Genomic DNA, 72,089 nt, shown 5'->3' on the forward strand with positions numbered 1-72,089 from the left:
AAAGACACTCTAAATTATGTGTGGTTAAATAACCACATATTGAAGTGCCAATATGTGAGCACTACAGACCCTGAGACATTTTGAACACTGGGAAGTGAGAGGCTGAATGTGTGGTGAGACACTTAGATACTTTAGCAGTGGGAGCAGAACATGCAAAAGCAGCTTTTTTGGCTTATTGAGCCAAATCAGCAACATGACAGAGACTTATGTTTTTTGGGCTGATTTTCTGGAGTGGGCAGAATTTAATCAGGGTGGATGACGTTCAATAGGATTTAAATAAAAGCCAACTAACAGAAATGCAAGTGTTTGATTCTGCAGACAGGAGAGGAAGAATATGTACTGTTCTAATCTGATACTCACTTTGACCAGTCCTCCTAGACTAGGCTCCAGGATCAAAGATGGAAAATGTGTTCAGATTTGATTTCTCTTTGTATATTCAGTTCTCTTTGAATCCACAGGGTGACACCAGTGTGAAAGGAGGCAGAAATGAAAAGTCATTCCCTTTATTTTAAAAGGAATTGCACTTAGAAAAGTGCACTTCTGGCTGTGTGTCCCCATCATTTGGGCTGTGCCAATTCTGGTATGAAAAAAAAAGAGAAGTATTTATTTCATTAATTAATATAGAGCCAGAAGAACTAGATTGCTTTTGTGAGTTGAGTTAATGGTGTGTCTGGGACACCAAAGCTGGTGCAGGAGATGGAAGGGAGGAGTATGAAACAGTAGGAAGGAAGGAAAGGGAGAAGCATGTCTTGTGAAGTGTGGTTGTGGAAAGCGGGTCATAGAATCATGGAATCATAGAATCAATAAGGTTGGAAAAGACCTCAGAAATCATCAAGTCCAACCTGTCACCCAAAACCTCATGACTACTCAACCATGGCTTCAAGTGTCACATCCAATCCTGTTTTGAACACCTCCAAGGACAGTGACTCCACCACCTCCCTGGGCAGCACATTCCAATGGCAAATTACTCCTTCTGGTAAGAACTTCCTCCTCACCTCCAGCCTAAACCTCCCCTGGCACAGCTTGAGACTGTGTCCTCTTGTTCTGGTGCTGGTTGCCTGGGAGAAGAGACCAACCCCCACCTGGCTACAACCTTCTTTCAGGTAACTGTAGAGAGCAATGTGGTCTCCCCTGAGCCTCCTCTTCTCCAGGCTAAGCAACCCCAGCTCCCTCAGCCGCTCCTCACAGGGCTGTGCTCCAGACCTCTCCCCAGCCTCATTGCCCTTCTCTGGACATATTCAAGTGTCTCAATATCCTTCTTAAATTGAGGGGCCCAGAACTGGACACAGGACTCAAGGATCCCTCCCCTTTGAACGGAAGGAGTTAATTACATTAGCTTGACTGCCATGGACCACACAGTGGCTAAGAGCAAAGAAGTTGCACACTGCCGGCTGAAGGCGAGTTGAGCACCTTAACCAGTGCCAGAGCCAAGGGGACTGTGTGATATGTGCTGTCACTTTGATTTTACAAAATGAACCAAGTGCTTCACGTTTTTCCTGGATATCTCAGTTTGAGTATAAACTTAGACTGACCTTCAGGGACCTAATGAGATCTCAGCACTTGATGTTATAGCTACAGCCCTGCATAGCCATAAATTACAGGAAATAAGAATGCTTTATCAGTAACAGGATCTATTCTGAGGAAGTCATTCTTCAAAGACAGCTTTTTTTTCCCCTTTTTTCTTTCTACAGGTCAGTGGATATATCAACCACTCTGCAGTGCAACATTTAATTTAGCATAAAAGAGGTTTGACAGAGATGTAATTGGTGAGCAGGTCACTCCTGACATTATTCTCAAACAATCACAATGCTGAAAATAAGGCTCTGAAGGCCCACCAAGTGACCAAAGAACACAGAGAAGGCATGCCATGTAAGTATGTGCTGAACAGTAAATTGCCACTCTGTTTTGCATATTACAGAATCATCTGATCAGTAAGATGAATAGAATAGAATAGAATAGAATAGAATAGAATAGAATAGAATAGAATAGAATAGAATAGAATAGAATAGAATAGAATTAACCAGGTTGGAAGAGACCTTTGAGATCATCGAGTCCAACCTATCACCCAACACCATCTAATCAACTAAACCATGGCACCAAGCACCCCATCCAGTCTCTTCCTAAACACCTCCAGGGATGGTGACTCTGCCACCTCCCTGGGCAGCACATTCCAATGGGCAATCTCTCTTTCTGGGAAGAACTTTCTTCTCATCTAAAGCCTAAACCTCCCCTGGTGCATCTTGAGACTGTGTCCTCTTCTTCTGGTGCTGGTTGCCTGGGAGAAGAGACCAACCCCCACCTGTCTACAACCTCCTTTCAGGTAGTTGTAGAGAGCACTAAGGTCTCCCCTGAGCCTCCTCTTCTCCAGGCTAAGCAACCCCAGCTCCCTCAGCCTCTCCTCACAGGGCTGTGCTCATGTTCAAGTGTCTTAATATCCTTCTCAAATTGAGGGGCCCAGGACTGGACACAGGACTCAAGGTGTGGCCTAACCAGTGCTGAGTTCAGGGGCAGAATGACTTCCCTGCTCCTGCTGGCCACACTATTATTTGATATATGAGTTAGTTATGCTCCTGCCAATGTGTATGTTGCTGTTAGTCAGTGGAAGAAGCGTGGGGATGAGATGTCATTTAAAACTGCTGATACACAGTAATTGTTGCTGACTAGAAGGGGAGAACTGCTACCATTCTTCGCATCATTGTTATTCTTTCCATCTTCTAAATACTTTCTAAATGTTAATTAGCTACTGCAAATCACCAAAAGTTTTCTTCAAAAGCATTTTCTGACACCCAGGTGGGTTATGTTCTGCCTAGTGTCAGAGAGTTTTGACAAAATTGGATGAATCTGACACAGGAGGGAAAAAAATCAAAGAAGAAAAGGTGTGTGGATGAAAGTGGAAAGGCTTTGTTAAAAAATGTTAGCTGGTGTCTTATGGTAATCAGAACCAGTGCTCTCATGTGCCTAGTCTTACTCGGTGAGGAAGAGGAGACTAGTTCAGCCATGACTACATGGTCTGGAACATGCATGGATTTAGGAAGGGCAGGTCCTGCCTGACCAACCTGATCTCTTTCTACGAGCAGGTGACCCGCCTGGTGGATGTGGGGAGGCCTGTGGATGTAGTCTACCTGGACCTCAGCAAGGCCTTTGACACCGTCCCCCATAGCAAACTCCTGGCCAAGCTGTCAGCCCATGGCTTGGACAGGAGCACTCTGAGCTGGGTTAGGAACTGGCTGGAGGGCCGAGCCCAGAGAGTGGTGGTGAATGGTGCCACAGCCAGCTGGCAGCCAGTCACTAGTGGTGTGCCCCAAGGATCAGTGCTGGGCCCTGTGCTCTTTAACATCTTTATTGATGATCTGGATGAGGGCAGTGAGTCCATCATCAGTAAATTTGCTGACGACACCAAGCTGGGGGCAGGAGTTGATCTGCTGGAGGGTAGAGAGGCTCTGCAGAGAGACCTCGACAGGCTGGACAGATGGGCAGAGGCCAAGGGCAGGAGATTGAACACATCCAAGTGCCGGGTTCTGCACATTGGCCACAGCAACCCCATGCAGTGCTACAGGCTGGGGTCAGAGTGGCTGGAGAGCAGCCAGGCAGAGAGGGACCTGGGGGTGCTGGTTGATGGTAGGCTGAACATGAGCCTGCAGTGTGCCCAGGCAGCCAAGAGGGCCAATGGCATCCTGGTCTGCATCAGGAACAGTGTGGCCAGCAGGAGCAGGGAGGTCATTCTGCCCCTGTACACTGCACTGCTTAGGCCACACCTCAAGTCCTGTGTCCAGTTCTGGGCCCCTCAGTTTAGGAAGGAGGTTGACTTGCTGGAACGAGTCCAGAGAAGGGCAACAAAGTTGGTGAGGGGCTTGGAACACAGCCCTGTGAGGAGAGGCTGAGGGAGCTGGGGTTGCTTAGCCTGGAGAAGAGGAGACTCAGGGGTGACCTTATCACTCTCTACAACTACCTGAAGGGAGGTTGTAGACAGGCTGATGATGGTCTCTTCTCCCAGGCAGCCAGTACCAGAACAAGAGGACACAGTCTCAGGCTGCGCCAGGGGAGGTTTAGGTTGGATGTTAGGAAGAAGTTCTCTACAGAGAGAGTGATTGCCCTTTGGAATGGGCTGCCTGGGGAGGTGGTGGAGTCGCCGTCATTGAAGGTGTTCAGAAGGAGACTTGACAGGGTGCTTGGTGCCATGGGTTAGCTGTTTGGGTGAGTTGGATTGGTTGATGGGTTGGACACAATGATCTTGAAGGTCTCTTCCAACCTGGTTTGGTTTATTCTAATAAAGGTTTATTCTAATGCTTCAAAGTAATCACTTAATCTGTTGTGGAAACATACTGCAGAGCATGTTCAGAGAGCCATGGTCTGGCTGTGCAGCCCGAGCCTAGGTAAGCAACCTGCAGAAACAATCCCACATCTGTTGAGGAAGTCAAGGAGGCTGGAGGAAGAAAAATGGAACAACTCCCTGCTTGTGAGATGTGTGTAGCATAAAGAAAAGCTCTTTGGAGATGTGCAGAAAGCAATGTACAACAGAATGTGAAAAAGACCAGAAGTAGCTTGGAGCAATCTTACAGTGTGAAATGGACTTATTGACTGCCTTAGCTTCCTCCTGCAATTCCTGAAGAGAGAGGCTACTGCACTAGTTTCAGGGTGACATATGCACAGTGAATGTGATGGTCATGGAAAGTGCTACCCATAATGTGCCATGGCAGCACAAATGCTCTGAGCACCCACAGGCATGCGCACTGCCTTCAGGGGGTGCTGGGCTCAGGGCATCACTGTCATTCCCCCCCTTCCTGAGCCTGTGCTGGGCATTCTGGCCTAGCTTGTCCCACATCTTGGACAGATACACAAAAATGCTTCCAAATCCCCACAGATGACATACTCAAGTTGTGATAATATCCAGAAAAAAACCAAATGCCTGTGTCCGGTTCTGGGCCCCTCAATTTAGGAAAGATGATGAGATGCTGAAATGTGTCCAGAGAAGGGCAACAAAGCTGGGGAGGGGTTTGGAGCACAGCCCTGTGAGAAGAGGCTGAGGGAGCTGGGGTTGATCAGCCTGGAGAAGAGGAGGCTTGGGGAGACCTACTTGCTCTCTACAACTACCTGAAGTGAGGTAGTAGTCAGGTGGGGGTTGGTCTCTTCTCCCAGACAACCAGCACCAGAACAAGAGGACACAGTCTCAAGGTGTGCCAGGGGAGGTTTAGGCTGGATGTTAGGAAGAAATTCTTCACAGAAAGAGAGACTGGCCATTGGAATGTGCTGCCCAGGGAGGTGGTGGAGTCACCATCACTGGAGGTGTTTAGGAAGAGACTGGATGAGCCAGTTAGTGCCATGGTTTAGTTGATTAGATGGTGTTGGGGTGATAGGTTGGACTTGAAGATCTTGAAGGTCTATTCCAACCTGGTTAATTCTATTCTATTCTATTCTATTCTATTCTATTCTATTCTATTCTATTCTATTCTATTCTATTCTATTCTATTCTATTCTATTCTATTCTATTCTTGCATGTTTAGAATCACAGAATCATAAAACCATAGAATGATAGAGTCATAGAATAGTTTGGGTTGGAAGGGGCCTTTAAAGGTCACCTAGTCTAAGCCCTTTGCAATGAGCAGAGATGTCTTGAACCAGATGAGGTTACTCAGCACCCCATCCAACCTGATCTGAAATGTTTTCAGCAATGATGTATCTACCACCTACCTGGGCAACCTGTTCCAGTATTTCATCACCCTCATTATAAAAAATTGCTTTCTTGCATCTAGTCTGAATCTACTCTCTTTTAGTTTAAAAACATTACCCTTTGTCCTGTTGCAACAGACCCTGCTAAAACATCTACTCTATAAGCCCTCTCTAAGTACTGAAATGCCACAATAAGGTCTCTTGGAGTCTTCTCTTCTGCAGGCTGAACATCAACTCTCTTGATCTTTACTCATAGGACAGGTGTTCTCTCTCTTCTCTGCAAACTAGCTTCTGAGGATCCTCCTTTCTTTCCTTTTTTTAAATGGGTTCAACGTTTTCCTGTTTCCAGTCACCAGGGATGTCACCTGGCTGCCATAACTTTTCAAATGTCATGGAGGGTGGCTTGGCAACTACATCAGCCAATTCTCTCTGGACTCTGGGATGCATCTCATTATAGGGATGCATCTCACCATAGACTTACACATGTTCAAATTCATTGAGTGGTCATAAACCTGATCTTGCAGTGGAAGGGACTTCACTTCTTTAGTCCCTGTCTGGTGGTCCATCAACCTGGGAGGTGTGGCAGGAGATGTTGCTAGTGAATACTGAGGCAAAAATGTTGTTGAGAACCTCAGTCTTTTCCTTGTCTCTGGTTACCAGCTTGCCAGCCTTCCACATCATGAGGTGGAAGCTTTTGTTGACCACCTTCTTCTGACAGACATACTTGTAGAAGTCCTTATTCTTTGCATGCCTTGAAAATTTCAGCTGCAGTGTACCTGGGCCATCCCTACTCAACTGGACATCATCCCTATAATCTTTCCAGGTTACCTGTCCCTTCTTCCACTGCCTGAGCATTTTCTTTTTTGCCCTTTAGTTTGACAGAGGTCATGACTCAGCCATGATAATCTCTTGTCTTCAGTGCCTGGGGTTCAAGAGCTCTTGAATTCTATGAAAAGCATCCTTAAGGATCTGCCAGCTCTGTTCTGCTTCCTTGCTCCTGAGAGCCATTTCCCAGGTGGGATCATTAAGTAAGTCCTGAAAGTGCTGAAGCTTAGTTTCCTAAAATTCAGGATCCTAAATTCACTCTTTGTCTGAACAGCTGCCCTCAGCACTGTGAACTCCAGCAGCGTGTGAGCACTGCAGCCCATCTCCAATCTTGCCATCACCAATTAGCTCATTTATGTTGGTGACCAGCAGGTCCAGTTTCACATCCCCTCTGGCAGGGCTGTAACCTGCCTCAGGAAATTATCCTCCATGTGTTTCAGGAGACTCCTGGATTGCCCTACCGCTTTTTGTGCTACTTGTTGCAGCATATGTCAGGATAGTTGAAGTCCCCCAGTAGGACAAGAGACTGTGAGCATGATGCCTTCTGTAGCTGAAGAAGATTTCATCACTAGGCTCCTCTTTATCAGTTGACTTGCAGCAGACACCAATCATAAGGATCCCTTTGCTGTCTAGGTCTCTAATTAGTATTCATAATCTTTCAACCTGCTGGTGGCTATTTTTCACAGAGAGCTCTTCATACTTTATCAATTTCTTGACATGGAGAGCAACCACTCTGCCCCTTCTTCCTTGTCTATTCCCTCTGAAAGTCTGTAACCATAGATAGCCACATCCCAGCCACAGGATTTGTCCCACCAAGTTTCAGTCACGGTAACCAGGTTGTAGTTTTCTAGCAGCATAGCGGCTTCCAACCCCTCACACTTATTGCCCATCCTGCATGCATTGATATTTCAACTGGGCTGTTCCCCATGTCATCTTAGAGGAACACCACTGTGTTAATCATTCAGGCATTTCAGGTATTGCACCAGTGTGTCCCTGTGGGCTGCTATTACCTCAGGAACCCCTTGCCAAGAGGGGTGAGTGCTGAGAGGACAGAGCCAGGCTCTTCTTGGCGATGCCCAGTGTCAGGACAAGGGGCAATGGGTGGAAGTTGAGGCACAGAAAGTTCCACATAAACATGAGGGAAAAAAATTTCACTGTAAGAGTGATGGTACACTGGAACAGACTGCCCAGGGGGGTTGTGGAGTCTCCCTCTCTGTAGATATTCGAGGCCCTCCTAGATGTGCTCCTGTGTGACCTGGTATAGGTGATCCTGCTCTGGCAGGGGTTTTGGACTAGATGATCTTCCAAGGTCCCTTCCGACCCCTGACACTCTGTGATTCTGTGATCTCTGAGCAAGTGTACTGTAGTGTCCCCAACATGCCTCAAAGCAAGAAGAACACACAGAAGAGCAGGAAGGATTTGTGAATCTCTGCTGATTCAGTGCAAGCTCCAGCAGTTTAACTACAGATCAAAGTGTGCTTAGTCTCAGCCTTGGCACTTCATGCTGAAATACACTTGTGTGCTCCTGCTTCAGTGACTCTGCTATGAAGGATAGGCTGGCAAGTGACAGCAAGCACTCATTACATTGTTAAACTGCCCAAATTAGGCTTGGTGGTGACGGTCTTGGACTTTGCTTCTCAAAATGCTGACACATTCTGCAGTTATCTGCAACCTGTATATCAAAATTCGACAACAGATCACTTACAAAAGTATGTTTCCCTAGTGTCAGCCAAGGACCCTTTGTGCTGGGCTATTATTTGCCTGGGAGATGAAAAAAGGGCTGACAGATAAATCAGTCACTGGGTAATAAATAGAAAAAGGGGTGAACTAACTTCTGCATAATAATACATCAGAACTGGAGCAGATCTACAGCAGTCCATGTTGCCTGAGAAGTACTTACATTTCTGTGCTCTGCCCAGGTGCAGTGTATCCTGTTTTAAGTAATATTCAGTGCTATGTGAAAGAGCAGGCAATACAGCATTTCAGAGAGCTTATTACATTCCTAGGATTTTGCAGAAAGCCTAATAAGGGAGGGCGACACACACGTACTGATGGATTTAGGATTGCTGTTCCCTAGCCGGACACTGTAAAGAAAGTGGAGATCGTGTTTGTGTCATGGTGTTTACTGCTATTGGATTGAAATACAGCTGCATGCTTGCTGCTGGGAAAAAAAATAAACTGGAAATGACAGTTTGAGCTAAATCTCACGGCAAAATTTTCTATCCTAATCCTTGGGTGGGCATGCTGGAGCGAGATACATCTATCTTAGGCACTGCTTATGTGCTGGTGTAAGAACTGAGAGATATCTGCACATTTCAAACAGAATAAATGCTAATGTGGTCAAAAGTCTTGACAGCATTCTCAAAACCAGCTTGCCTTTCTGTGCAGGGAACTGCAGGCATTACAAAAAGGCACAGCGTTACCAGAGCTTTCTGGAGGCTCCTGAAGGAAGATCAAGTGGGGATTGGATGTGGCCATGGTTTAGTTCGTCCTGAGCTGTTGGGTGATAGGTTGGACTTGATGATCTCTGAGGTCTTTTCCACCCTTATTAATTCTATGATCCTATGATTCTAGGATTCTGGGCTGTCCCAGGTCTGTTGGAGCACTCCTGAATCTCTAACAGGCACTGCTACAGTGTTTGGCCTACGTTGTTATCTGTTCCCTATGATAATGGCTTTTAAACTGGTGAGTTCTTCCACATGATTGAGAAGCCTAAAGGACTGGTTAAGTCCTCTGACTTTGCCTCCCTTTAGCAAAACCAAATTGCCCCTTGGTGCCCTTTTGCTAACAATCACTCTGACATGGGTTCAGTCTGATGCAGTTCATTTGTGATTCTGTGATTCTAAAATGTTAAAGGATTACTAAATGCCTTTAGTTATACCATTACTGATGACCTGAGGGGTGGCATTGTGTTTTAAAACCCATCAGGTTTTAGCTATTAATAACCATTAGCAAGCAAAGATAAATGAGGGATGGTTTATAGTGTGTTTATATATACAGGTAGTACATCTTCTAGTGCACATACGAAACCACGCAGACCAAGTGGATGATGGAGCGTGAGACAGTTGTTCAGTCTCCAAGACAGAGTTTCTAGCTAGAAGAAAGTACTCATTGTCAGTAACTGATGACAGGAAGAATTTATGAACTACTGGACAGTAAATGACACCAAATCTCAGCAGCAAAACAGATCAGTCAGAATTTACAAGTTCTATCTCTTTTCACAGCTTTGTCTGCTAAAGATCCTTTGGGAAACCAAAATGACCTTGGAAGTTAATAGCCTACTGTCCTGCTACAACAAATAAAATTACAGTCTTATTTTGATGAATCATTCTCAGCATTGTTAATTAGAGGACCTGGCCCTAATAGAGGTACAGGATACAAGAGACTGATTTCTGCTTCCTGCTGACTTTTGGGGACTGATTCAAATCCTTTTGGAAGCAATGGGTACACTCAATAGGGCTTTGAATTAGGTCATTGAAATTAGTATCTATAAGCAAGTCACTTTATCTCTCTGAGCCTCTGTTTATGTGTTCACATGGGGACAGCTAATAATTACTTCTATCAGGATAATAGAATCATAGAATCAATAAGGTTGGAAAAGACCTCAGAGATCATCAAGTCAAACCTATCACCCAACACCTTATGACTGCTAAACCATGGCTTCAAGTGCCATGTGCAATCCCTTTTGGAACACCTCCAGGGACAGTGACTCCACCACCTTCCTGGGCAGTACATTTCAATGGCCAATTACTCTTTCTGGGAAGAACTTTCTCCTCACCTTTGAGCCTAAACTTCCCATGCCCCAGCTTGAGACTGTGTCCTCTTGTTCTGGTGCTGCTTTCCTGGGAGAAGAGACCAACTCCCACCTGGCTACAACCTTCCTTCAGGTAGTTGTAGATGGCAATAAGGTCTTCCCTGAGCCTCCTCTTCTCCAGGCTAAGCAACTCCAGCTCCCTCAGCCTCCCCTCACAGGGCTGTGCTCCAGACCTCTCCCCAGCCTCTTTGCCCTTCTCCGGACACATTCAATTGCCTCAATGTCCTTCTTAAATTGAGGGGCCCAGAACTGGACAGAGGATATTCAAAGCACTTTGCCATGTTTCCATGGACAGTATTATAGAAGGGCAAATTAGTCATTTGCATGTGCAGAATTTATTGTTTATTCTAACCATATATACTCAATATCATAGTTTATGGTGGAGTGAATATTTGTTTCTGTAGTAATGGGCAGTTAGCTGCAAAGGGATCACAAGAAGATGCAAATACAACAGATTAACATATATAAAATAAACCATTTGTGGGAATCTCTAAAAAAATCAAATAAAACCTTAATGAAACACAAAACATAATCATGACACCAGCAGAAATGGCACTAAACTATGATAAACCTGTGGGGTTAGTGATTCTCAGACTTGTAGCTAAGTGGTGATAACTGAATACAAAATACACAGAAAATCTTATTGTACAGTGTAATGAACAGCAAGTCTTAAGAAAGAGGATCAGAGATAATGGTAATTAATGCAGAGTGGATTCTATCTTGGATTAATTCAATTGGCTTCATTTAGGCAGTTCCAGGAATGGATCTAAGCTTATGCTGTTATTATTTATACGTGGCAGACTTTGCCCTAATATTTGAGTTTATTATTTCCCCTGCAATGAATCCATTTAATTGTTTCATTCCAATGAAAGTGTGATAACAGTATTCATAGAAAGGCCTCTAATTCAATTAAAAATATTAACAATATTAGAATATAATAGAAATATTAATCATAGAATAGAATAGAATAGAATAGAATAGAATAGAATAGAATAGAATAGACCAGGTTGGAAGAGACCTTCAAGATCATTGCATCCAACCTATCAACCAATCCAACCCACCTAAACAACTAACCCGTGGCACCAAGCACCCCATCAAGACTTCTTCTGAACACCTCCAATGATGGTGACTCCACCACCTCCCCAGGCAGCCCATTCCAATGGGCAATCACTCTCTCTGTATAGAACTTCTTCCAAACCTCCAGCCTAAACCTCCCCTGGTGCAGCCTGAGACTGTGTCCTCTTGCTCTGGTACTGGCTGCCTGGGAGAAGAGAAACATGGCCTTGATCTCTGTGGATCCCACCTGGGCTGAGACTGAGGCCAATGTCACTTCTCTTCCTCACCTAAGGTTTTGCAAGGGAATGAAACAGCAATCTGGTGGCACACAACAGCAGTTTTCTAGTCTAATGATGGAGAAACAGAATACAGAATTAATCAGCTTGGAAAAGACCTTTGAGATCATCAAATCCAACCTATGACCCATCAACTAAACCATGGCTCCAAGTGCCTCATCCAGTCTCTTCTTAAGCACTTCCAGTCATGCATATGGGGATGAAGACCCAGCAACCTATGTTAGAAAACATCAGCCTTGCCATATGCAAATAAGGAATAGAGTAGAATAGAATAGAATAGAATAGAATAGAATAGAATAGAATAGAATAGAATAAACCAGGTTGGAAGAGACCTTTGAGATCATCGCGTCCAACCTATAATCCAACACCACCTAATCAACTAAACCATATAACCAAGCACCCTGTCAAGTCTCCTCCTGAACACCTCCAGTGACAGCGACTCCACCACCTCCCTGGGCAGCACATTCCAATGGCCAATCTCTCTTTCTGTGAAGAATTTCTTCCTAACCTCCAGCCTAAACCTCCCCTGGCACAGCTTGAGACTGTGTCCTCTTGTTCTGTGCTGGTTGCCTGGGAGAAGAGACCAACCTCTGCCTGTATACAGCAGTTCTCCTGCAGCCTATAGTAAAATTTCTGTTGGCTTGAGCAGGAGTGATATCTTTCACAGACCTGCAGTGTGTTTGTTGCAGATGCCAAGAAAGCTCCAAATCTTCTCTCTCCATAGAAGACATCTCCCTGGACCCACAGGGCAGCTACAGCAAAGGGTGAAGGGGGACCTGCAGAGGAGGACACAGTCTCAAGCTGTGCCAGGGAAAGTTCAGGCTTGAGGTGAGGAGAAAGTTCTTCCCAGAAAGAGTAATTGGCCATTGGAACGTGCTGCCCAGGGAGATGGTGGATTCGCCATCCCTGGAGGTGTTCAAGAGGGGATTGGACGCAACACTTGAACCCATGGTTTAGTTAGTGATGAGGTGTTGGGTGATAGATTGTCCTTGATGATCTCTGAGGTCTTTTCCAATCTTATTGATTCTATGATTCTATGACTTGTAGATCTAAGGTAACTTGGTTACCTTAGGAGGTTAAAACATGGTCCATGCCATTTTAGAGCAAAGCATTGCAGAATGACACTGAGGACTAAAGAACACATCTTCTCTCACCAGGAAGCATCCTAAGCTCAAACCTGTGGTAGGGCAACCAAATTTCATTTTTATTTCTCATGAGAAAATTAATTATAATAGAATTAATATACTACTACTACTACTGATGTAATATAATATACTATTATCTAATTTTTGTTGATGAGACACCAATGTTAGTGAATGGCATAATTTAGAATAAGGAGGTAGGGTGAGTCTGTATTTTCACTTCCTCCTTTGGTACAAACCCTTTATCACACTATCACAGTATCACTGTATCGCCAAGGTTGGAAGAGACTTCAAAGCTCATCGAGTCCAACCTGCCACCACAGACCTCATGACTAGACCATGGCACCAAGTGCCACGTCCAATCCCCTCTTGAACACCTCCAGGGATGGCGACTCCACCATCTCCCTGGGCAGCACATTCCAATGACAAATTTCTCTCTCAGTGAAGAACTTTCTCCTCACCTCCAGCCTAAACTTCCCCTGGCACAGCTTGAGACTGTGTCCTCTTGTTCTGGTGCTGGTTGCCTGGGAGAAGAGACCAACCCCTTCCTGGCTACAACCTCCCTTCAGGTAGTTGTAGAGAGCAATGAGATCACCCCTGAGTCTCCTCTTCTCCAGGCTAAACAATCCCAGCTCCCTCAGCCTCTCCTCATAGGGCTTGTGCTGAAGTCCTCTCCCCAGCCTTGTTGCCTTCTCTGGACACCTTCAAGTGTCTCGATGTCCTTCTTAAACTGAGGGGCCCAGAACTGGACACAGTTATTTTCATATACACAGAACAGTGATCCTTAGATTGCCACTTAGGAACTTAAAAAAAATATGAGGAGATAAACATAGAAAGCACTTGAAAATGGGAGGCAAAGCCAGCTAATCCATCTCTCAATGTCATCAACCCTTGCAACCACCCTTCTAGATGGAAAAATCCCACACAGATCCCAGATTATGTGTAGTTTATACTTCAATGTGAATAGGTTTGTGTGGGCCAAGCTGTGCTGGCTTGAAAATTACTTCAGAAATTGAGAGTTTTCACTGTTATTAATAAGGTCAAAATGTCCTTTATTTTAGGAGAGAGAAAAAAAAAAAGAACAAGAAAACTCTCAACACCTAAACAATGTTATAAAAGTGAATTGCAGCAAATGCAGAAATGAATATAAAACCCACATGTCATTCTGTCTGTGGGAAGTATTTTGAAACCCGAAGGCAACTCAATAAAAAAAGGCATCAGAAGCAGCTACATTTCAATTAGGTGAGAAGAGAGTAGGCCCTGACAGTTCATTACGGAACTGGTCCTTCCAAATACTCCCTTTCATTTTTCCCTTTGTCCCAGTTAGTTCATTAACGCTAGTCGCCACTTGGGAACCATATTTCTAACAAGATCTCTAGTTAGTAACCTTTGCTGTCTTTTTCTGCCCATTTCATGAGTACAGTTGTAGAATTGTCATGTAACTTTTGAATTCTGAGGGCTGAATCACCATTAGTGTCAGTACATAAATCACTGAGCCCCAGAGAACAAAGATGTTAAGTGGTGAAATAGCAAGAACAGGAAGAAAGAGATGGAAAGAGAGAAAATCGTGATAGAACTGACCAGTGCTTGGTCTTGGCAAATTCACCTGCCTCTCTTGCAGCACTCTTGCCTTAAGGCATCACATAAACTCTTGGAAGAAGTGATATAAATCTCAGACTTTGATGAGATCTTTGCTTACTGTATCTGGCTCTGCAGCAGTAACTTCAAGCATGTTTGCTGCACAGGATGGAGAGATGTCACTGCCACCTCCAAACCAGGCACCTTGGAGACAGGAAGGGTTAACAAGTATGTTAGTCATCAAAGTACTATTGAGGATATCTAGCTCCCTGTACGTGCATCAAGTTCTTTCAGATGATCTTTCAGTGGATCTTCTTTAGTTTCCTACTTCTTGGCTCTTTAAATGAGAGAACACAGCTAGAATATAAGTCAGGTAAGTAAGATAAGGCAGATTTCCACTCCCCAAGTACATGCTGAGTGGTGAAATGCTTCCTGCTTTAAAGTTGCTGCTTTCTGATTTCTTTTTAAGTTTAAATTATGAAGCTCAAGAGGTAAAAAAGAGTGATAAGAAGATACAAAGAGACCACATTGAGTGAAAAAACGAATGTAGCACAGAATTCCATGTAAATGAATCCCTCTCTTCATAAACTTCATTCAAAAGTCTGGCAGCATACTTGCAAAATTAGATAAACCCAACAAGCTTGTAAATAACACATCTAAGAGCTTCCAGTTCCTGATGGATATATGTATTTTGTCAAAGCAAGAAGAAAGTATTCAGCATAACACAAGAAACCTATCTACTCCCTAGTGTGACAGTTTATTCTGCTTTAACAGGCACATCTATATCAAGATACATAAAAAATAGGAACTAAAAACTGAGCTGTTCTAAACTTGGGAACTTAGTATTTCATAGGTATATTATGCTAAATGGCTTACTCCTTATTGATTCACCCAGTTATTAATCAGAAAAGCCTGAGTATATAATCCCACCTGATCTCTGGGTCCTTGGAAATGACAGTTAAAGCTGGCAGATGGCTTAGTGGAAGAACGGTGGGATGAGAAAAGCAAATGAGTATCATGTTGCATTATTCATATAATTCCGCTAACAGAGACACAGGACTTCCATTAACTGTTGTTGCTCAAGAGCAGGGCTCAGGATAAAAGTACTAGTCAAAGGCTGGGAAAGTCTACTACCTTTGTTGAGTTTGTTTGTGTTTGTTCTTTGTTTGCCTTGTGGGGTTTTGTTGCTGTTCTTTTGTTTGGCTTTCCGTTTAAAATGTTTGTGATGTATCATTGCGTATTGAGGTTTTAAACACCTAGTTTCTGTCTGCTTGAGATGTGCAGCCTTGTGCAGTCTTATTTGGGTATTGTATTTGACCATAAATAACTGCACCATAATGAGGAGACAGAAATTGATGTGGCAAATGCACATGTTACAAATTTAAGAAGGGCATTGAGGCACTTGAAAGTGTCCAGAGAAGGGCAACGAGGCAGGGGAGAGGTCTGGAGCACAAGCCCTGCAATGGAATGAAGCTGGAGGTGGGGAGATTCAAGCTGGAGGTGGGGAGATTCAGGCTGGATGTGAGGAGGAGGTTCTTCACCATGAGAGTGGTAAAACCCTGGAATGGGTTGTCCAGGGAGGTGGTTGGGGGCCCATCCCTGGAGGTGTTTAAGCCCAGGCTGGACAAGGCTCTGGCCAGCCTGATCTAGTGTGGGGTGTCCCTGCTCATGGCAGGGGTGTTGGAACTCAATGATCCTTGTGGTCCCTTCCAACCCTGACTGATACTATGATACTATGATACTATGAACCAATGGAATTATTTAGATGGGTTAGACTGTGGTAGTTTAAGGCTGTAACTTGAACATTTTCTGCAGATCTTGAACAGAAAGTGATAAAATGTTAATAAATTGCCATTGGGTGTAACAGGGAAAAAATGATGAATTCTAAATTATCCCATTGGACAGACTACTGACAAAGTTGGTTTGTATAAACTGACTTTCTCTTTTTTCTGCTTCCTTCCCTCTAGCAGATACTACTCTGGCTTCTGCTGGCTTTGCTGACCTTGGTTGCATTGCTTTGTTGCAGCCGAGTATTACCTAACAACTCTCTGCTCTTTCTCTTGTCCTGTGTGTACAGGGGGGAAGGAAAGGAGCAGGGAGTGGGGAAGATATTAGTAGCCCCCTGGGAAGGAGGGGAAAAACCTATGAATATATGAAATCACTTGCCTACCATTCCTGAGCAAACCAGCAGAGAAACTGGACTAGACCTGTCTTGGTCTGGAGAGGGAAAGAGACTCAGTTCTTTTGAATATTCCTGTGTTATGAAATTAGAAGCACAAACGAGGCCAAAAAATCAACAGCTAGACTATTTATTACACAAATAAAGTGGATGGATCAGAAGGAGAGAGAGAGAATAGAGAGTGCAGCTTTGGATGTAGAAGAGGTGTTGGGTCTGTAGAGGAAGGGTGCTGCAGTTTTGGCTGTAGAGGAGATGTCCTTTAAGCAGCCTCTTCAGCTCTATGAGTTGCAGCAAGCAAAACTTAGGACACGGGGAGAGGGTTCTTCCAGGCTACATGGTGATTTCTCTGTCCTGGTATTCTCTCTGTTCTTCTTCAGAGCAGCATTGCCCCGGGCTTTTCCTTCTCTCCTGTTTTCCTTCTCAGCGGCATTGTCCAGGTCTTTTCCTTCCATGTTTTCCTTCGCCTGTGTTTTCCTTCTTCTGAGCCAGTAGTTGTTCAGATCTTTTATACAGTTTTTAGGTATGTATATCCCAGAGAGTATCTATAGCAGTAGTCTCTGCCCATTTCCAGGACAGCTGCAGTCTGGTGAGCAATCCTTATCTATGCACCTTCCAGAGTCATTATCCAGTGACAACTGCACAGTACACATCAGCTCTTGTCTGGGCAAGCAGCAAAGGTGATTTTATCTTTGTTGAGCCACATCCAGAGAGACAAGATTTAGTCTCTCACAAGACATTACCTAACCTATCATTTCACAGTCTTATGCTTTCAGGAGACATTCAACTAATTTAGGTTATGTCTGTATAAATTTAGTATTTAATGTGAACTAGACATCTAAATCCATCCATACTCTAGGCAGAAGTATGTTAAAAGAGCTTCTCATCCCTTCCTGGGACAGCATATGCAATATGGGAGAGAGGAACTATTCCCTGACAATACCTCTCTTTTCCTCTTGAATACAAAAGGAAACTAAAGGATTAATTTTGGCTAGATGCCTTATCTTTTAATGAAGTTAGTTCAGATGAATCCTAATTTATTTCATTGGCTTACAGTACAAATTTCAATATCCTAGATGTATAGCATTGGCATCTTTACATACAGATTAGTCAAAAATCCAAGATACATTCATATGCACATAAGCATATCTTAATTTAAACTTATTTACCTATATGTAAATGCCTAAGTAATAGATCTTTAATCTGTTGTTTGAAAGCCTTGCCCTCATATTTTTTTCCCTCAGGTTTTCTTTTACAAGGACTTCTTCATTTTTTTCACTCTGTAGGTACAAATTTACATTAATGAAAGACTTGTAGTATACTGCTGCTATGTCTTTCATTTCACCTTGAGTACTGTGTCCAGTTCTGGGCTTCTCATTTTAAGAAAGACATTGAGACACTTGATAGTGTCCAGAAAAGCTCAATGAGGCTGGGGAGAGATCTGGAGCACAGTCCTGTGAGGAGAGGCTGAGGGAGCTGGGGTTGCTTAGCCTGGAGAAGAGGAGGCTCAGGGAAGACATTATTGCTCTCTGCAGCTACCTGAAAGGAGGTTGTAGCCAGGTGGGGGTTGGTCTCTTCTCCCAGGCAACCAGCACCAGAACAAGAGGACACAGTCTCAAGCTGTACCAGGGCCCAGGGCAAGTTTAGGCTGGAAGTGAGGAGAAAGTTCTTCCCAGAAAGAGTAATTGCCCATTGGAATGTTCTGCCCAGGGAGGTAGCGGAGTCACCATTCCTGGAGGTGTTCAAAAAAGTATTGGATGAGGCACTTGAAGCCCTGGTTTAATTTTCAGGTGGTATTAGGTTGGATTTGATGATCTCTGATGGCTTTTCCAACCTGGATGATTCTGTGATTTCTGGAATTACAGAACATGAACAGAAATTTAGGCAAATTGTGCTGTGGTGGATGAACCTGAAATCTTTACTGGAAACAAGTCCCTTCTCACTCTAATAGCAGACATGTGAGATGGGAGCCTTAACAGGCAGGGAATGCGGTTTAACGTGGGGCTCTACCCAAGTGGCAGACTACTGCGTGGTTTTTAGGCTGCCTTATATTACTGTGCCGAAGAAAATAGCTTTCTCTAGTACTAGTAATGTGTATTTTATGTTCTATGAATAATGAACTCTTCACTTCAGCTTTTGATGGTGTAGTGTGCTCCAATCTCCTGTTTTGTGCCATGATGAGGGCCAGCGATGATTACAGAGTTCCCGAAGTTGCTCATTCGGTCGAGAAAATAACTTAGATTCATACAAACACCTTTGGAGACTCCTGGAGTGTGATTTTGGAAAATTAACACAGAGCCTAAGCTACAGAAAATTGTGTGAAAGAAGCTCTGATGTCGTCAGGCTCTCTGTTCTCAAAACCTTTCTTTTGTTCACAGAAAGCCCAGGTTTGAGTCGGAGTTTCACTGATGCATTTCTCTACTGATTGCATATTTAAGTCAATTTGTGTCCATGAATTAATATTTAGTGAACAGTCAGTGGGATCTCAGAGATATACATGCTATTAAAAGCACATGCCATCACCACACTATTGGGAAATCAGGTTTTTTGTGGTCCAGAGGGCTGATAGTTTACAGCTGTGTGGAAAGGTGTGTTCTGCTAACACTCTTGGTGCATTCCTGTAATTACCACTGCATCTGGTAATTTCTGCAAGCAGATCAGCAGGACTGGATATGGGAATGGATGCATTGTTTGTCAGCCTGTCTTCAGGAAGCCAGCCTGGGGCTCTTGGAAGATGTTTTTAGAGGTGTTTACCTTTTGTTTGGGTTTTTCAGAAACATAATTTTGAATACAGGGAATTGACAAGGAAATAATTCTCTGCTGCCTGAATCTTTCCCTTTGTACCACACTTGGAATACTGTGTCCAGTTTTGGGCTCCCCAGTTCAAGAGTGACAGAGACCTGCCACAAGGATGATTAGGGAAACTGAACATCTATGAAGAGAGACTGAGATCCCCGGGGCTAGTTAGTCTTGAGAAGACTGAGAGGGGAATCTGATCAATGTGTATAAATATCTGAAGGCTGGGTGTCAAGTGGAGGGGGCCAATCTCTTTTTGGTGGTGTGCACTAATAAGAGAAGAAATAGCAGGTTCAAGCTTGAACATAGAAGATTTCACCTCAACATGAGGGGAAACTTCTTTACAGTGAGGGTGATGGAGCACTGGAACAGGCTGCCCAGGGAGGTTGTGGAGTCTCCTTCTCTGGAGACTTTCAAAACCCACCTGGTGCATTCCTGTGTGGACTACACTAAGTGATCCTGCTTTGGCAGCGGGGTTGGACTTGATGATCTCTGGAGGTCCTTCCAACCTCTAATGTACTATGATAGTTGTCTAGCACAATGGCTTCCCATCATGGCTGATGCTGCTGTAGGGAACTACATCAACAGGAGTTGGACGTGGGTTAATGCTTCCCAGCATCTCCTTACCTCACACAGAGCCTGCCCAGAAATGTCAATTTACAGAAATGATTTAAACTTTCTCTGCCTTCCTCTTTACTGTGCACTATCCTTTCTAGTCAAAAAAACTTAATTTCCCACCGCCCCTACTTGATATGCTCTTTCCTGCTTATATAGAGTTTCCCAAGGCTAGAAAACAACATCAAACACAGAGAGCAACCAGTGTAGAGCACTTAGAAAATGCCTTCCATGTAGAACACAATTTCTCTTTACTTCAGATCTTTGGTATGTGATATGTGAAAATACTTTACAGAAATTGGTAGGACAGAGATGAGAAATGAAGGGGCAACCAAGGTACTTGTGTTGCTAGACAAGGAAAATAATGTACAAAGACAAAGATGGATATGAAGGAGGAAAAAAGTAGGAATTTAAAAGCAGCAAAGGTGCCAGAAAGGTATTCTTGCAGAGTGGCTGAAATGATGGGGAAATACAGAGAACAGAAATGGTGCTTAGCATTAATCAGAATCTAAAGTGAACAGAAAAGCTTTAAGGTGACAGTTTAAAGAAGACTTGGTGGCATGGAGGGGATCAGAGAGTAGAAAGGGTTCCCAAAGTATGCAGCAGCATAGCTGGGAAATAAAAAGCAAAACATAACTTGTGGAGCTTCCCAGAGCAGATGTGGGAGAAGAAAGGAAATAGCACAAGCTAGACGGATGGGGTACAAGGCCGGAAGGGGTAGATGGTGTAAAATATCACTGGCTTATGCCACATGGGTAAGGGTAAAGATAAGTTAGGCAAATAAAGTGTACTGTTGAAGCCACTCACGTGCACTTCTAAATTACCATTTATCCTAAACTTACTGTAGTGCTAACAGCAGTTTTGGTTTGTCCTGTCTGAGACTCTTTAGCTAAGCTTGAGGAACAGAAACCAGATTCCTATTTCAGAAGACAGGCTCAGGGACAAGCTTGGGCAGTCTCAAGGTGGAGGAATGCCAAACTAATAACCTGTGATAAACGAACCAGGTGGTTCCTTAGTTTTAATTGTGTTGTTCTCACAACATGGACATCTGTTAGCTGTTTTAATTGCTTAGCCTGTGAACGATCACGTTTAAACTCTCTACATCGAATGCAATAAAGAACATTTTTAGCCGTAGCGAGGAACTGTACATTTAGGCTGAGTTACACCTGAGGTTAATGTGTCTTGACTGGGCCCTTTGATCTTTGAAAAAGATACAACTGAAATGAAAAATAAAGAGTGGAGGTTTCTGGATAAGCTACTCTGAACAGAGAAGACTGCTTTGGTAAAACATGCAAGCAAATATCACAGATGGGGGAAAGGAATACAAGAAAGGGATTACAAGAAACAGTTTTTCTGTTGGGATAAAGAATAGAAATCTGATTTTTTTGAGAGGAAACTAAGGTGGTTGTTTCTGCATAAAAAAGTCATCTCTAGTTCTGGTCTCAATATTTCTTTCAGTCTCAGCCTAACAAAGCCCTTATGCCAGGAAAGCATGTGAAAAAAGTCCTGCCAGAAGCTGTGATTAGGAACTCATCCGGATGAAACAACTGCGCAGAGGCTTTGCTGAATCTTTGCAGCAAATTGATGTAGCTGCTAAGATGATGTTCATATCAGTGAATAAAATGGGTAAGGGACTATTTGCTTGGCTTGCTGAGGAATGGCATGCACAGCTTCCAGCTCTTATGTCTGTTTGTTTATCCTCCAAAAGTAGTGGCTGTCCACCAAGAGGGGGCAGACCTGGGGCTGCTCTCCTCTGGCTTGCAGCCCACTGGGTGAGGGCAGTGTGCATTGGCCAGAGCTGTGCCAGAGCTATGATGAGGACTTCTGTCAGCCTGGGCTCCAAGCTGTATCCATGTGCTGTTTAGTTTAATGTTGTCATTATCCCCTTTTTGATTCTTCACTGACCACTTATTTCAGAACTCTGTGTGATACGGAGCTTTTACATATTTTTAGTCTTTGCTAGCTTAGAAATCCCTCATTGTGGATGAGGATGAGATCCCTGAGACATGACAGCCTTACAAATCCATCATGTTGCTGATACTATGCTGATAGGTGTGGCAGGCCCATCAAAGATGCATAAGTAACACAATTGGAGTCACAAGAAGTAATGCATCTCTACACAACACGGGGGCAATTTCATCTAGATTTGATCTCTCCCGCTGCAAGCAAAGGAGATAAGAATTGGAACCTCAAATAAACAAATCCTTCAAGTCGTGGGGAAGACATCTCAATAATAAACCTACTGGCAGGTAAAACACTGTCATATAAAGAAGAGTCAAATGGGAGAGGAGCAGTGTCTGGATCAATGGGAAATATATGCAGCCTGAACTCTGCCTTACAATAAAGAGAAAACGTTGTCTGTGAGCAGGAGCGCTGCGTAATAGCACAGCCCCACAACATTTCAAAGCTGTGTTTACTGAACCCTGGCCATTTATCTAATTCCTCCTCTTTGGAAGGCTATTTTATGATTGTTTGAGAGAGAGAGAGAAAAAGAAACCACAAACCAAAAAAAAAGCAAGCATCCAACTGTGTCCAGTATGATAAGGGTTTATGTTTTTGTTCATTCGGGCTTTTTTTCTGCTGTGGTTGGTCGGTTGTTTTGGTGGGTTTTGTTCCGTTTTTTCCTGGGTGTGAGCAAACTGCAGTGCATTTTGGAGGAAATAACAGACAGATGTCTCTAGTGGGTTAAATTAAATGCTATAAGAGAACATTAAAGGAGGTAGTTTTATATTGGAAAAGACAGGTAGTGCTTTCCAGATAGTGCCGATGAATCTGATTCCGTGATATGATGATTAAGTGTCACTTAAAACTAAAATCAAACTGGACCTCACAAGAAGTGATAGGTATATGGTAAGTATGTTAAAATTAAAACTCTCCTGAAGCCTGATGGAGGAAGCCTGTCTTATATTTTATATAGAAGATGTCATTCATTGTTTGTCTGCGTTTACTTTCATCAAAGAAATGAAATATGCAAGATGAAAAGGATATTAAAACACAACAGAAGTACATGTTAAGTTATTCACTCCATTTAGGAGATGGACTGAACAAATCTCTCTGTCCTGGTAAAGTTACTCAGCTTTAGGTTCATCCCTGTAGCTTTGGGATCATAGTATCAGTCAGTCAGGGTTGGAAGGGACCACAAGGATCATCTAGTTCCAACCCCCCTGCCATGGGCAGAGACACCCCACACTAGATCAGCCTGGCCAGAGCCTCAGCCAGCCTGGGCTTAAACACCTCCAGGGACAGGGCCTCAACCACCTCCCTGGACAACCCATTCCAGGGCTTCACCACTCTCATGGGGAAGAACTTCCTCCTCACGTCCAGCCTGAATCTCCCCACTTCCAGCTTCACTCCATTCCCCCTAGTCCTATCAACAGTATAGTATAGATGGATTTTAACTGTTTAAACCCAGGTTGCTAGACTTGTTTTGGATGTCCAAGGATCATCACAATATCCACGTGGAGGCAAGCTGCAAGCCTCTCTGGAATGGCAGCAGGAGGCCAGGTGGGATACCCTGTCACACACCAAATGTTGCTAGATGCCTCCTTTTAGGTAACTATATTCTTTGAAAGCTGTCTGCAGTGTAGGGGTGTTTTCAACTCCATATTCAGATATCTACATATAAAAGTGTATAGCTGTGTCAGTGGCTAACACAGCAGTACTGCACACAGGATTATCTGGTGCTGCTGTACCTGCTGCCAGAATTGTCTTCTTGTTTGTACTCACACACAAGGTTTCTTATTAGAATCATACAATCAGGCACGTTGGAAGAGACCTCCAAGATCATCAAGTCCAACCTATCACCCAGCCCTATCCAATCAACTAGACCATGGCACTCAGTACCCCATCCGTCTTTTCTTGAAGACCTCCAAGGATGACAACTCCACCACCTCCCTGGGCAGCACATTCCAATGGCAAATCACTTTCCCTGTGAAGAACTTCTTCCTAATATCCAACCTAAACCTCCCCTTTCTGTGTCCCCTGTGTCCTCTTGTTCTGTTGCTGGTTGCCTAAGAGACCAACCCCCACCTAGCTACAACCTTCTTTCAGGTAGTTGTGGAGAGCAACGAGGTCTCCCTTGAGCCTCCTCTTCTCCAGGCTAAGCAACCCCAGCTCCCTCAGCCTCTCATCATAGAGCTTGTGTTCCAGGCCCCTCACCAGTTTTGTTGCCCTTCTCTGGACATATTCCAGTACCTCAGCATCTCTCTTGAACTGAGGGGCCCAGAACTGGACACAGTATTCAAGACGTGGCCTGAACAGTGCTGAGTACAGGGGAAGAATAACCTCTCTTGTCCTGACATAATACTTGGAACTGCAGTTCAGAGATGATCAAGAATACATTCATTTTGTCACTGACCAGTGGTGGAAGTTATACCTTGTGATTGTCACAGTTTCATCTAGTATTTTTAGGATCTTCCTCATCCAGTAAGAATCAAGAAACTGGGGTGGCTTGATGCAGAAAAATGACACCTTGGAGTTGTTGGGTGATAGGTTGGACTTGATGATCCCGAAGGTCTCTTCCAACCTGGTTACTGCAATTCAATTTAATTCAATTTAATTCTATTCTATTCTAAAATTGATGAGGGATTGTTTTGTTTTGTTGGTGATCCATTCAGGCTTTTTTGCTTCATAGGATTTTCTTTTGGGGTGCAGAAAAATGGTACCTTGGAGTTGTTGGGTGATAGGTTGAACTTGATGATCTCGAAGGTCTTTTCCAACGTGGTTAATTCTATTCTATTCTATTCTATTCTATTCTATTCTATTCTATTCTATTCTATTCTATTCTATTCTATTCTATTCTATTCTATTCCTATTCCTATTCCTATTCCTATTTCCATTCCATTCCATTCCATTCCATTCCATTCCATTCCATTCCATTCCATTCTTTTGATGGTAAAATCCATCAGTGCAGCTCCAGATGAGCTAGGTGGAGAGAAGACACTCATGTTTACAGATGTCTAGGTGAGTTTCTGTTGCCTGAACATGGGTGTGTAGTAGTATTTTAGGTGCTATGGTCCCATCCAGCAGTTCAGATACCCATTAAAGGCCACTATGAAGCTTGGACTGAAGTTCATGGTGCCAGTCTTTGGTACACCTGTAAATGTTACCATCACACATTTGGACAGGGGAGTAAAAGTACCTGTCAGTTCACCTACAGTAAGGGAAAAACTGCAATTAGAGGTATTCAGCTGTGTGTGATTGTCAATAATTCTGCATCATTATGAAGGGGGGAAAAAAAAAAAAAGGCAGCTTGTGCTCTGGATAAATTTCCAGGTGGTCATTTACAATTCAGCTATCTGCAAGATGTGTGTATGAGTACAATAGGAAAATGCACTCAGAAGTCTGAGAATATTCCAGTGAAAACTTCCTTACTGAAACCAATTATTTTTTAATCCCCAGGATATGTTGTAAGACTCAAACATTTTATTTTGATGTCTGCCCCCCCAAAAGGCTGACATTTTAAAGGGTGAATTTGTGCCAAATTCCCACTGTTTTCAGTGAGAATTAGCCACCTAATACCTTCAAAGCCTGGCTCACAGTCTCAGGGTTTCAAGTGCAGCCCCTTCATTTTCCCCTTTCCATTCTCACATCTTCAGTTCTGTGATAATGTGATCACAAAGCAGCAGCCAAACCCACTCCATCCAGCTCTGAAGGACATCAATGCAGAAAGAGAGGCAGATTTATTATTCTTTTATAATTTTTAACCTAAGAAGCAGGTAAAAATCCTGGTGGTGCATATAGGTAGATATGCCCTACACATTCACATCAAATGGGCACCGTGGTCATTGGGGTGGTTGTGTCTCCAGGCAGCAGACCTGGGGACCCAGACAGCCAGGTAGGAGAGGTTGTCTCTATTGACTCTGTGGAAACCAGTATGGAATAGAAAAGAGCAGAGCAGAGCAGAGCAGAGCAGAGCAGAGCAGAGCAGAGCAGAATAGAATAGAATAGAATAGAATAGAATAGAATAGAATAGAATAGAATAGAATAGAATAGAATAGAATAGAATAGAATAGAACAGAACAGGTTGGAAATGACCTTTGAGATCATTAAGTCCAACCTAACACCCAACACCATCTAATTAACTAAACCATGGCACCAAGCACCCCATCCAGTCTCCTCTTAAACACCTCCAGTGATGGTGACTCCACCACCTCCCCAGGCAGCACATTCCAATGGCCAATCTCTCTTTCTGGGAAGAATTTCTTCCTAACATGCAGCCTAAACCTCCCCTGGTGCAGCTTGAGACTGTGTCCTCTTGTTCTGTTGGTGGTGCCTTGTCTCTCTACCAGATGCAGCTACCCCAACACCAGCAGAGAGAGCTTTTCCTTGGGAGAACATGCATGGCTTCACACAGCAGCATCCCCTGGCCAGAATCACAGAGGAATTTTAATGACTGCATGTGTCTGGAGCCCTGGATTTTACAAAAGCATCGTTGATTTAGGCAAATTCCTTACTATGAATCTGTTCCTTTGCACTTTTATGTGCCTAAGTTGTACACCTGATTGCAAAACAGAAATTTACACTATGAGATATTAAGACTTCAGATCATGCTTGCTTTTTTTTGCTTCAAAGTAAAAGAAAAATTTAAAAGATGGATTCTTGTGTGAAATAAATGTACCAGCATATTTAAGTGTAATTAGTTGCAAGTGCTTGATTTCTTTTACAGCATTCTAACATAAGGTAAACATATTATGTAATATTAACAAAATTTATAGCCAGGTGGGGCTTGGTCTCTTCTCCAAGGCAACCTGCACAAGAACAAGAGGACACAGTCTCAAGCTGTGCCAGGGGAGGTTTAGGCTCAAGGTGAGGAGAAAGTTCTTCCCAGAAAGAGAGATTGGCCATTGGAATGTGCTGCCCAGGGAGGTGATGGAGTCACTGTCCCTAGAGGTGTTCAAGAGGGGATTGGACGTGGCACTTGAAGCCATGGTTTAGCTAGTCATGAGGTGCTGGGTGATAGGTTGGACTTGATGATCTCTGAGGTCTTTTCCAACCTTACTGATTCTATGATTCTATAAGAATGACAATAACTTAACTTCAGCAGAGTACAAAAGATGAAGTAAGATCCAAAGTATTTTCATTATAGCAAAACAAACTTCTAAGGACATTAGAAAGGTTTTCTTGCCTTTCCCCAGTAAAGAATAATCAAATTCTGTGCTTTCCCAGAATATATCAATGCAGAGGTAATCACATTTGCTAATGGAAAATTTGTTCTGGAACAACTTGATCCGTCCCAGTGAAGACATTCAGTCTGGTCCTGTAAACACTTCCTTTCTCTCTCCTAATAGCCCTCTTGTACCTGCACTGATGGCGCAGTACATTCTTTGTCATTTTTAAATCATTTTAAGTCTGTTTTCTCTCTCTCTCTCTCTAAAGCTTGGTAGATAATTTAAAGGACTTAGTATCATAGTATCAGTCAGGGTTGGAAGGGAGCACAGGGATCATCCAGTTCCAACCCCCCTGCCATGAGCAGGGACACCCCACACTAGATCAGCCTGGCCAGAGCCTCAGCCAGCCTGGGCTTAAACACCTCCAGGGATGGGGCCCCAACCACCTCCCTGGACAACCCATTCCAAGGATTCACCAGTCTCATGGTGAAGAGCTTCCTCCTCACCTCCAGCCTGAATCTCCCCACCTCCAGCTTCATTCCATTCCCCCTAGTCCTATCACTACCTTTGATCCTGAGAAGTCCCTCCCCAGCCTTCCTATAGGCCCCCTGCAGATACACAATGAGGTCACCTTGGAGCCTTCTCTTCTCCAGACTGAACATCCCCAACTCCTTCAGTCTGTCCTCACAGGAGAGGTGCTCCAGCCCTCTGATCATCCTCTTGGCCCTTCTCTGGACACGTTCCAGCACCTCCAGATCCCTCTTGTAATAGGGGCTCCAGAACTGGAGGCAGTACTCCAGGTGGGGTCTCACCAGAGCTGAGCAGAGGGGGAGGATCACCTCCCTTGCCCTGCTGGCCACACTTCTCCTGATGCAGCCCAGGATCTGATTGGCTTTGCAGGCTGCAAGTGCACACTGAGAGCTCCTGTTGAGCTTCTTGTCCACCAGCACCCCCAAGTCTCTCTCCTCAGGGCTGCTTTCCAGCCAGTCACTGCCCAGCCTGGATTTGTGCCTTGTGCTTCTCTGCTTGTGGTTTACAAAAAGCTAAATTAAAATTAGCTGCGCTAGAAGAAAAGGGAAGAAATTTCCCTCCATTTGACAATTTTTTTTTTTTGGCTCTTTTTGTCTTAGAAGCAGTAAGAAAAGGGATCTGCTATTTATTTTTTAATCATGCAGCTGTGCAGAAGAGGTGATTGCTCACCACTGTTGCTAGCTAATGTCACAGTGCACCGCTCCTACTGTTTAGCAATGGGAAGAGCTTTCTAATGAACCTGACATTGCCAGAAACCATGCTGGGTTTAGATAGTCCAGAAGCATTGTTTAATATAACCATGGGATTAGCTGCCTTCCAAATATATTGTTCTATTTTCTGGACTTTCATTCTTCAAAGGCTGTGGTGTGATAAATGTCATCATTAAAACTATGTGACATATGCATGGTGAGCTTTCAAACAAGGAATCTCTTCTTTGTTAATTGTGCAGCAGTTATGATTTTTTTTCCCACAGGGATGTATTCCTTCAGCAGATAGAAAAGAGCTGTTTGTGCCCCTCTGCTGTCTTTTTCTTGAGAGCTTCTTGTTCTTGTTGTGTCTATTGCTTATTCTTATTTTAAAGGGGAGAGTAAGAACATAGCAATGTGCTTACTAGGTGCTTAGCACATAGCCAGAAGAGAAGAGGTTTGAGGGGACTATAATGGATATAAAAGTCCTAGCATACTGTACAGAGGTTTAGAGCGAATAATCTCTACATGCAAAAGGCCAGTAAAGAAGGCCAGGAGCTCGCTTTGAGGTGAGTCAGCTCCCAAGCTTTACAGTTGGCCTTATCTGTTATCTAGGGCAAACCCTCCTGTATGCCAGCCTCAGTTTTCCCTTTCTGCTACAGCCTCCGTGCCTTGTTGGAAGTGAAAGGAGCAGGCTACACAAGGCCTGTGATTAGAAATGCTAAAATCCTTTTAAATACCTTACTCTCTTAGGTTTCCTTTTGTGCTGTGTAGCTGGAGATTATATCTGGAGATATGAAACCCCTGGTGTGCTCCAAAGTGTGGCTTTGTTAATGCAGCTGCTCAACTGCTGGGCCACATCTGGCTCATAGCATGGCAGAGCTCAAGCACAGTCAATTCAGTGACTGTCAGTAGATTCCCTTGTAGGTCCACCCCCAAGATATTTTGACATTAACATCTGTCTCAGTACTCCTTCCAGGCATGGATGGAGCATGACAACACTTTTGTGGTCAGTAATAATTTATTCCCCAAAGTAAGCATGAAGATTGGGTTAGGAACTGGCTGGAGTCACCCTCTCTGGAGATGTTTAGGAAGAGACTGGATGAGGCACTTGGTGCCACGGTTTAGTTGATTAGATGGTGTGATAGGTTAGACTTAGTGATCTCCAAGGTCTTTTCCAACCTGGTTCATTCTGTATTCCTGAGAATAATCCTAAAATGTGCTAATTTAGGCTAAATTAAGCAAATTATTTGAAAATGAAGAAAATAAAGTACATTTTAAAATATTTTCCAATGAAATTAGCTTCTTTCCTCTTTTGAAATTTTCTTTAAATGTAAAAACCCCAACAAACTAACCAACTTTAGGAACAAATACTTGAATCTTTGCTTAGAGCTGACTGAGATATTTGTTTGATCCAAAATACATTGTATATATCTTTTTTTGAAGAGCAGAAGGAAGGAGCCTGTTATTGATTTTTCTATTTACCATTATTTTCTTTGTTTCTTTGGCTACTATATCAGAAGTTCATTTATACCCACAAGCTCTAAAGCCTTGCTAAATCTGAAGCTAAATTACTGGAGCTGCTTACTGCCTCAGACCCTGGAAGGATATGTGGATATCTGGAAAGAAAATCCATAATTTGCAGGTAGTAAAAAAAAATGACCACACAATACAGATTAGAGAAATAATACAATGTCCAAGGTGGTGCTCATGCATGCACATCAAATTTTGTAATAGTGGCCCCATTTACTGGAATTCTCAGCTCCTTGCCTTCCATGGAATTAAATGGGGACTGTTTTGTAGCAGCAACAAAAATTGTTTTGTTCCAAGCAATAGGTTGAAGATTGAATAGAATAGAAAAGAATTAACCAGGTTGGAAAAGACCTTCGAGACCATCAAATCCATCCAACACCATCTGATCAACTAAACCATGGCACCAAGTGCCCCATCCAGTCTCTTCTTAAACACCTCCAGGGGTGGTGACTCCCCCACCTCCCTGGGCAGCACATCCCAACGGCCAATCTCTCTTTCTGTGAAGAATTTCTTCCTAACATCCAGCCTAAACTTCCCCTGGCACAGCTTGAGACTGTGTCCTCTTGTTCTGGTGCTGGTTGCCTAGGTGAAGAGACCAACCCCCTCTTGTATACAACCTCCCTTCAGGTAGTTGTAGATGGCAGTAAAGTCCCCCCTGAGCCTCCTCTTCTCCAGGCTAAGCACCTCCACCTCTCTCATCCTCTCCTCATAGGGCTTGTTGGGGCCCAGATCTTCAATGCACTTTAAGATCAGGGATTAAAGAAGGTCTGGAAATTTTTCAACTTGAAACAGACAGAAGGAAGTACAAAAGAGTTAGAAGTCAAGGTTCAAAAATAGATTGGTAGCAGGAGTCCCTGGACTCTAACAAGGAAATGACAAACTTGTGGGGAATGCTAAGGAGGATGAAAAAGAAATAGCAGATGAATAAACTAGTAGTTGGCAAGTAGGAATACATTGATATTGTGCATCTACTGCAACGCTGGACATACACAACAGTGATGCTAATCACAGCCCTGGCCTCATGAGTGGGCTACCGTTATCAGCAGATGGAATACCGACCTCTTCTTCATTTGGTAAGTATGGCAGGGCTGGTGAGATTTGTTGCTTTTTGAGTGTACTGGTACCAGGAATCCTCATCACTTACTACCTTCTGCAGTTCTTGTAATTACATACTTTTCTTCTAAAGGGTTGTAAACATGACCCTTTCAGCCATGAGGCAGAATAGGGGTTCCATGGCATCCAGAGTGTGGGGCAGCTGTTGAGGGGAAGAGCTTCATCCTGAGCATGGAGTGGGTTGGACCGTGATCAGTTTTGCACATTGCTCAGCTTGATCTCTTTTGTTCAGCTTTGGCTTTAGCTTTTTCTTTGTCTGTGTCTGTATTTTATTGGCTCCAACAGCTGGTCTGGGTATGCTTGATGGCAACAGTTGCAGCAACAGTCATTTTAATCTGGAAAACACCAGGGTGGGTGGTTCATGTAATTTATGTGCTTTTTCCAATTTTGGGAACTGAGAAGTCAGGCTTCCCTGGTGATAGAAGCTGTGGAAATGAGTAACAAAGAGCAATGCAGGGCATGACCTGGTCTTTTGTGAAACGAAAGGAATCCAAAGGAAACATCAAAATACACGATCTCGTCACACACCTGTTCTGTCTGCCTCTTCTGGCAGCATATCCCTGGGCACCCATCGACCATGGAACTCCTACAGAGTTCACTGTACTCCAGTGGCTTTAAAAGCCACTTGCTCTGCAGAGATACTAAATGTTTTCATTTAGAGAAAATCAATTTGTTCTGGTAACATCTGTCTTGAAATCCTCCCTGGCATGAGGAGAAGGTGAGGCTCCCAAGCGATAGCAGCACAAAACCACAAGAAGCTCTGATTTTTACAAAGACTTAATAATTACACAGCAGTATGTTAACTGCCTTGGGTTAAGAGCTATGTGGACAGCTAATCTGGCTAAATGTTGCAAGAGAGGTTGAAGGAAGAAAAATGAGAAACTCTTTAACTGAGACAGGATTAATAGAGTGCTTTGAGCTGTGCATGTGCAGTTGAGCTGGATATTTGACTCAGCTCTCGGTTACTGCACCCTCAGCCCCAGGTCTCCAAATTCAGACTTGGCCCATCTCACCAGCTGCTGTACAAATAGACAACAGACTGCTCACAGCATCAAGAAAGAAAATAATCCATCAGCATCCCTGTTTTGAAGACGGGGAGCTGAAGTAGCAAGAGATGAAGTGGAATGTCTGACGTCATGACAGGAATCTTTGGCAGTGCTGTCAGCAGGATTCATATCTCTTCTGTCTTAGCCTAGTGTAGCTAACGATGGGGTCCATCCATCATCTTCTGAAACAGCTCCAACTTTATCAGTCAGATGCAGCATGTGGAATTTCTTCTCTTGTATTATTTACAGAACCTGAGAATTACAACATTGTTTGAAGCGACTTTTATGCCGCATACTTTTTAGTTTCTAATTTTATGGATACCTGACTTCTATCTGGGAATGTATTTAGGTTTTTTTTCCCCTTCCAAACACAGAGGTGTCTAGAGCAAGAGTATGCCATTTAGGCAGCTTGCTCTGTAAAGAAGCCTCTTTTATTTATTTCAGATGGGCAACTGAGAGAATGGTACAGATCAGGAGGTGCTGTCACGGTTTCAGTGTGCACCACCGCAAAGAAACTATAATGCATTCATAATCAGATGGATCCAGACTTTTCATCTTTTGCCCTCTTGATTTGATTGGGGTTAAATTAATGAGGCAGGAATTACAAAAATGTAGTTACCTTTGTTTTTCCTGGAAGCCCTGCCCCAAAATTAGGTATAAAACTTATTAGATTGTTGACAGGTTCTGTTCAGTCACAAATTCTACCAAGGTGCTTCTGGGCAACTTTAGTACAATTTAGAGACTTCAGAAAATGGAAAAGCCTAAGCCACAAAATGGCTCTACCCCACTTATGAAATCAGAGGCAAGCCAGGACCTTAGGGAAAGACGATGAGAACGCCAGGTTGTACTCATGAGGATGAAGCAGGCATTTGGTGACGGTCACTACGCCTCTCCAGATGATCTTTCGGGAACTAGATGATCTTTAAGGTCCCTTCCAACTGAAACCACTCTATGATTCTGGACTGATTTCTGATCACCAAGTTTCCTGTGCCAGGGTCCTCCAGATTATCTTCAGCATTGTTCAGTGAGGTTCTCAAAACATCAGGGGCAATCTATGGCATGGCCAAAAGTATAAAGAGCTCTTAGTGGACATTTCCAAGGCCTTTTAAACAGAATGTGGTCATTAATTCTCTTAATTGAACAACCATTCATTAGACTTTTACTAAATACATTAGCTAACAACATTTTCTGTTACTGAAGGCTAAGACTGTGAGTGTTGTTGCTTCTGCTTTTATAGGTCCAGATTCTGTGGTTGGAATGGCAGTAGGAAGTAATCATGCTAATCAGTATACAGCAGAAGAGAAGTCAACAGAAATCTGAGAGGAGATGAGATGCTTTGCTGTGCACTGGATAAATGTCTGCTGCCAAGAGGGCAGCTACAGTCATGTTTTAGTCCTTCCCATTATAAAACAGTGTCACTTTCCCTGTGTATACTCTACTTAGTATTTCTTAACAGCAGTTATTCTGGTGAAATGGTTGCTGCTTGGGAAGATAAAGAAAGGAAAAAAAGAGACATCAACAACAAATCAATTCCACCCACTGTGGCATAGGCCAACAAGATGAGGAAAGTAACATTCCCTCCTCCAAAGCTTTGGATCTTGTCCTTGACTTTGCTATGAGACTTGTATCGGGGCAACTTGGTTACAGGATCACCCTGAGGTGGGTACTGTGAAACCAGGACTACATCTGTTCCAGCACTTGGCATTGCCAAGCAACATATTCAATGTACTTGGGCTCTGTTGTCTGCTCTGCTTGAATGTAGCATTTTCAGAATGGCTTATGGCACGTTTTTGGCTCATGTCAAACTACTGTTCTCCTAAGTAACTCCTAGCTATTATTCAGATGCAAACATGGGCAAAGCATTGTTTCCAGGAGACAGCATACATGCAGCCAGTATATGCTGAAGGTCATACTGGAGAAATGCACATCACTCTGCACATGGGCCTCCATGCTAAGAAACAGTCTGAGATTCAGTTAATATTGTGTTGGCTTCAGCATTTCCACCTAGATCAGGAAAATGCTTTGTAATAGAACCCCTTGTTTATGGTTTGGTTCACATCACAGAGAAGGCTTCCATAACCTGAGCTGAATTCTTATAGGATGACACTAACCCAAAGAGTGTACAGCTCTAGAAGACCAGGCTGAAGAGAGACCCTTAGGTGTGTACATTGGGAATGCTTGTGTCTTTGGCACACCTTCCTGCTCCTCATTGTTTACCCAGACCCTGTCTGTGGATTCATACCTGAGCTACACATACACACTTCAGGTGGTGGTGTGACCACACTGTCATTTGTATTAAAGATCTACAGCTCTTGTCCAGCTGGAGCTGCAGAAGGATACCCATGGATAGCAAGGTGAAGGCATTTTTAAGCCCTCTAGTACTGAAGATGTTGATTAATCCTAAATGAACAATGAGAGAATAGCACTGAAAATCTTCCAGAGGGTATGGGTGTAACACATCACCACATACAAGAAGTCCTACACATAAAATTGTCATTGTGATTTCTCCTGGATTTGTAGCACAGGTGTCAACCCAAGATCCTGAACCTGTAAGTGCTGCCTTGACAGTGACTACTGCTTTTGAAAATGTTAAGGTATCAAAGGCACTGAGCAGGGTCAAATGTCTGTGCTTGAAACCCTTCAAATGAGTTTCAATGCAGGTATCTGTGACAGCATGACAAAATGGGAAGCAGCTCTCTGCATTTGCAACTTGGAATTTCACATAGTTGCCACTATGTGGATTTTATGAGGGAAATTCCATGTCCCCACAAGCTCACACATCTTCCACTGTGGTGTGCTGACTTAGAACAGAATAGAATAGAATAGAATAGAATAGAATAGAATAGAATAGAATAGAATAGAATAGAATAGAATAGAAAATAGAATAGAATATAATTAACCAGGTTGGAAAAGATGTTCAAGATCATCAAGTCTAACCGATCACCCAACACCATCTAGTCAACTAAACCATGGCACCAAGTGCCTCATCCAGTATCTTCTTAAACACCTCCAGTGATGGTGACTCCACCACCTGCCTGGGCAGCACATTCCCATGGCCAATCTCTCTTTCTGGGAAGAATTTCTTCCTAACATCCAGCCTAAACCTCCCCTGGCACAGCTTGAGACTGTGTCCTCTTGTTTTGATGCTAGTTGCCTGGGAGAAGAGACCAGCCCCCACCTGGGGACAATCTCCCTTCAGGTAGACTTCATTCACACTCTTACACTCTCACCTGTAATGTAAACTGTACAGATGCTGCCTCACCCAGGCCTGCTCCTGGCTTTTCTTTCCATGGCCATTATGTCCCTGGGAATGTTTCTTTACATTGCTTTCTTCAAAAGCCTTCTTGTAGAAGGAGCAGAATAAACCTCGATCATAAGCACTATGATCAGATTTCTGCCACATCACCACTGAGGTGAAGACTTGACTGATTTTTTTCCCTGTTTACAAAGGCCAATATCACAGTATCACAGTATGGACAACTAGCAAAGCAGTGCTTTGAAAAGCAACATTTGTTTGAGTTTTCACATGCTTCTCTCTCGCATGGAGGGCAGCTCGACCTGTTTCACAAGTTTAGTTTCTTTGAGGGTCCAAGAAGACCCTTGGAGTTTCAAACATTTCCTGTGGGTAATGAAATCTGTAAAACTGGTGTGCTCAGGGGAAAAGAGAATAAAAAGAAGAGTATGGGAGTTATGGTGTTAATACTACCAACATATCTGAATTGTTAATTACTGCATCAGATAGAACTGTCTGAAAGTACATCTTGTTGGTGATGCTCAGGCACTGGATCTAGTGATACAATTGCAGGCTCTTCAAAAAGGGGAAAAAATAAAAAGAGGACTACTTTCTGGGCAATTTCTTGAATCAGTAAATAATTGTGAATAAATTATTGATGCCTGCTTATCAAAGGAGCTGTCTAAGGACACACTACACTGGTCCTAATGGCTAAGGTACAGGCAAAATCAGTGCATCGGCAGGAGTGACACTTTTCTGGTGTCTTGGACTCAGCAATGAGACTGAGGAGTCCTTTGTGTAGGTCTTCTATGTGGCCTGCTGTGTGTAGTGTTGCAGAGAAGTTCAGGGAGCTGATGGTCCCACATGTCCCCTCATTCTTCAACAAAATGCTTGTGGAAACAATCAACTCTGCCCTGAATTAAAGCACAGTAGGCTGCAGTGGATTTATCTGAGATGTGCTTTCCTCTGAACACCAATAAGTCAGCCAAGCTACTCAACTCCTGTGGGCTGGTGTCAGCATGTTCAACTCCAATCCAGCACAGTTACATGTCTTATAAGGTGACAGTCATCAAGCAAGAGAAGCAGAAAAATGCTCCAGTGAAGAAGTGAGCAGAATATCAAGCTTTATTCTTCAGGACTTGACACAATTTGAACTACTGTCATCCCACTTTCTGCTCTTCTCTGCAGCCTACAGAGAAGTGTAAAATTCTGGCCAGTGTGATGCTTCCTCTATTCTCAGTTTTTGCTCACCAGTGTGAATCAGGGGGCTCTTACCACAAACAGCTGCCAACTTGCCTGTGCAGGCTGTTTTCTCCAGTGCATTTACCAACCTGAGCTCTGAATAAATGTGCAGAAAGATAATCCTCAAGTGACTGCCATTCTGATGGGATATCATGACACCTTTTTCATGGGACCAAAGCTGAAATTGCAGGACTTTAACAGTGAGAGCTGTGGAGTTATAGCACAGGGGTCTTTTCTTGGCAGGCAGAAGGTCTAGCATCATGTCTGGAGGTGCTTCCTTGCCTGTTGAACTACCAGTCACATATTTTCCCTCTTTATGTTCGGAGCTGTAATATTGCAGGTTAGGTTATTTAGAATAAACTCTTTATTTAGAATAAACCAAACCAGGTTGGAAGAGACTGTCAAGATCATCACGTCCAACCCATCAACCAATCCAACCTACCTAAACAACTAACCCAAGGCACCAAGCACCCTATCAAGTCTCCTCCTGAACACCTCCAGTGATGGTGACTCCACCACCTCCCCAGGCAGCCCATTCCAATGGGCAATCACTCTCTCTGTATAGAACTTCTTCCTAACATCCAACTTAAACCTCCCCTGGCACAGCCTGAGACTGTGTCCTCTTGTTCTGGTACTGGCTGCCTGTGAGAAGAGACCAACCTCTGCCTGTCTACAACCTCCCTTCAGGTAGTTGTAGAGAGCGATAAGGTCACCCCTGAGTCTCCTCTTCTCCAGGCTAAGCAACCCCAGCTCCCTCAGCCTCTCCTCACAGGGCTGTGTTCCGAAACCCTCACCAACTTCGTTGCCCTTCTCTGGACTCGTTCCAGCAAGTCAACCTCCTTCCTAAACTGAGGGGCCTAGAACTGGACACAGGACTCAAGGTGTGGCCTAACCAGTGCTGAGTACAGGGGCAGAATGACCTCCCTGCTCCTGCTGGCCACACTGTTCTTGATGCAGGCCAGGATGCCATTGGCCCTCTTGGCTGCCTGGGCACACTGCAGGCTCATGTTAAGCCTACCATCAACCAGCACCCCCAGGTCCCTCTCTGCCTGACTGCTCTCCAGCCACTCTGACCCCAGCCTGTAGCACTGCATGGGGTTGTTGTGGCCAATGTGCAGAACCTGGCACTTGGATGTGTTCAATCTCCTGCCCTTGGACTCTGCCCATCTGTCCAGCCTGTCGAGGTCCCTCTGCAGAGCCTCTCTACCCTCCAGCAGATCAACTCCTGCCCCCAGCTTGGTGTCGTCAGCAAATTTACTGATGATGGACTCAATGCCCTCATCCAGATCATCAATAAAGATGTTAAAGAGCACAGGGCCCAGCACTGATCCTTGGGGCACACCACTAGTGCCTGGCTGCCAGCTGGATGTGGCACCATTCACCACCACTCTCTGGGCTCGGCCATCCAGCCAGTTCCTAACCCATCGCAGTGTGCTTCCGTCCAAGCCATGGGCTGACAGCTTAGCCAGCAGTTTGCTATGGGGGATGGTGTCAAAGGCCTTGCTGAGGTCCAGGTAGACTACATCAACAGGCCTCCCCACATCTACCAGGCGGGTCACTTGATCATAGAAGGAGATCAGGTTGGTCAGGCAGGACCTGCCCTTCCTAAATCCATGCTGGCTAGGCCTGATCCCTTGGCCATCCTGTAAGTGCTGTGTTATTGCACTCAGGATGACCTGTTCCATGATCTTGCCTGGCACTGAGGTCAGGCTGACAGGCCTATAATTCCCTGGCTCATCCAACCAGCCCTTCTTGTGGATGGGCACAACGTTGGCCAGCTTCCAGTCCTCTGGGACCTCTCCAGTGAGCCAGGACTGCTGGAATATGATGGATAGTGGCTTGGCCAGCTCATCTGCCAGAATAGTGGCAAAGGAAACAAGCAGAAAGGCTGTGAAAGTCAGAGTGGACAGACAGAGTGTCTCCTTATCTACCAAAACAAATTAAAAAAGCAAAGAAGCACAGGGATTAAGATACCTAAGGCCATGTTTGGCAAAGGTGAAAATACTGCTTGGCATAAACAAAAGCAACAACTGGTAGATGACGTTCATAAATGCACCATGACTATGATAAAAGTAAGAGATTTATGAAAGCTTAGTATATCTTGTGCCCTTCTCTATCACACCCTTCTCATTTAAGTGGCATTAAATGTAAATGTTGAAAACCCAGATGACATGCTATTTTGGATATTAGTTCAACCTGTTTATCCTATTATTACCATGGCATTTGCAAGTGTTATCTTTGGGTACCAGAGGGTAGATGAATGACAATGAATGGTGTTTCAGAGCTGGCCTATCACAAATGAAATCCACCCTTGTAATTAATTTCATCTAAAGAGTATGGGGCTTCCTCACTAGGCATTTACAGCTTTTATTTCCATTTTATAACATACCTACTGATGCAGGAGTTAAAGGATTAGATTACTGAATGTCTGGAGTGATCGACAAACAATGGAAACGAAGATTCCTCTATCTAGTTGTTTACCATAGAGTCATAGAATCAATAAGGCGGGAAAAGACCTCAGAGATCATCAGAATAAACCTTTATTGAGAATAAACCAAACCAGGTTGGAAGAGACCTTCAAGATCATCATGTCCAACCCATCAACCAATCCAACCCACCTAAACAACTAACCCATGGCATCAAGTGCCCCATCAAGTCTCCTCCTGAACACCTCCAATGACGGCGACTCCACCACCAACTTGGGCAGCCCATTCCAATGGGCAATCACTCTCTCTGTGTAGAACTTCTTCCTAATATCCAACCTGAACCTCCCCTGGCACAGCCAAGTCCAACCTATCGCCCAACACCTCATGACTAACTAAACCATGGCTTCAAGGACCACTTCCAATCCTTTTGAACACCTCCAGGGATGGTGACTGCACCACCTCCCTGGGCAGCACATTCCAATGGCCAATTTCTCTTTCTAGGAAGAACTTTCTCCTCACCTCAAGCCTAAACCTCCCCTGGCACTGCTTGAGACTGTGTCCTCTTGTTCTGGTGCTGCTTACCTGGGAGAAGAGACCAACCCCCACCTGTCTACAACCTCCTTTCAGGTAGTTGTGGAGCTGTAAACATCTGTAGAACCAGCTGTTTAGCTGGTTTTGCTCCTACAAGATCACTGGACAGAGAGGTCATTACTCAGAAAAGAAAAAAGGCCACAGAGAGTAGAAAGTTTTCTAACTATTCATCCATGCATAGTGCTGGCTGCTTATGCAATGTGAATGACATTATTTGTATTTCTTGAAGAGTCCTCAGTCAGGTTCTGTAATGCAGAATGGCTTTGTTTGGGAGGTAAGCATGTCTGAATTATCCACTCTAACACTTCTCTTTCCCTCTATGCCACTCAGTGAGCATATAATCCTTGGAAATCTTCATCTTGGATTCAGTTGTCCATTGTCTGAACAAAAGATCAGACATCACTTAAGGCTCTAGGAATTGGCTGGCTATTTACAGTACATCAAAAGGCCTTTGGACTTTCATTTCAGGTTTCATAAGGGATTTGTGGTGAAACTTGTTCACCTTTTAGCCCTTCCTGTGATGCTTGATATGCCTTTTCTCAAATCCTCTAAATCTGTTTAGCTGACTAGAACATTAATGCTCAGCCTGAAACAAAGGAATTATACAAATGATGTTTTCTGTAAGAGCCTGCTCAGTGTAGTGTATGAAGTTCCTTTTGGCCTTTCATAAGCAAGGTTGTGGTGGGATGTGTATTTTGTCCAGAACCAGTGTTGTGTGTTCCAAGTTATTTCTGAATAAAGACCTTGTGCAAGGTCTGTTTTGCCTGAAATCCTACTCACTCTTTCCATTCAGGTTTTCTCCTCTTCATAAATGTAATACTCAACCCTGGAATTCTCTCCTTATTTTCTTAGTTATGATGAGAGCAAACAGCTGGACCATTTTGTAGACTTTGTTGACAGGGTTTAGTTCTTACTTTCCTCCCCTCCCCTTCTCTCCTTCCCCCCATCTTTTTTTCAGACAGTCCCTGGCTCACTTTGTCTGGCTACTGTCTGACATGTCAGCTTACACTGTTCCAGCTCCCAGCTGTTCTTTCCTTTCATGCTATGGATTGTTCTTTGCATTACAGTCAAACACGGGCTTTTATTTCCAGAGGGCTAATCTGTTTCCACAGCAACCCATAAAATGGAGAAATCTGATCCCAGAACTTTGCCTTAAAATGTTTAAATCTGAAAATAAACACACATGTATTTGTCCATCTTAAAGGCAATTGCTGTAGCTCTGAAATGGAAGCCGTTATGAGCACTTAGGAAACAGTAAGTTCTCAAAGTTCTTAAGCTACACCATTGCATTTCTGATTCTCATTATAGATATTGGCAGAAAATTACTGGCAATGTTTTCCATCAAACATGGTTGCAGTTGCAAAATTGGATATGTGAAATGAAATTATTGGGATCTCCCTGCTTACTCTGTGTCACACACTTCTGTATCAATTTTGCTGGTTAACCATTCATTGTTGTCGTCAAACGCTGCTGCTGCAAAGCTCCTTAGAATCATAGAATCATAAACAAGGTTGGAAAAGACTCTGCCCCTCTGTCCAGCCTGTCAAGGTCCCTCTGGAAAGCCCTACTACCCTCTAGCAGATCAACTCCTGCCCCCAGCTTGGTGTCGTCTGCAAATGTACTGATGATGGACTCAGTGCTCTTGTCCAGATCATCAATAAAGATATTGAAGAGGATGGGGCCCAGCACTGATCCCTGGCAGACACCACTAGTGACTGGCTGCCAGCTGGATGTGGCACCATTCACCATCACTCTCTGGGCTCAGCCTCCAGCCAGTTCCTAACCCAGCTCAGAGTGCTGCTGTCCAAGCCATGGGCTGACAGCTTGGCCAGGAGTTTGCTGTGGGGGATGGTGTCAAAGGCCTTGCTGAGGTCCAGGTAGACTACATCCACAGCCTTCCCCACATACACCAGGTGGTCACCTGGGCATAGAAGGAGATCAGGTTGGTGAGGCAAGACCTGTCCTTCCTAAATCCATGCTGGCTAGGCATGATCCCTTGGTCATCCTTCAGGTGCACTGTGATTGCCCCCAAGATGATCTGCTCTATAATCTTGCCTGGCACTGAGGTCAGGCTGACAGGCCTGGAGTTTCCAGGTTCCTCCATCCAGCCCTTCTTGTGGATGGGCATCACATTGGCCAGCTTCCAGTCATCTGGGACCTCTCCAGTGAGCCAGGACTGTTGAAAAATGATGGAGAGCAGCTTGGCAGCTCATCTGCCAGCTCTCTCAGCACCCTAGGATGGATCCCATCTGGTCTCATGGACTTGTGAGTATCCAAGTGGCTCAGCAAGTCCCTAACTACTTCCTCCTTGGAACAAGTGACTGAGCTGACATCCCTCTGTTCAGGCTGTAAATTCTCTAGAATCTGAATTAAATACTGCCATGTAAGGAAAACAAGATTATGACTTCCCCTTTTGAAAAACCAGCCTTTGTAGCTGTGTGAGAGACTAAAAGTTGGCTCTCCTGGTGTGACTCAACAAAGATAAAATCACTTGCTGCTTGCCCAGACAATAGCTGATATGTGTTGGGCAGACCCACTGGAAGGAAGGTGCAAAGATCGTGTAGGAATCCTGTCTACCAATCCTGGATGCAAATCACCTTGCGATTGCATCATGATAACACTGGACTGCAGCTGGCCTACAGCAATGGCCCAAGGACCCAGCCACCATGCCTTCAGGACAAGATAATCTCCACCCATCAAGTATCCTGGAAAGGGTAGACAATGGGTTCACCACCTGTTTCCTGATGTGTAATGAGTATGGGGGCATGTAGATGGAGAAGGAGGAGGCAGAGCCCCCCCCACCCCCGCCCCCCGCCTCCATCCAGACCCTTGCCCAAACACACAGAAATGCACAGAAAGATTTCCGGGGGAACGATACCTGGACGTTTTACCTAAGGATGATTTCCTGGCCCCTGGAATTCCTGAGGGACAATACTTGGATACATACCTAAGGACTAAAAACTGCATAAAAGACTTGAGCAACTACTGGCTTGTGAGAAGAAAAGCACAGGAGAAAAACGGAGATGAAGGAAAACACAGGAGAAGGACCATGCCGCTGGGAAGGGAAAGCCCGGGAAAATGCTGTGCTGGAGAAAAGAGGCCATGGAGCCTGGAAGCTCTACAGACCCAGGCTGCCCAGAGGACCACAGCTTTTCTCCAGCCAAAGCCTCAGCACCCTTTCTCTACAGACCCAACATCTCCTACAGCACCTTTCCTCCACAGACTCAAACTGTCCTGGGGGGGTGAGGGGTGTGGTAATATAATTCCTTTCCTCTTCTCTCTCTCTCTCTTTTCTCCCTCTCCCCTTCTTATTTCCACTTTATTTATGTAATAAATAGTCTAGCTGTTGATATTTTGGCCTCGTTTGTGCCTCTAATTTCACATCACGGGAATATTCTAAAAGAACTTGAGTCTCTTTCCCTCTCCGGACTGAGACAAGCTGCTGAAGGCTAGCAACACAACAACTTTCTTTCCTGTTGATGAGCTGAAACACACATCAAAAACCTATCTGTGGTGAGAACTTAGTCTTCTCTGTAGTGGTGTGAGCAATTTGAAATGTAGGTGAACATACTAAATGAATGAGCTCCCATGTAGAGTCTTTACAGATGAGATGGCCATAACTCATCACCTGGAAGTTCAGATAAGGTACATTTTTTTTGTCTTGATATAAAACTGCTGAGCAGTATGAGCAGCACTGACTGGTCAGGTGTCTTGGTGTTGCCAGCACATTCAAGTCCTTCCAGGCCCAGTGCCATAAATGCTTGCTTTCCATTGTACACTGGCAAGTGTAACATGCAAACAGTTAATGAGTGATGGCTAAAAAATGAGAACAGATAATAGGTATGATTGAAATTTTGCCTTCTTCTGGAGCCAGAAAGCAGAATGATGATGCAGGAACCAAGGACAAAAGGTTAATAACTGAGTCTATTCAAGGGACAATAATTCAATGTGGTACAATTTCTGTCTGCCTCTAAATCCTTGAGCCAGAAGGGTCAGGATGGAGCAGTCATGGCACTTTTGGGATACTACTGAGATCTTCTCTTTGTGCTATTTTTCACCAGGCACCAAACATTAAGCATAGATGTAGAATACCAGAGCATCTGAATCACAGGAGAGTTGCATCAAGTGCTTTTAAGAATGACCTTAAATAAAACAATACTGAAAAATCCCTGGGGCATCAGTTCACCCCAAACACAGCTCTTGTGTTGTTGAAGAAGGGTTTAGCTCCTCACTGAATTGTTATTTTAATCAATACATATTGTAGAATAAGCTGTAAAGACTTCCCTTTAATAAAAGCTGCTCATAACACTATTAAGAAAAATCTTAATTCAAAGATTATTTTCATGTTTGTCTGCTCATACTCCTTGTCCTACACCCTATTCCTACCCATCATCAGACACCCCACAGTTACCCTGGGCACCACAGTGTGGTCCCATATAAAGCCACTAGTTAATGGGGGGCGGGGGGTGTTCCAAACTTTTGTTGACATGATAGGTCCCATCATCTGTGGTCTTGAGAATAGCCTTAGCAAGACAGCAGTGGAACTGCACTAAAGGAGAAATCAGATTAAATGCATCCTGAAGGATCAGAACACAGCTTGGTTTGCCTAGTGCTTTTAATTCCTGTCTTCATCCTGCTTGATCTTCAATGAAAAGGTTAAACTTGCTTTTTCCTTCATTTTCCTTTTAACTTTCAGCTCAGTCACACCTACTATATGAATCTTGTTAGCTTCTGAGAGAAGTTTTATTCATGGGAAGGCCTTGCAAAAATATTCATAACAATGCAGGCTGCTGATACAACACCTCTGGGTGACATGAGTGTTTAAAACACCATTTGGAGGAACACTTCTATTTCCTAGCACGGTTCAAATCATTGACTTAGGAGGAAAATTCTGGAGCAGAAAAAGCTTTGGCTATGATATGGCTAATGAGGTGCTGTGACTGTGTTATCATTAAAACTGGGCAAATTTTATGATCCTAGTGGATTTGTGAATATCTCTAACTGCTCTTGGAGGGATGCCAAAGTAGTTTGATGTTTCCTCCTCTCTCATGCACTCCTCATCCCTCACATCTGCCTTCTCAGTCCTTTGGTGAGCTGAGCAAAATAAAACTCCTAGAAATATACATGCTTTTTTCTCCTACTTGATAACAAAACTTGTGTTTTCTATTAAGACTTAGAGCCTCTGTTGGAACTTCAAGGGAAATGCGGTGTCTAAGCTGGGAGTGTTTCTTTTTTTTCTTGCCTGATATTATTTTAATTTTCTCTCAGCTGGGTTCCTCTCTCTCTCTCTCTCTCTCTCTCTCTCCTCAGCCCTTTTCAATGTGGGTTGCTAATCTGAGATTGCTCAAAATAATAATTAATTTCTTAACAGCCTGGGAGTTTTGAACTGCAGGCAAATCTCCCATCAGTGCTTCCAAGGGCATAAGTCACTGCAGTATTAACAATAAGCTGAGGAAATACAATTACTTTTTTGATGTATGGCCTGTGGCAGTGGAGCCCAAAAAAGTCTTGCACAGGGAGATTCGTGACATATTGCATGAGTGGATGACTAACTGTACTGACTGCCCATAAGCTGAGCTGCTCAGGCTGCTTGTGTTCTTTGTTTTCTGGTCATTGTAACAGAGATAGAATAGAATAGAATAGAATAGAATAGAATAGAATAGAATAGAATAGAATAGAATAGACCAGGTTGGAAGAGACCTTCAAGATCATCGTGTCCAACCCATCATTCAACACCACCCAACCAACTAACCCATACAACCAAGCACCCTGTCAAGTCTCCTCCTTTGTTGTCCTTCTCTGGACATGTTCCAGCAGGTCTCTTCCAACCTGGTCTATTCCATTCCACTCCATTCCATTCCATTCCATTCCATTCCATTCCATTCCATTCCATTCCATTCCATTCCATTCCATTCCATTCCATTCCATCCCATTCCATTCCATTCCATTATATGTGTCATAGAGCAAACTGAGATAATCCTGGTGTTCAGGTAGCTGTTGATATGCAGAGACTTGCATATCTGTGTTAGAGTTAAATATGTACTGAACTGTACTGCACTGTACTGTTTCAAACACCCATATGTTTTCTTAGATCTTTTCCTGAATGCCTCACAGTCCTGTACTTATTAATATTCAATAAAGCTGAGGAATGCTAATAAGGCCCTTTCACTACTGAAGATGTGTGGGACTCGAATTGTAAAGCATAAGCATTCATAGCTTTTACAACAACACTTATACCATTAACAACACAGGGAGCTGCAGCTCTCCTCTGACCCTGGCTGGCACTGTGATCATTTTGACACCCATTCTCTTTCTTTTGGGGTGAATTCCCACTGTTTGCCACAGCCTTCTTGCACTATAAGCTGTTGCAGAAGTATGGGGCGAGGGCTTGCTCTGTCCTACAGCTGCCTGTGTAAATTTTTTTTCTTTCAAACAAACAGTGTCACAAAACTTCAATAATTCTTAACTGACACCAAAGGAAATGTTTGAAGGTGAACAAAGGGCTGTGTCTTCAAAGTGGTTCTTTGTTCTTGTGGAATAAATGTATCTCCTCTCTACCTTTTGTGGAAGCAGGCGATAAGAGTCACTTTTGGACAAAAGGACACAAACACAGAGGCATGGGATGGACAGCCCAGTAACTTGATGGGCAACAGTGAGTGTTGCACCCCCAACCCTCCTTAACAATTGGACTTTCACAGTGAAAAGCCTCCTGGAGTCTGCTTTTCTAATTAAGGCAACTTTAGTAAGAAAAGGTCCAAACCTTCACATTGGTATTTTCTTCCTCCCAGGCTGTACATTTGTAATAGCAGTCAGTCTCAACTTGTCAGAGCATGTCTCTGATATAATGAGCCAGAGGAATTAACTAATTTGCCACAGCTGGCCTCGCTCCTTTGCCCTGAAAATTCCTGTATTTAGATAATGCAGCTGCAAATTTCTCTCCATCTCAAAGAGAGGCTGAGGGGACTAGGAAAGAAAAAGAAATGAAATGATTGTAACACCCCTCCCACCTCCCAGTCCAAAACTGCCTTTGGAGTTTGTGCATTCTGTCCCACACCACAGGGATTTTGCCTTTGAGGATTCAGCCAAGTATCTTGATGCATTCTCTTGTCTCAAACATGGTTCTTGTGATGCATTGAAAATCCTCCCTTGTGTCCAGTCTTCAGACAATATCTGAAGCCATTAGTAAAAAGCTTTTTTACTCAGACAATAATACCTTGAGCTTAAGCTCCACTTCGCAGCGTGGAAGTGACAGCCATTCACAGTTGCCTTGCTGTGTTTCAAGAATGCCTGCTTATTTTACACAAAATTACTGAGAATAAAGGTGGTTATAACTCCTATTAAAACTATTAATTATGTAATCTCATATTTAGGATTGAGGTCTATCATGAATGTCATCCCGGTCAAGGTGTTCAAGCCTTCACTTACCTGCCCCAGCGGCCTCCGTGAGGCGCGGGCTCCTTCTTGGGACTCCCACAAATCAAACTCCCTCAACATTCCTCTCTAACTACAGCCTCTATAAGAAAGAGGAAGATGCCCTAAAATAACAGAAGCAGGGACTTTGGGATTATTTAATAGCTGATTTTCTGACAGCTCAATCTGCCTCGAGCACAGCCCTATGAGGAGAGGCTGAGGGAGCTGGGGTTGTTTAGCCTGGAGAAGAGGAGGCTCAGGGGAGACCTTCTTGCTCTCTACAGCTACCTGAAGGGAGGTTGTACCCAGGTGGGGGTTGGTCTCTTCTCCCAGGCAATCAGCACCAGAACAAGAGGGCACAGTCTCAAGCTGCACCAGGGAGGTTTAGGCTGGAGGTGAGGAGAAAGTTCTTCACAGAGAGAGTTGTTAGCCATTGGAATGTGCTGCCCAGGGAGGTGGTGGAGTCTCCATCCCTGGAGGTGTTCAAGAGGGGATTGGATGTGGCACTTGGTACCATGGTTTAATAGTCATGAGGTCTCGGGTGACAGGTTGGACTTGATGATCTCTTGAAGTCTTTTCCAGCCTTATTGATTCTAGTTGCAGAATTTTAGTCAAGTTGATATCTTTCTAATTGCTGAACTGCATTTGATGTATACTTCAGAAGACCTGGACCCAGGCAACAGAATGAGGGTGCAGGGAGTACCTTTTCTGTACCTTTTTGTTCATGAGCTCAGAAATGTCCACTCTGTATCAAGTGGGATGACAGTCTTAAACAGCATCGCACCGTGTCTGGGATGTCCATCGCCACCTGGGAACGTATGGATTACAGTATCACAGTATCACAGTATCACTTAGGTTGGAAAGGACCTCGAGGATCATCGAGTCCAACCTATCAACACAGACCCCATGACTAGACCATGGCACCAAGTGCCACGTCCAATCTCCCCTTGAACGCCTCCAGGGTCGATGACTCAACCACCTCCCTGGGCAACCCGTTCCAATGCCGAATGACTTGCTCGGTGAAGAACTTCCTCCTCACCTCCAGCCTAAACTTCCACTGGCACAGCTTGAGACTGTGTCCTCTTGTTCTGGTGCTGGTTGCCTGGGAGAAGAGACCAATCCCCACCTGGCTACAACCTCCCTTCAGGTAGTTGTAGAGAGCAATAAGGTCTCCCCTGAGCCTCCTCTTCTCCAGACTAAGCAACCCCAGCTCCCTCAGCCTCTCCTCATGGGGCTTGTGTTCAAGGCCTCTCCCCAGCCTTGTTGCCCTTCTCTGGACACACTCAAGTGTTTCGATGTCCTTCTTAAACTGAGGGGCCCAGAACTGGACACAGGACTCAAGGTGCGGCCTAACCAAAGCAGAGCACAGGGCACTATGACCTCCCTGCTCCTGCTGGCCACACTATTCCTAATGCAGGCCAGGATGCTATTGGCCCTCCTGGCCACCTGGGATTCTCAGGGATATGGGTTGCAGTGGACAGATATAGGGAAATAAACAGAAAAAGACAAAAAAGAGGAAAAAAAAGGGTAAAAAAGAGAAGTGGGAAAACCTTGTCCTGCATTCCCCTTGTGCAGTACAAAGGAGAAGTGTGTGATGCTTAAGCAAGACAGGTTTGATACTAGGCATCAACATCCATTGGGGTTTCTGGGTCTCAAGATGAGAATCTTGTGGTGCAGAAACTCTTTAACAATGTCTTGTGGACTTGACCAGAAAATAGTGTGGATGATTACTACAGCTGCTGGTGTGGTCCTCTGCTAAGTGTTATGAGCAGCTTTAATTAAAGTGAAGTCTTTTCAGTTCATTCTATAATATGTATTGATTAAAATAACAATTCAGTGAGGAGCTAAACCCTTCTTCAACAACACAAGAGCTGTGTTTGGGGTGAACTGATGCCCCAGGAATTTTTCAGTATTGTTTTACTTAAGGTCATTCTTAAAAGCACTTGATGCAACTCTCCTGTGATGCAGATGCTCTGGTATTCTACATCTATGCTTAATGTTTGGTGCCTGGTGAAAAACAGCACACAGAGAAGATCTCAGTAGTATCCCAAAAGTGCCATGACTGCTCCATCCTGACCCTCCTGGCTCAAGGATTTAGAGGCAGACAGAAATTGTACCACATTGAATTATTGTCCCTTGAATAGACTCAGTTATTGACCTGTTGTCCTTCTTGGTTCCTGCATCATCATTCTGTTTTCTGGCTCCAGAAGAAGGCAAAATTTCAATCATACTTATTATCTGTTCTCATTTTTTAGCCATCACTCATCACCTCTTTGCATGTTGGTTGTTCTGAGGGTTTGTTTCTCTTCCTGAAGGCAATATAGCATAGAGCTGCTGAGTCCAAAGCTGGACTTGGTTTTGCTGTTATACCTCATATAAAATATGTAAAATTGAAAGGAAATAAAAAGAGTGTGACTCAGTATGTGGCATATGGAAAATCAGAGCACAAACTGACTCTCTCAGAGCATCAACCAGAAGTGCAGTTCTCTGCCTTTCAGAGAGTGCTAACTTTGGTGGCATTCAAGAATAGGAATGTCATGTGTTGTTTCACCTTTAGAAAACCTTTAATTCCTCTGTGAGATATGAATTGGAAGTTTGATATTCTTCATACATTCCCTAAGTAACAAGCTTGCCTACAATCAGTCTTTCTGTCTGTCTCCCTTCAAAAGCTAAGTATTTTGTATGGAATTATTCACCTTCAAGAGAAGTGAGCATCCCCCACAGAACATCCTGCTTTATGTAGATTGAATCATTTTTAAAGCTGTTGGTGTGTTTATATTGCCTGAGAAGAGGAGGAATCTGAACTATTTCCCCCATTTCTGAGGAAATGCTGTTAAGGAATTCTCCAGGGATGATGTCTGTAAGAGCCTCACCATTTACTTCGCTTTATTCCACTTTTAAGATAGAAAGTCTCAAATTATCCTGGGCTTTTTTTATTCTACCAGGAATATAAGTGTGCAAACACACGTACACACAGGGAAGGGATGAAGGAAGAATGAAGAGGAAAGAAGGGAGGTGGAAAAGAAAGAGGGGGAAAAAAAAGATAGAAAAGAAAGAAGAAAAGGGGAAAAGGGGGGGGGGGGGGAGGGGGGAAAGATAGAAAAGAAAGAAGAAAGAGGGAAAAGAGCAAATGAGCAAACCATTAATAGCAAATTCTAGCAGAGGTGTTCCTGTCCTTTTAACACTACAATTTTATGTTTGTCCACAGTTTTCCTTGGTAATATGTTTGGAAGACAACTTTGTCATGGCCAGCTTTCCTCTCTGTGTCTCTATAAATAAGCATCCATAAAGTTTTACCACTCAGAGGAAGGGGAGTTTTAAACAGGGATTTGCAGTTTTGCTCCATGCTTGGTGGGATTTGGGGACATAATGCTTCAGGACAATGAAAATACCTGACATAAGAGAATGATTCTTTATGCAGGACTGTTTCAGTTTATATTAACTACAGAAAAGACTCCTGCATGAGAGAAATCTCTCTCCCCAAGACAGAATCCACAAAATAATGAAAATATAAGATACATTTAAGACCTGTGTGATATGTAACAATCTTAAACTGTAAAGTTTCACAGCTTGATAGCCAGAATACAGAATTAACCAGGTTGGAAAAGACCTTTGAGGTCATTGAGTCCAACCTATCACCCAACACCATCTAATCAACTAAACCATGGCACCAAGTGCCTCATCCAGGCTTTTCTTAAACACTTCCAGTGATGGTGACTCCACCACCTCCCTGGGCAGCACATTCCAATGGCCAATCTCTCTTTCTGTGAAGAATTTCTTCCTAACATCCAGCCTAAACCTCCCCTGGCACAGCTTGAGACTGTGTCCTCTTGTTTGGGTGCTGCATGCCTGGGAGAAGAGACCAACCCCCACTTGGCTACAACCTCCCTTCAGGTAGTTGTAGAGAGCAAGAAGGTCTCCCCTGAGCCTCCTCTTCTCCAGGCTAAGCAACCCCAGCTCCCTCAGCCTCTCCTCATAGGGCTTGTGCTCCAAACCCCTCACTCCTCATCCACAAAGAATGTAATTAAATGTAGCCCAGATTTCTCTGATTTTGTATCTTCCCTGGTAAAACAATTGTTTGGGGATCTTTTTGCACACAATATTTTTTCCTGCCATTCTAAGGCAGATATCAGGAGTCATCTGTTCAAGACCACATTGCTTCTAACTGTAATAACCTTAAACTTCATTTTTAAGTGACACCTTTTCTTCTCAATGCACTGCTGCACTGCAAGGACTTGGCAGAAACCAGGATTAGCAGTGATTTTTCTTGACGAGAATGAGTTCCTCAGGCAATAGATAAGTGGGTATCAGGACCATGTATGTGCTTAATAAAGCAAAATCATTTTCATTTCAACTGTGGAAGTCGATGAGAAATATAATTTCTCTCCTTATTATTCATATTTATATGGTTCTGGATTGTGAATGGTGCTTGCTGCATAAGTGACTTGACAGACTCCCGTGATATTAAACTTAGTTTAATTTAATAAAGATTATAAACAACAACCAAAAGAAGTTGCATGGCTACAGTGGTGAAAAGGCAGTGCTGCATATTCACTAACGTATGGATCGTGTTGACTCTTTTTTTTGCTCTTACATATAATTTATCAAGTAACATATGGAGAAATATTCATGTGGACCGATGCCCAGGAAAGACTTCATTGCTGGAAAGTGATAAGAACGTCTCTGAGTTGGGCTCTAGGTTGTAGCTTAGGGCAGCTGGCATGAATGCACATTACAACATGTCTCCTGGATAGACTATGAGCTCACAGAATAGGACTTCAATTCACTTCTGGTCCTGGGGTGCCAGCTACTGGAAAATTTACAGATAATAACCATTAGCTCACAGATTGTGCCCTTGTGTACAAAAGATGCAAGACATGGTTCTAGCAGCAGTGAAAACCTGCAATAATTGGGAAGTGTCATGGTGTAGAAAGTGAACCATGAGAGTGGGAAGGAGATTTCCCTAGCAGTTCCCCAGAGTGAGCCAAAGGCCTTTTGCTTTGCACTGTTTTCAGCTGGGAGACAGAATACTGGAACAGGCTGCCCAAAGAGGTTGTGAAGTCTCCTTCTCTGGGGACATTCAAAACCCACCTGGTGCTCCTGTGTAACCTGCTCTTGGTGACCCTGTGAGACTGCTCTGGCAGGGGTGTTGGACTAGATGATCTTCCGAGGTCTCTTCCAACCCCTACCATTTTGTGATTCTGTGTCAGAGCTTTGTTTTTCACAGGTATTTTTGGAACAATAAAATGAGTTTTCTTCCACTGTTAAAAATGCTCACAGCTGTTAGGATGGAGAGTGTAGGGGAAGGTCCTTCTCATACATGGCACCGCTGAAAACCTGAATGTTTATCTATTTAACAACACTTCCCAGTTGCCAGATTTATGCTCAGGTTGCATGTAGCCCAGGAGTAAAATTTATAACTCTCCATTTGGACAGCATAATTCTTTCCCTATGCTAGGGGAAAACTATATCCAGAGGAAAAGGCAAATTTCCTTTAAAGATCAGTTGGTTGCTTTGTGAAATGTTCAATGTTAGGAACACTACGGTTTGTATTAGGGATATTTGTTTGTCATTAAACCTCCACAGAGCCTTTGCAGGGAACATTTTCATTCTGGATAGGGGTATTGAGGGCTATGTTTGGAAAAAGTATTTACATTTCTTGCTGGAGACAGGCATCTAGTGAGGTTTTCAAAAGAAGTGAATGCTTTGCAAATAATAATAGTAAGAACCAAGGTACTTTTGAATGAGTGCTATTAGCTTCTCTGAGTTGTCAGGCAGCTGAGTGTCTTCCAGAGCTCTTCCTGTGATCCTTTATCCAGTACTCCAATGGCAGATGTTTTAAGGTGCTCGTTTTGAGGGATGTAGACAGGCTGTGTGTCTGGGTGGTTCTAAAGGAGAAAATGCATGGGAAAGGATGAGGGGAAGAGATTTCTGGAACCAGAGGAAAAAGATGAAAATATCTCAAACCCTAGATTGATTTCTAAGATGAAAAGGGAAGGACAAACAGCACTAAAATGCCAGCATTTGGGGATTTTCTGAGTTTGAGTGAACAGGTGCCAGTAAGTTCCTGTAAGTGCTTTGGCTACGCTGACGTGGGTAGCACTTTAGCAGAGGGAGGTAGGTCTAATCAGGACCACAGCTCCTCCTTGGATCCTCCTGAAATAGAATAGAACAGGAAGAGGCAATGGTAAAATTCAGTTGCATTGGACACTTTCTATACTGCTCCAAAATTCACAGCAAGAAAGGGATTGCCATGAAGGTCAGTTGGTGTTGGGCATAGGTGGTGCAGGCTCCAAGACACAGAAACCCTCTGGTCTCTACCCTGTGTTTAGAAATGTTGACAGGTGAAGAGCTACTGGTCTTGGTTGTCTCCATTTCTTGTCAACATTACAAAAAGCTGCTGAGGAGCTGGTGGCCAAGTTGTCAGGAAATAAAGTAGCTGCCTGATGTCTGGAGCTTCACAAGATCAAGCTGTTTCTTCTTGGCATTTTGTTTTAAGCCAGCCTTGGAGCTGATGAAGATAAAGCTATTAAATGTCACAGACAGGTGTGCTTTTGTAGAATGCTTCAAGGAAATACTGCACACAAAGGCACAGTAAATAAAAACCTGCTAAGAACAAATGCACTCCAAATAGTCTCTGGCCTAAGTCACTGTTCTGAATGGTGTCTCTCAACTTTGTGCAGAAAATGGTACAAAAAAGAGTGGAGAAAATCCTATGTATCGTTAAGAACAAATGTTCTGGGGGACAGGTTTGTAAAGGTGATCAGACAATGATTTAAAGACAGCCAGATATCTAAAGAGGTTTTAAGGAACTTTTAGTTGTGCCATGTTTATTTTACAAGGAGTTCAAGAATCTGGCCACTTAGGAAAGTCTCAGTAGATGCCTTTTAGCATCTTAAGGGAGCTTAGAAATTCTATCCCTGCACAGCTAGGGACACCATTCCATTCTGCTCTGTCCTCTGAAGTTTTTCTGCTGTTATGATGAGCTGAATGTTCTTTCTGAAGCTGAATCTGCTGTTCCATTAGGAGATGCAGAAATGCCATTCTCTTTCTTAATGATATGCTTCACAGAAATTACAGCTGGGTCTCAAATGAACACCCAGGCATGACTCAACACCCAGGTTTGTGTATGGTTATATCTAACCCTGATGAATTCACCTTTTTCATAAAAAAGGCAAAACAAAGACACAAAAAACCTTCAGGCTTCTTTCAGGCTAAAATTCCTTGTGTGTCTTCCCCCACAAGAACAGATCTCACATGGAAAATAAGCGATGGTTTTACTTTGATCTTGCGTCATCTGAAGCATGCTGAGTCAACCTCACAAAGTGACTGATGCATAAAGAGGATTCCTCTAAACAGTCATCATAGCTTCTTCATTTTAGTATTAACCAACTAAATGTGAAATGGTACAGAAGCACATAATTGCAACCAGAGATGATAAGCAATAATTATCTGTAGCCTGTCATAATAATCCTGGGGTAATTCTGTACCTTGTTGTAGCCATGCTGTCTACTTTACCTTCTGCATAGCAGCAACTGTCTGTGGTAGCAAACAAGCTCTGAAGCCTTTTTTTCACCCTGTGTAGTAAAATAGAATTCACCAGGTTGGAAAAGACCTTTGAGATCGTGGAGTCCAACCTATGACCCAACACCATCTAATCAACTAAACCATGGCACCAAGCACCCCATCCAGTCCCTCCCTAAACACCTCCAGTGATGGTGACTCCACCACCTCCCCAGGCAGCACATTCCAATGGCAAATCGCTTTTCCTGTGAAGAATTTCTTCCTAACTCCCAGCCTAAACCTCCCCTGGTGCAGCTTGAGACTGTGTCCTCTTGTTCTGGTGCTGGTTGCCTGGGAGAAGAGACCAACCCCCACCTGGCTACATTGATTAGTCAGGTAAACTTGCTTCCTTCCTAGCCTGCTGTGCTAGTTTAGGCTATGCCTTAAACATTTTTTCACAGATGTTGAACAGAAAGTGATCAAGTGTAAATAAAGCACTGCTGGGTGTAAAATGGAAAATGATGATATTTCTAAACAATCCATTGGAGAGTTCTCTACCTTAAGAATTAGTTTGGTAAATAATCTCTCTCTCCTCCCTTCCTCAGGCTGGGAGATACAAACTTGCTTCTGCTTGACCTTGGCTGCACTGCTTTTGTTGTGACTGGTATTAACCTTTCTGCTTCTATCTGTTGTCCCTTTTGCACAGGGGAAAAGGAGGAGGCAGGGAGTGTGAAGCTAGTAGCTTCCCTGGTCCTTGGCCAGAGGGGTTCTTGTGCTGTTTATTACTTGTAAATACCTGTAAGTATTGTAACTCCTGGATATTTTGTACACATTCATTGCATTCCATTGTAGACTGCAGTTTTGCTTGTACATACAGCTTCATTTGCTTCTCACTGAGCTGGTCTGGCAAAGTTAATGTTGGGGGGGAAATTTCAACCCCCCCCCCACCTGCCTGGATAGCCAAGTGGACAGAAGCATTAATACTTGTGTCATGTTTGCTGGGATTGCTCCAGCCTTTCCTGCAGCATCAGTACTCGTCTGCAGGTTGCAACTTTCTCTGGAATCCCACAAAGATGCCTGCCCCGTGCAAAGTGTGTGTCTCAGGACTTGGTGATTATTATTCAGTGTGACAGGGGAATGAGTGATAAAATAAATGAGGAGAATAAATAGCAGAATTAATTTTTAATTTCTTTTTCCCTTGATTGCTCTCGCTGTGTTTGGAGAAGCATGAAATTATGGGAGCTATCCTGTATTAAAACTTGCCAGGAATTTGTGTGAATTCACTTGTAGAAGGGCTGATCTCACAAGACCAATTACAAAGAGAGAAAGGAAGAAGGCAGGCAGTTCCGAAGCAGAAGTAAAAACATGGCCTTTTTCTTCAGCATTTTGTTTCTAATTCATGTCAAATAGTCTTCTGGCAGCATGATGTCAGTAATGTTTATAACATGTAAGACTTTCATGCTGATAAGTTCTGCTCATTACGTTCCTTGATTTGCCTGAGTAAATCCTACAACATTCACAGTCTTAGAGGCATGGCAGGAACTGAGGTTGTATCTATCACTGTGTACGATCAGACACTCAGAGTTGGGGGTTGGTCTCTTCTCCCAGGCAAGCAGCACCAGAACAAGAGGACAGAGTCTCAAGCTGCACCAGGGGAGGTTTAGGCTGGAGGTGAGGAGAAAGTTCTTCACAGAGAGAAAGATTGGCCATTGGAATGTGCTGCCCAGGGAGGTGGTGGAGTCGCCATCCCTGGAGGTGTTCAAAAAGGGATTGGACGTGGCACTTGAAGCCATGATTTAGTTAGTCATGAGGTGTTGGATGATTGGTTGGACTTCATGATCTCTGAGGTCTTTTCCAACCTTACTGATTCTATGATTTATGTGCATTTGTAATATCTTTTCTCTAAAGACATACTGAATCACACAGGATCCGATGATGAAGTTTCTAATCCTCATCTTATATGGTGAACACTTGCAAGTACTCTGTTGATCAGCCTGGTCTGTGAGCTGATCAACAGGTGAATGTGTTGTTTTATCTAGTCAACAGGGCAGAGTGGTAATGTATGCATGTATGTGGCCTTTAGATATTGCGTTCCCTTGAGTGTGCTGGTCTGAGAATAGACTCTGAGAAAGCAACGTTGCTCTTGAGCAGCTCTCACACACATAAATCAGTGCTCACTTTATTTATTTTCTTATGTGACTGATTGATAACACGCAATACAGTGGTTTTATTTTCCTTTTCTCTTGAAAGCAGTGATAACAGTTTCTAAAAGCAGAACTGAGGGCACCAATTTTTTCCCACATTAGATGGTGAATTGCTCCAGCAATTTTCTCTATCATTTTTTCCTCGTGCTTGTATGTTACATTCATGTACTTGAAAGAAATGTGTTCACACTGAGTAATTACCAAATGCAGCTAAAAGTTAGCAAAAAACAGATTGAAAAAATAAATCTTGTATTCTGGGTTAGAAAACAGCATGGAAACTTTTGTCCTGGTCTGAGGCCAGGAAGATCCTCTCTTGCCCCTGAGAGGGGCGAAAGAACGACACACAGATGGATTGCAAAAGTGATGGAAAGTTTTAATAGAAAAGCAGCCAGTGTTTTACAGAAGCTACAAGAGAATAGAATAGAATAGAATAAACCAGGTTGGAAGAGACCTTCAAGATCATCACGTCCAACCTATCACTCAACACCACCCAATCAACTAACCCATGTAACCAAGCACCCTGTCAAGTCCCCTCCTGAACACCTCCAGTGACGGCGACTCCACCACCTCCCCAGTGTGGTGACAAAAGAGTGACAGAGTGGTGACAAAAGAGTCCCAAAGCATGCAGAGTCCCCTACAGCACACCCAAAAGCCTTCCAATATTTCCTTTCCCCCCACCTGAGGGTATACCCAAAACCCCCAGGGCTCGCTCTTCCCACTCCCTCCACTGCTAGGTTAGCCTCTGGCTGGCCAGGTCTGAGACTGCCTCCCCTCTCCCCTCCCTCCCTACCCTGCTTCTCCTCCTGGCATTAAGCCAGGCCTCGAGATTATTCCCCCAGTATTACCTGATAGGGAGCAGAGAGGGAAGAAAGAGGAAGAGAATGACTTTGCAGATGGATTTTTAGGGTGCAGGATATTATGGGTATTAAATACACAGCTTCCTGTGTCCACCTACTGGGTTGGACCCTCTGGACACCGGAGGTGTAGCTTATGTGGCAGGAACAGGAGGCACCCAGCCTAAATTGCCAGAACTTTATAGCTTATCCACCTGCCTTGATTTAATAAAACACTGTAACTCTCAACAGCTCAGCTGCATTGTTTAGCACCAACATGCCCATCAAATTGTAAGACAAACACAGCTTGTATTTCCTATACAGAGATTTGCAATTTAAAAAGAGACTGCTAAACACTTATGCAGAAATGAATTTGTATCAGGAGCTGAACTTTGTCACCATGCCATGGTTGATAGTGCTACAGTGACTTCTGTGGAAGCAGTGTCATGCCCTAACAATTTTATTTGACTATTTCTATCATTTGTGCATAGGTATCTGTGCTGCTCTCAACAGCCATCTTATATCCCAGGCCTTTGAACTTTTAACCCTAAAATGGTTATTGACAGGCTGCAAATTTGCAAATTCCTGAAATAACAGAAGGCTTTGTTTGTTGGAACTGCAGTGGGCATGTGGTAACGGGGATGTGGGTAACAGCATGCACTAGGTTTGATCATGGCATGGGAGGAAAGAGATGCAGCTTAAGAAGGACATTGAGGCACTTGAACGTGTCCAGAGAAGGGCAACGAGGCTGGGGAGAGGTCTTGAGCACAAGTGCTGTGAGGAGAGGCTGAGAGAGCTGGGGTTGCTTAGCCTGGAGAACAGGAAGCTCAGGGGAGACCTTATCGCTCTCTACAACTACCTGAAAGGAGGTTGTAGCCACATGGGGGGTTGGTCTCTTCTCCCAGGCAACCAGCACCAGAACAAGAGGACACAGTCTCAAGCTGTGCCAGGGAAGGTTTAGGCTGGAGGTGAGGAGAAAGTTCTTCACAGAGAGAGAAACTGGCCATTGGAATGTGCTGCCCAGGGAGGTGGTGGAGTCACCATTCCTGGAAGTGTTCAAAGAAGGATTGGACGTGGCACTTGAAGCCATGGTTTAGTTAGTCCCGAGGTGTTGGGTGATAGGTTGGACTTGATGATCTCTGAGGTCTATTCCAACCTTACTGATTCCATGATTCTATGTTTCTGTGTAATTCCAGTAAGTTTGGCCATTTGTTGTAAAAATAGTAAAACTTGTCTGTGAAGGTCCAGGCTCTGTGTTCTTGTTCTTCTGACTGTAGCTTTACAGTGAATGCATAAGCACTGCTTACATTTTAAAGGTCTGGTTCTCACTTCTCTGGCAGTGACAACTGATTTTATAGTAAACAAGAAAGCACTGTGGATTGGTATCATCGACAAAACTGAAGCAACATTTTCCTTTTAACAATGATTTGCCTGCAGCAGCTCTTCCAGGGCAATATTTAGATACTGACTGCAGAAGACATTTTAGCAGTGACTGGGCCTAAGCTTCTAAAAAAAGGTGACTGTGTAAAACTCTGATTTTTGAGCCTGAGAGGTCTGTCCTGAATTCCACAGTAGTTGAATGCATGTGTTTACTATTAGTTTGTCACATGTTTGTTTAATCATATCAGTTAATATTGCATTGCAAGACCACTCCAGGTTCATTTTGCTTGGAGTTTGCTATAGTTCATTTTTGCACATGTTCTATTATTAATGAGCCTCCAAGTACTTTGTCATATATATTGCAGCATGTAATAATTAATTTATGTTTATTTTTCTTGCCTGTTTCCATGCATGTTCAGCATGGAGCTGCAAATTCCAACCTTTTACTGGAGCAATAAAGGAAGTTGTGCTGTGCATTATTCTGAATGCTTTTTTAAAAAGACATACAGAGAACTTCACCCCTGGTTCTCTCAATGGCTTCCAGCTGCAGTCCTCATGACCAGCTAACTTCTTTTGTTCCTCTGGTTGTGGTCACCCAGACTGTCCTTACTTGCATTCCTTTCTCTCGGACCTCACCTCTTGATCCTTCTGTGTCTTAGTCAGATTTGTCACCCAGATTCTCTAGAAAAGACACTGAGAATCACAGAATCATAGAATCAATAAGATTGGAAAAGACCTCAGAGATCATCAAGACCAACCTGTCACCCAACACCTCATGACTAACTAAACCATGGCTTCAAGTGCCTCATCCAATCCCTTTTTGAACAGCTCCAGGGATGGTGACTCCACCACCTCCCCAGGCAGCACATTCCAAGGGTCAACAACCCTTTCTGTGAAGAACTTCTCCTCATCTCAAGCCTAAACCTACCCTGAGAACCAGCAGACACGGCTGCTTGAGGGTCAAGGGTCCATACTGGCCCATAGGAACTGTCACTTAAAAGACAGCTTTGATGCTCCATTCATAAATATGGCTTTGAATGTGCTAGTCATATGCAATGGCCAGTAACAAATAAAAGCAGTGACAGGAGATAGACTATACACTCAAGGACAATAGTGTTCTTAGAATCATAGAATCAATAAGGTTGGAAAAGACCTCAGAGATCATCAAGACTAACCTATCACCTAACACCTCAGTACTGACTAAACCATGGCTTCAAGTGCCACGGTCAATCCTGTTTTGAACACCTCCAGGGACGGTGACTCCACCACCTATCTGGGCAGCACATTCCAATGGCCAATCATTCTTCCTGTGTTCTTCAATGCTAACTCCTCCAGCCTCTCAGGAGTAAGTTTGTGTGGACTCAGTTTCATCAGAAGTTCTGAACTCCTGCATGACTCCATGGGAATGTCAAAAGGCATGTTTTGGATAGAAATTTTCCTTGCTGAGCTCCTAGCTCAATCAGAGCTGTTTTTTCACAGTGGAAGCAGATGCAGACTGTCATCTGTCATGGCAAGTTACTACTATCCAGGCCGGCAGCGGTTCAAGCAGTTGCTTGCAACTTGGCTCTCGCAGGGTCTCTTGGGCCAGCCTGCTTTCCACAGCAAGTAGAAACGATCTCATCAGGGACTCATCTGAGCTGTCACAGCCATCAGCAATACGGCATTCTCATGCAGGAGCAATTGTGTGATGCTGTTCAACATAGAAAGTGGCACTTTGGCACACTCTTGCAGAGACACTCCATCTCAGGCTCAAATTTCTATTAAATATCTGAATTCTCAGGACTGTGTAGCTTCGAACCAGTCCCTGGCAAACTGTTTTCAATACTATGACAGATGGGGGGAAAAAAATAGGCAATGAGGTTTCTCAGACTGCAAAAAGGAAAAAAAAACCCACTCCCATTCTCTACAAAGAAACCCAAATCTATCACAGAATTCAGTCTTCCCAGTACAGGCTTTTGTCTGAAAATTCAGAACAATCACAGACCCAAAGGCCACATCTACAGGGCTAACACTGAGGGAACATGGCCACGTTGGCCAATGGCCTAAGGCATGACACTGATTTATATCCAGTGATGCTCTCATCCAGAGTGCCTTAGCTTTTATGTGCTAACCTCATCGAGAGGATGAGCGGAAGACTGAACTGTCTGAGTCTGTCAGTATCTCTTTTGTAGTTGCTGTACAAGGTTACAGTAAACTGGAACATTAGATCTTTCTGAAGCCAGAGTTTTCACTTAATTTTAAACTTTCTCCAATAACTAATGAACTTCTTCCAATGAAAATCTTACAATTTGGAAATTAGGGTGGTGGAACATTGGAACAGTTTGCCCATGGAGGTAGGGGAGGCCCTATCCCTGAAGGCATTCGAAGTTAGGCTTGATGGGGTCTGAGCAACCTGACCTAGTTGGAAATGTCTCTGCTTTCTGCAGAGGGGTTGGACTAGATCACCTTTGAAAGGTCCTTTCCAAACTCAGTGTAGTCTATGATTCTCTAATCCATGAAGAGAAAATCTCTCAACCATCCTAAAGATTATCCTTATTTTAATGGTCATAGTATCATAGTATCAGTCAGGGTTGGAAGGGACCACAAGGATCAGCTAGTTCCAACCCCCCTGCCATGGGCAGGGACACCCCACACTAGATCAGGCTGGCCAGAGTCTTGTCCAGTCTGGTCTTAAACACCTCCAGGGATGGGGCCTCAACCACCTCCCTGGACAACCCAGGGCTTCACCACTCTCATGGGGAAGAACTTCCTCCTCACCTCCAGCCTGAATCTCCCCACCTCCAGCTTCATTCCATTCCCCCTAGTCCTATCACTACCTGATATCCTGGTAAGTCCCTCCCCAGCCTTCTTGTAGGCCCTCTTCAGATACTGGTCAATGTTCACAATTTTTTCCCTGACTGGATATTTAATTGGAGGGATATGTTTAATTTTATTTATGTAAGGTCATAGCCTTCACAACATTAAAGGCTGTGTGCTAAAATGTGCAGCTAGGGAGCTGCGTGCAACCAGGAATTGTGGGCAGAGATAGAGATTCCGCTTCAGTCCATGGAGGACCAAGCAGAGGTTGTAATGGTTGTTGAGGGAGATGGTACAGATCACAGCTTGGAAGAGTAATTGCATTATCAGGAAAGAAAAAAGCCACAAATTGTATTAGAGAGAGACAAGAAATCACAGGATCTTAGTGGCTGGATGGGACCTATGAAGGGGTAATCTGGGTAATGATTTGGATTCGTGAAGAGAGCTGAATTTGCTGTTTTACTAGTGTAGATTCAAGCTATTATCTGAAACAGAAACAGAAACACAGAATATTTTTCTCTGTGTTGAAATGGGATGATGCTGAAACACATGAAAGGAAATGTTACTAAGAGGTGTGTGAAACAAAGACAGAAGGAGCCTGAACTGGAGAGTGTTACAGGGTTATCAGCAGAGAGATGAAAATTAAGACCAGATGAGAGAGTTAAGGTTACCGAGGGACTGGGGTTAGATCATCCCAGCAAACTCATCAGCATATCCTGCTGGGATCTGCTTCTCCCTTTCCTAATCCCTATAAAAAAACTCTTCACTATTGTCTCACATTGAGAAAATAAAAAGTCTGCCTGAAGGGATTCAGGTCATACAAGATCCTGCTGTTGGAAGAATCATCAGCATTTCTGCTCTTCAAATCTCTGCAAGATTCATATCTGTGCATATGTGGCCACGGATATTACCTGGTTTTCTGAAATACAAGTGAGCTTTGTGATATTTATGTGCAGTGCAGGGTGACTGTTTTCTTGATGCTAGCTATGGAAGAAGAAGGTTTAAAAATAGATATATATATTTTTGTTGTTGTTTTAATGACTCATATGTCACTCATTTTAATGACATTTTACTCTGACTCATTTTAATGAAAATATTCTGCTTTAACCTGGTGAGTACCTAGCAATGGTGTGATTGTGTTGTTGGGCTTGACTGAACAGAATTAACAGCTTCAGAGTACTTGGCAAGTGGGAGAGAACCTAAAGTTAGCGGTACCCAGGTTGACTGTTTTTATTGGCAGACCCTATGAGAGGAAGCTCCAGCAGACAGAGAAGAGATCCTAGAATGTAAAGGGCATGTTAATTTCTTTAAAAACAAGAGCAGGAGAAAGTGTATGTGGGAAGATAGGCGTCATACTTGCAAAGAACATAGTGCTTTGTGTACCCTTCTCATGGTTTGCATCATCTGGCTGCTTTCCCTTACAGGATGCTGATTTCCACAGTTTCCAGTCGTCACATCCTCACCTTGCTTACAATACTGATGTGAAATGAGACAAGGCAGCAGGACAACCACTTTCTCAGCTGAAAAACTTAACAACCAGATTAGAAATCAGGTATCTGTTGTGTCTGGCATGATCAATCCCCAAATCTTTCATTGCTGCATGCAGGAAGGACTCTTAACAGGACAGACACCACGGAGACTGAGGTGTTCTCCTTGATGCTGAGGTTTGTGGTCACAGAATGACAAAATGACAGAATCACAGAAACATTCAGGCTGGAAAAGACCCTCAGGATCACCAAGTCCAACTGATAACCCTACTCTACAAGTTTCACTCCTAAACCATATCCCTAAGCACCACATCCAAACAACCTTTAAACACATCCAAGGTTGGTGACTCAACCACCCCCCGGGCAGCCCATTCCAACGCCTGACCGTTCTTTCCATAATTTTTTTCCCCCTAATGTACAGTGTTTCTGAACTGTTTCAGATTGACAGGATTTGGAACCTTGCAATCTCATCTCTGAGACCAGTGGTTTCCCCAGCTTTATAAAATTGCTTAAAAAGAGTAGAAAAGGCTGAACAGAGTCTGATCATGCCCAACATATTTAACTTCTACAGAGACTTAGAACCCAAGATGTCTAGTTTCTGGTTTAGGTGAGCTGAAGTGCTTAGGTGGTCAGCTCATGAAACTTAACAAGCTTTTAGGGGTACCTAAGGATTCAACTTCATGTTCCTACAGCAAGATTTTTCTTCTGAGATGTCTCAGCAATATCATTGTAGCTTTCCTGCATTATTTTTTCCTGAGCATCTAAATTTTGCTTGAGGCTCTTCTATGCTTCTTAGGATCTGCTCCATAAGCTTTAGATATGCAGAAGATTTTAGAAAGAGCACCTGTATAAGAAAATGATCAATCAGAATGGTCCATGCAATGTATTACGATCATAATGGGTTTCTTTGTTCAGCAGCCAGCCTGAACAACCATTTTCACAGGGCAAAAACCTCACTTAATGAAATTGCCTCAGGCTTGATTTCACAAAGCAGCACTGCAGGACAGTTATGTTTCAGTGCCTGGACCACTAAATCATCTTATGAGAAACAGCCAAGGAATAAACACTTAAATCTGATAACAACTGATCCCAAACCCCAAGTTAATAGAAGGCTGAAGCTTTGACATAGTATTAAGAAGGCTGTGGTGTTTCCTCATGGGGGACAACAGTGACTTAACAGCTCTCTATGACTGCAAAAGGTCCTTTGGTCCATCCCACATAAAGACAGTTGCCAGGGGTACATTCCAGCTCTGTAGAAATACTTTGACTGTTTTAAATCTATTCCACTGATAACTTCAGTGCAAGATATTTTTCTTCTTTTTTTTTAGACAATTTCTTGTCCTCTGCTACTAAATAATGTAGGAGTAAGTAATGTAGGAGCCTTTGTGAGGAGTTCTGCATTCCTCTGCAGAGATACAGATATGCCAGTGGTTTATTTATTAACTCCTGCAATAAGGACTAATCTGGTGACCACAGCAAAAAGTCCCTCTGAGGTCATTGGACCAGATCTATAATGTCTAAATCCAGAAGAAGAAGCAGATGTAATACATTCTGGGAAGCTGCAGGATTAAAACCCCCACAGAAATGAGAAATTCCCATCGTTTATCTTAAGGGGAAAAAAATTTCGAGCAAAGTATAATAGTGGAGTATATGTAGGTGTCTGTTACATGCCAAATGCTAGTACTGTGTCCAGTTCTGGGCCCCTCAATTTAAGAAATTGAGACACTTGAAGGTGTCCAGAGAAGGGCAACGAGGCTGGGGAGAAGTCTCGAGAACAGCCCTGTGAGGAGAGGCTGAGGGAGCTGGGGTTGTTTAGCCTGGAGAAGAGGAGGCTCAGGGGAGACCTCATTGCTGTCTGCAACTACCTGAAGGGAGGTTGTAGCCAGGTAGGGGTTGGTCTCTTCTCCCAGGCAACCAGCACCAGAACAAGAGAACACAGTCTCAAGCTGTGCCAGGGGAAGTTTAGGCTGGAGGTGAGGAGAAAGTTCTTCCCAGAAAGAGTAATTGGCCACTGGAATGTGCTGCCCAGGGAGGTGGTGGAGTCACCATCACTGGAGGTGTTCAAGAGGGGATTGGACATGGCACAACACACAAGTGTTGGGTGAAAGGTTAGACTTGATGATCTCTGAGGTCTTTTCCAGCCTTATTGATTCTGTGATTCTAAAGTATGTTCTGCCAGAAACCACTGCTTCTTTTATCAACACTTTCTACTTAGCAGCTGACTCTTTGTTCCTGTAGGAATAATTAGGATCACTGAAGAGAGTTTTTAATGTTTTTAGATTGCTGTGAATAATATGGTGATGTGATTTCCTGACTAGATGTGACCCAGGAGCACTTGTTCATGCATTGAAGAGTAGTTGATATTGATCAAATGTAATTTAATAACTTTACATTGATTTAAATTTATTTGCTACAAGGCTCAACCCACCTTCTGTGTTGTAGCAGTTCCTTAACTCTGTCTTCTCCCAGGCAGCCAGCACCAGAACAAGAGGACACAGTCTCAAGCTGCACCAGGGGAGGTTTAGGCTGGATGTTAGGAAGAAGTTTTTCCCAGAAAGAGAGACTGGCCATGGGAATGTGCTCCCAGGGAGGTGGTGGAGTCACCATCCCTGGAGGTGTTTAGGAAGAGACTTGATGGGGTGCTTGGTTGCATGGTTTAGTTGATGAGATGGTGTTGGGTGTTAGGTTGAACTTGATGATCTCAATGGTCATTTCCAAGCTGGTTAATTCTACTCCTATTCTATTCTATTCTACGCTGCGCTGCGCTACGCTACGCTATGCTACGCTATGCTATGCTATTCTATGCTATTCTATGCTATTTCTCCTGTAGACCTTCACAAATTCAGGTTGTAGGGCTGGTCAGTCGTCCACACTGAATCATGGTTACAGTCAGAGCAGCAGCTGTTTATCTACCCCTTCTTTTCAGAAGTTTTTAAGTAAACATCACTCCATGTGTCCAGGTCAAGCGATTCTCTGTTGGAATTCCCTGCAGGGCTCTTTCCTGACCATAAAACATCAGGCAGAGAGCACAGATCTTTTATATTAGATTGTGTTGTCTATACAAGGCAATAACCTTGGCCAATGATACAGTCCCTGAGGAGAGGAGCAACCATTTCTTTTATTATTATTATGCATTAAATGAGCTGTTAATTTTCCACCCTATTTAAAATTCATATGTTTTATAGCAATTATATTTTCCTTCTCACCTTTGCATTTAACTGTGGCTAGCTATCAGTTCCAAAGCTAATATTAAGAAGCTGTTTCAAACTCTTTACATTGTTAAATAACCCTCATATTCTTGCTGCAGTTTTCTTGACAAGTCTCTTGCTGTGGACTCCATTCAGGCTCCAATGCCCCAAGCTTCTCTGTAATACAGAGGGCTAATTTTGCACAGGAAGGGCTGTATTGGTTTAGTGGAGGCAGTCTGAGCCCTGTATATCGGTGCTGGCATACATGCCTGTGTGGATTTATTATTATCCTAACACCTTTGTTCCAAAAACTCCTCAGTAGAAAACTAGGCTTGTGTGTACAGATGCATACATCTCCTCCATCATTCACCTATTACAAACTGTGTAAAACTTCTAGAGCCATGGGAGCTCTGCCAGCTCATGGGTGTAAAGCAATGGCTCTTTAACAATGCAGTTATGAGACCAGAGGCTTTTGACAGGACTTGAGAAATAATTTATTTGATATATTTATTCATTTCAGCAGTCTTAAAACTTCATTTATCTCTTTCTCCTGTTGGTATGAGCAAAAAATAGATACCTGTCAAAACAAATTCAGCTACAAATAAATGCCTTAGAAATGTCTCTAGCAAAATCTGAGATAGATTTGCTCCATATTTGGGCTATTTCACGTTATTAGCAGACATTGTTTTCAGATGTCCAGAAGTTATCAGAGCAAATCACCTACACATCTCTCTTCTAAAGGTTGTCCAGCTCCACTTTGCACTATCTGGAAATTGCAGTACGTCCTGATCTTGCTGATCTGAGAAGAGCAACAAAGCTGGGGAGGGGTTTGGAGCACAAGCCCTGTGAGGAGAGGCTGAGGGAGCTGGGGTTGCTTAGTCTGGAAAAGACGAGGCTCAGGGGAGACCTTATTGCTCTCTACAAGTACCTGAAGGGAGGTTGTAGCCAGGTAGGGGTTGGTCTCTTCTTCCAGGCAACCAGCACCAGAGCAAGAGGACACAGTCTCAAGCTGTGCCAGGGGAGGTTTAGACTGGATGTTAGGAAGAAATTCTTCCCAGAAAGAGAGATTGGCCATTGGAATGTGCTGCCCAGGCAGGTGGTGGAGTCACCACCACTGGAGGTGTTTAAGAAGAGACTGGATGAGGCACATGGTGCCATGGTTTAGTTGATTAGATGGTGTTGGGTGATAGGTTGGACTCCATGATCTCAATGTCTTTTCCAACCTGGTTAATTCTGTATTCTGTATCTCTTGGCTTGCCTCCTTAAACCAGCATCACAATGGTTTCATCTGGATTAAAGTTTCAGTGATGGTTACCCAGAACCACACTGCACCCAAACCCTAGAAAACATCACATGGACTGGCTGTTAAATGGTGTAGAGTTCAAGATGCATATCACCTGCTGGAAACAGAAGATGGAGCATCCCAAACCATTTTGCTTCCCTCCTGGAAGTCTCAATGATATATTGGCAAACACATGTGAGCAAGTGGGTGAAGATCCCATACCATAATCCCCAAGAGTGAGAAAGAGTAAAGAAACCTTTACGTGTCTGGACTATATCTTTGCTGTCACAGAATGGAGAGTTTCCATTTATCAGGCCACTTCCTTTATCAGGGCATATGCATCATCTCACTTTCTTTCTTCCTGTGAGGTTGAAGCTCAGATTTATTTTAATCAACACTGCACACCCACATTTCTGCAGAAAATGCCTCTTCAAAATCTGAGCCCGGAAAATCTAACTGAGCAAATGAGAGCACAATTAGGCAACCTGCTACTATAATATTTGGCAGCATCATCACAGAAGAGAGGATGTATGAAGGGGAACGCATCTAGAAGGACAGTGTATTGTACAGAAGTAGAATGCAATTACTCAGCTCAACATTAATGAGTTCCTAGCAACAGCCATTCCTTCATCACCAAGCTGCCCTTCTTTACTGACAGCAAATGAGAAGGCCTTGGGTTTAGGTCATGTCTTAAAGAAGCTGCCATGTGTCTTTAATGACCATGAACAGCAGAACCTTGTTTTGATGTCTCAAGGCTGATGACCACTCTCTATACATGACTGATGTGCTTTGCAAATAGTACTTTGGCCACAGAAGCCATCTGGAAATTGTGGATAAATTAGCAAAAGGAGTTCTGGAGAGAATGAATAGAATAGAATAGAATAGAATAGAATAGAATAGAATAGAATAGAATAGAATAGAATAGAATAGAATAGAATAGAATAGAATAGAATAGACCAGGTTGGAAGAGACCTTCAAGACCATCGTGTTCAACCTATCATCCAGCACCACCCAACCAACTAAACCATGCAACCAAGCACCCTATCACGTCTCCTCCTGAACACCTCCAGTGATGGTGACTCCACCACCTCCCTGGGCAGCCCATTCCAATGGGCAATCACTCTCTCTGTGTAAAACTTCCTCCTAACCTCCAGCCTGAACCTCCCCGGCACAGCCTGAGACTGTGTCCTCTTCTTGTGGTACTGGTTGCCTGGGAGAAGAGACCAACCTCTGCCTGTCTACAACCCCCCTTCAGGTAGTTGTAGATAGCAATAAGGTCACCCCTGAGTCTCCTCTTCTCCAGGCTAAGCAGCCCCAGTTCCCTCAGCCTCTCCTCACAGGGCTGTGCTCCAAACCCCTCACCAACTTTGTTGCCCTTCTCTGGACTCGTTCCAGCAAGTCAACCTCCTTCCTAAACTGAGGGGCCCAGAACTGGACACAGGACTCAAGGTGCAGCCTAACCAGTGCAGTGTACAGGGGCAGAATGACCTCCCTGCTCCTGCTGGCCACACTGTTCCTGATGCAGGCCAGGATGCCATTGGCCCTCTTGGCTGCCTGGGCACACTGCAGGCTCATGTTCAGCCTACCATCAACCAGCACCCCCAGGTCCCTGGATGAAAGAATGAATGAAAGAATGAATCTGACAAAAATTTAGGAGCAGATATTGCATCTTCCCATGAGTGTCTGGATTTGTCTTTCATGTTTCTGAAGGCTAGTGAAAAACAAATGAGGAAGGGTAAAGATGTTTATAAGCTTGTAGACATAGAAGTCCATGAGAGCAAATTGATTCACACTGGCTTGTAAATTTTTGTGCTTCATTACAAGTAAATTAAAAGCCAAGCCTCTGAGCATGTTCATTAGTGTGTGCACCTCTTGTTCTGTAATGTTCACTCATCGATCTGTCAAATCAAACAAAAATGGATTATGACTTGGCCAGATGGTTTGCAAAGATTATCTTTGAGCATTAGGTGTCAGAAAAGAAACTAAGAAAAAAAAAGAAAAGAATGAATTTGTTGAATGTTTCACTTAGCCCATGCTCAAAATCATTGAATCCAGTCCTAGTCACTTGTCTCAGCTGACTTCAGTAATGCTGCTTTCTGAACTGAGTCTAGAAAAGGTCTTCTTTTTAGCTACTCATCTTCAGCTGTCAACATGCACAGGAACAATTGTTGTTACTGTCAGAACTGACATGAAATCTCGACCACCATCCTGGATTAACTTCTCTTTGCATGTCTGCAATCTGCTTTCACAAACAATGATCCAGACTCCTTTTGATTTCTCCAGGCTTAGTTCTTGGTGTGGGGTTTGCTTGTTTGTTTGTTTGGTTTGTTTTGTTTCTTTATTTTTTTGGGGGGTCATTTGATTATTTTTGTTTGTTTGTTTGACTTGTTGTTGGTTTTGTTCTTTATTTAAGGGTGTTTTTTGTTGTGTTGCTCTAAAACAGTGACTAGGCTGTACAGTATACACAGATTCCTCTTTGAGCCTTGAAGAATGAGAGGAGAGGAACTGTGACATTTGTCTGGTAAACAAGATAGACAATGCAGTGTTCTGAGAGACTGTGAGCAGGAGGAAGATGTTGAAGCAGAATCTATGCTTTGTTCACTTAAGCATTAATGTCATCCTTCCTTGCTGTCTGAATTTACAGTGAATTTCTCACTCTGATATATTAGTTTTACTGCATTTGAGTAAGGAGAGGAATGCTTCTGAATCCTGACATCCTGCAGATGAGCTGTAATGAAAACCCATGTATCCTGCCTGGGACATGGCTCCTTGAAAGGTTTAACTACACCAAAAGAGTCATTGTATGTTGTCAGAGACAACAAAGCTTATTTCCTTTGCTAAGCTTGCTCTTCAAACATGCTATGTCTAAGCGTGCTTCAGCAACATGTGGCAGATGAATCCTCACCTCTTGCTGGTGTGAGACCTGGCACGAAGCTTTCTTCCATTTCCCCTCTAGCTAGGGCTTGGAAACTGGCAATCCAAATGTGGTAGAATAGAACAGAATAGAATAAACCAGGTTGGAAAAGACCTTTGAGATCATCAAGTCCATCGTATCATCCAACACCATCTAATCAACTAAACCATGGCACCATGCACCTCATCCAGTCTCTTCTTAAACACTTCTAGGGATGGTGACTCCACCACCTCCCTGGGCAGCACATTCCAATGGCCAATCACTCTGTCTGTAAAGAGCTTTTTCCTCACCTTGAGCCTAAATCTCCCCTGGTGCAGCTTGAGACTGTGTCCTCTTCTTCTGGTGCTGGTTGCCTGGGAGAAGAGACCAGCCCCTATTTTTAGCTCGGTTAGAATGACAGATCCACAACTTGTGGAGTTCAGTGGACAGTTTGCCATAGATTTCTGTGGGGTTTGGAGTAAGAATGTGCTGTTTGCTGAGCTGTACATCATAATGTTCTGATGTTTTACAGTGAAATACATTTAAATGGTAGTGAAAACTCAACATAAATTGTTACATTTTTCAGCCTCTTTTCTGATGCCCTGGCTGCTAAAGCACCACATAAATGTGTATTTAAACCTCTGCCAGAATTTGTCCAGAGGACCAAATACCTCCAGCTCCTGAGAGAAATCCAGGTGCACCTCAGACAAAAGGCTGAATATCTTTATTGCCCAAGATGGCAAAAGAGCATTTCATTCAGTCCAGGTGTAGCAATTTTAGAGATTATGTCCTTACCTCTGCTGGTGGAAATTGTGCTCCTGCTCAGTGAAAGCAAAGGGCTAGAATTTCATCTGGTGACACTTTAATAGCTCTCAGACGAGATACCTTAGGTGAGCATCAAGCCCGGTGGAGCAACTGCTGTAAACTTCAGTGAGTGCAAGGGAAGTCAGGCCCATTCCTGGTGGTTAATACAAGTTTGCTGGCTGATATTCATTACACACATATTACATAAACACATATAAAATCGGAGTTTGCATGATTTATATATTGCATATATCACACTTTAAATTAAACACGTACAAATCAGAGGTCAAGTTCATAAGAGGCAACACTGAAGTCGGTGAATGAAACTGGAATCTACAGGCTTCTAAAACTTACCTCTGCTTTGTCCTACTTGGATGTTACTTGGGAAAACAATTGCTTCAGTGAGAGTAGTTAGATGAGTTGTGACTGCTTTCTAATGGAGAAGGCTTGGAAATAGACTGTTTAATCAGTAACAGAGCAATCCTTAGCCTGCGACAGAACAAGAGGACACAGTCTCAAGGTGCACCAGGGACGTTTAGGCTGGATGTTAGGAAGAAATTCTTCCCAGAAAGAGAGATTGGCCATTGGAATGTGCTGCCCAGGGAGGTGGTGGAGTCACCACCACTGGAGGTGTTTAGGAAGAGACTTGATGGGGCGCTTGGTACCGTAGTTTAGTTGATTAGATGGTGTTGGGTGATGGGTTGGACTCGATCTCCAAGCTCTTTTCCAACCTGGTTGATTCTATTCTATTTACCAGTACATACCCAGAGATGAAGCAACTATGATGTCTCATGTACTGCATCTTTGTTTTTTCATTTGGATGAGCAAGAGCACA

Source organism: Melanerpes formicivorus, unplaced genomic scaffold, assembly GCF_026170545.1.
Source record: "Melanerpes formicivorus ecotype bairdi unplaced genomic scaffold, bMelFor1.0.p_v2 SCAF_1, whole genome shotgun sequence".
In the NCBI taxonomy this organism is placed as follows: Eukaryota; Metazoa; Chordata; class Aves; order Piciformes; family Picidae; genus Melanerpes; species Melanerpes formicivorus.